This window comes from Bos taurus, chromosome 29, assembly GCF_002263795.3.
Source record: "Bos taurus isolate L1 Dominette 01449 registration number 42190680 breed Hereford chromosome 29, ARS-UCD2.0, whole genome shotgun sequence".
NCBI lineage: Eukaryota > Metazoa > Chordata > Mammalia > Artiodactyla > Bovidae > Bos > Bos taurus.
Window position 1 is genome coordinate 50,047,531 of NC_037356.1, and position 67,979 is coordinate 50,115,509.

The 67,979-nt window shown below is 64.8% G+C and overlaps 1 protein-coding gene and 1 long non-coding RNA gene across 20 annotated transcripts in view; one reads left to right on the forward strand and one right to left on the reverse strand.

Annotated features, from left to right (window-relative positions):
- Nucleotides 1–3,679: 3,679 nt before the first annotated feature.
- Nucleotides 3,680–53,634, reverse strand: BRSK2 (BR serine/threonine kinase 2). Of its 19 annotated transcripts, none has more exons than XR_003033311.2 (23): nucleotides 53,318–53,629; nucleotides 24,190–24,284; nucleotides 23,838–23,923; nucleotides 21,351–21,491; nucleotides 20,382–20,498; nucleotides 19,916–19,949; nucleotides 19,661–19,729; nucleotides 19,410–19,556; nucleotides 18,793–18,824; nucleotides 18,340–18,504; nucleotides 18,158–18,255; nucleotides 17,940–18,090; nucleotides 16,426–16,491; nucleotides 15,398–15,421; nucleotides 14,590–14,650; nucleotides 13,701–13,908; nucleotides 13,348–13,396; nucleotides 9,870–9,993; nucleotides 9,136–9,316; nucleotides 8,948–9,037; nucleotides 8,672–8,766; nucleotides 6,613–6,660; nucleotides 5,061–5,099 (listed from the first exon to the last, which is right to left on the reverse strand). XR_003033311.2 is itself a non-coding variant. In XM_024987601.2 (22 exons), the coding sequence occupies exons 1-22, from the start codon at nucleotides 53,409–53,411 to the stop codon at nucleotides 5,330–5,332; spliced, it is 2,304 nt and encodes a 767-aa protein (XP_024843369.1). In that variant the 5' UTR covers nucleotides 53,412–53,634; the 3' UTR covers nucleotides 3,680–5,329. The 19 variants fall into 19 exon arrangements, 14 of the variants coding, with proteins under 14 accessions (XP_024843369.1, XP_024843371.1, XP_024843370.1 ...); XR_009493390.1 differs by lacking the exon at nucleotides 5,061–5,099 and adding an exon at nucleotides 5,469–5,505; XR_003033312.2 differs by lacking the exon at nucleotides 5,061–5,099 and adding an exon at nucleotides 5,517–5,553.
- Nucleotides 53,635–64,493: 10,859 nt separating this feature from the next.
- The window catches only part of LOC112444918 (uncharacterized), a 4,856-nt gene continuing 1,370 nt past the window's right edge, over nucleotides 64,494–67,979 (forward strand). The window contains exons 1-2 of the long non-coding RNA XR_003033324.2: nucleotides 64,494–64,709; nucleotides 64,811–64,863. This is a non-coding gene — a long non-coding RNA (uncharacterized lncRNA). The remainder of the gene's footprint in view (nucleotides 64,710–64,810; nucleotides 64,864–67,979) is intronic.

The window sequence follows — 67,979 nt, forward strand, 5'->3', positions numbered from 1 at the left end:
TCTGCTTCTGTTATGTCCATACCATTTCTGTCCTTTATCGAGCCCATCTTTGCATGAAATGTTCCCTTGGTATCTCTAATTTTCTTCTCTTTCTTTCCATTGATCACTGAGGAAGGCTTTCTTATCTCTCCTTGCTATTCTCTGGAACTCTGCATTCAGATGCTTATATCTTTCCTTTTCTCCTTTGCTTTTCACTTCTCTTCTTTTCACAGCTATTTGTAAGGCCTCCTCAGACAGCCATTTTGCTTTTTTGCATTTTTTTTCCATGGGGATGGTCTTGATCCCTGTCTCCTGTACAATGTCACGAACCTCCGCTCATAGTTGATCAGGCACTCTGTCTATCATATCTAGTCCCTTAAATCTATTTCTCACTTCCACTGTATAATCAAGGGATTTGATTTAGGTCATACCTGAATGGTCTAGTGGTTTTCCCTGCTTTCTTCAATTTCAGTCAGTTTGGCAATAAGGAGTTCATGATCTGAGCCACAGTCAGCTCCCGGTCTTGTTTTTGCTGACTGTATAGAGCTTTCCATCTTTGGCTGCAAAGAATATAATCAATCTGATTTCGGTGTTGACCATCTGGTGATGTCCATGTGTAGAGGTTTCTCTTGTGTTGTTGGAAGAGGGTGTTTGCTATGACCAGTATGCTCTCTTGGCAAAACTCTATTAGCCTTTGCCTTACTTCATTCCGTACTCCAAGGCCAAATGTGCCTGTTATTCCAGGTGTTTCTTGACTTCCTACTTTTGCATTCTAGTCCCCTATAATGAAAAGGACATCTTTTTTGGGTGTTAGTTCTAAAAGGTCTTGTAGGTCTTCATAGAACCTTTCAGCTTCTTCAGCGTTCCTGGTTGGGGCATAGACTTGGATTACTGTGATATTGAATGGTTTGCCTTGGAAACGAACAGAGATCATTTTGTCATTTTTGAGATTGCATTCAAGTACTGCATTTCAGACTCAGTGGAATGTGGTCCACAGGAGAAGGGAATGGCAAACCAGTATTCTTGCCTTGAGAACCCCATGAACAGTATGAAAAGGCAAAATGATAGGATACTGAAAGAGGAACTCCCTGGGTCAGTAGGGGCCCAATATGCTACTGGAGATCAGTGGAGAAATAACTCCAGAAAGAATGAAGGGATGGAGCCAAAACAAAAACAATACCCAGTTGTGGATGTGACTGGTGATAGAAGCAAGGTCTGATGCTGTAAAGAGCAATATTGCATAGGAACCTGGAATGTCAGGACCATGAATCAAGGCAAATTGGAAGTGGTCAAACAGGAGATGGCAAGAGTAAATGTCAACATTCTAGGAATCAGTGAATTAAAATGGACTGGAATGGGTGAATTTAACTCAGATGACCATTATATCTACTACTGTGGGCAGGAATCCTTCAGAAGAAATGGAGTAGCCGTCATGGCCAAAAGGAGAGTCTGAAATGCAGTACTTGGATGGTTTAAGCCCCTAGGTTTTTGATAACACGTTATACCAGCAGCCTGTGTAAGACAGGCCATGGAACTCTTCCAGGGTCATCAAGGGCCGAGAGTGTCCACGAAGGCACTGCACCCAGGGCCCGACCCTGCGGACAGGCCTGACCGCAGCATAGACTCTGCAGCCCCACCTGCGCCCTGGAGCCGGCACTTGGCTCCCCGCCTTGCTGGGGGACTGTCTCCGCGGCCCCCCGCTACGCAGACACCCCGGCTTTGACGTTCACGCCGCTTCTCTCTCCCCGCCCTGGCCACCATCTCTGCGCCCTGCACCTCCACCCTTGCCAAGCCACACCGGGAGACCGGGCTGCTGGGGGGCGGGGGCGGGCCCGGGGGAGGAGGTGGGGACTGGGCCTGGTGGGCGAGGGTGAAGCAGGAGTAGGCGCGGGGCCGCGGGGGGCGGGGGGCGGGCCAGGCCCCTCCCGCGGCGAGCTCTCTGCTCCGCAGCGCCCCCGGAGGCCGGCCGGTGGGCGCGGGGCCTTTCAGCGCCGGGACGCGCCTCTCCCAGGGCGGGCGCCACTGTCAGCTGAGCGCCTGGACCGGCCAGGGTGGGCTCCGGGCAGGGCAGAGGGAGGGCTGAGCGGCAGCTGCACCCACGGCTGGGTGTCCCGCCCACCGGCTCTGCCCCAAGCAGCGCGCAGCGCCCCCGCCCAGGGTTACCCTGGCGGGCAGCACCCACGCCGGTCGGTGGGTCACCAGGCCTGCAGCGTCATCCTATGATCCTTTTTGTTTTCTGCTAGGGCGCGTTGAAGTCTCTACTTCACAGACATAGTGCTCAGTGTAAAGTGCTCCGAAGGCGTCTGTCTGCACACGCTGATGTAGTTATAGGAGTAAATAGCAGCAGCAGCTTTTGGCTTAGCTTGCTTTGGTTTCTTTTATTTACAACCGAGAGAGAGCTTGGTGTAGAAGCGGGACTGCGGGAGAGGGCGTGCCCCCTGAGGGAGTGCGCTGGTGGGCTCCCACGGGAGGCTGCGGGTCGCTGGTGTTGACTGCGGTGTCCTCTTCGGGGGATGCCAGTCGAGCCCACGGAGGCCGACTCGTCAGAGCGCAGACTTTAAAAGGGCCAAGGGGAGAGCTGAGGCGGCCTGTGGCAAGTCAGCTGGTCTCAGTGAAGACACGCAGAACCGTGGGGTCAAGAGAACCTCTCTGGAGGCCGGTCAAGAGCCAGACAGCCACGCGCCTTGCCAGGGTGTAGCAAGCAACCCCCTCCCTCCACCTGGTTCTTAAGCTGAAGTGAACGGGACACCACCAGTGCAGGGACCGCAGCAGAACCTGGGCCCTCAGCGATGGGGCGGTTTCCAGCGTCGCCCCCCGGCAGCAGACCCTCGTGAGTCTGGGGCCGCTGCAGCGGAGGCCCCAGGCTCAGAGCTACGCCGGGGAAGCCAGGCGCCTCCAGCACGAGGGCCGAGAGGGGAGCGCGGGAACCCTAGGCCGGATCTGCCCGCCCCAGGGCCAGACGGCAGCACCTCGGAACAGCCGGTCGGGCGGCTGTGGGCCAGGGATGGCGCCGCCCCCACCACGGGCGAGACGGCCGCCCAGGCCGGTCGCACTGTGCTGGTGCGGACGGCTGGGTGCACAGTCCCCTCCACACGCGGGGAGGCGGCTCCGCGGGCCTCGTGCTCCCCGCTGGGGGCCCCGGCCAGGGGCTGCTCTGCGTCCCTCCTCACGGCCGCATGGTGACTCCCGGGTGCTGCCCTTGAGACATGGGGCTGGGTGGCCCGCGGCCCTCGGGAGGCTGGGCCTGTCCTTGGCGTTGCAACGACGGGGCGGGGGCGGGGAGGGGCGGCTGCCCGCCTGGGGGTCGTGGTGCCTCCACCCCTGGCGGGAACCACGCTGCCCTGCCAGCCTGCTGTCCCAGGGCTGCCCACCCGCCTCGGCCCGTCACTCCGGGGCTGGGCCACACGCCCCTCTGCCGCTCCCAGCACAAGGGAGGGCTGGAAAGGAAGGTCATCGTCCTGGAAGGGCCCGGGTGCGGTCTCAGGGTGCTGGTCTCGGGGAGGCAGCAGAGCCGCAGTGGCCGGGGGCGGGGGGGGGGGGGTGCGCTCGCCCGGTGCCCGTCCCCAGCAGCGTGCCCTACCGGCGTCCGCGCCCCACCCGGCCCCGCCCCCGCCGCCGGGCAGACGTCGCGCCGTCACGCTTGCTGGCTCGGTCCCAGGCCGTCCCACGTCCCACCCGCCCGCACGGAGACTGGCGTGGGTGACTTTACGGAAGGAATTTATTGTTCGGAACTAAGTTGCTCACAGTTATTTGATGGGGGTACACGGGGTGGGCGCGTCCGTTTCCGTGACGTCTGTGTGTCCGAGTACAAAAGAGGAAGGCTAACAAGAGTATTGCTTCCCGGTCCTCGTCTCTGGAGAGGCCCCTCCCACGGGGACCGCGTGGCTTTTGCTGTTATAGGTGTTTCGTTTTTTGTTATGTACTGAGACCCCAGCCTGGGGCGGGGTCAATGGAACAGAAGCATTAAAATGTGTCCACGACGGGCGAGCAGGCAGGTGGACGCGAGGTGGACGTGTGGCGGCCAGGGCATGCAACCCCGCCTGCCGCCGCGGCCCTCCGGACGCAGGGACTCGCTGCCTTTCTCTTTGTCCTTGGTTGTTTTTTTTTTTTTTTAACTTTTTGTCATTTTAGTGAAAAAAAAGCCTGCAATGCCCCGCTGTCTTGCGTGTTATGTGTAGGGGGCCAACTCGGGCCTTCCCCAGGTCCCACACTCGGACACAAAACCAAGATGGGGCCTGGCCCGGGCCCCCCAGGATGGAGTCATGTCTCCTCGGACCGAACCTGGGACAGAGCGAGCCACGCCGTTCTCTAAATATATTTATATGTGTGTGTATAGAAAGAACCGAACTCCAAGTCTAGCCCTGACCCGCGGCCCGCCCCCACCCCCAACACCCTTCTCCAAAAACAACCAAGAAAAAAAGTTTATAAAAATATCTTGCAGGAATTCTTTAAAGTTTACAGTAGCTTGCCGGCACTGCACCGGCCGGCTGCCCCCAGCACCCCGACGGCTCTGTCCACGGGGCACCTCGGCCCAGACCCCACCCTGCCCAAGACACACACACGCACACACACAGACAGACGGACGGACAGACGGCAGGACGGCGCTGCTGCTGCCCCTTCCCTGAACAGAGAAGAAACTCAATAAGTTAAAACAGCAAATAAATAATACTGATCTCGGCCAGCCTCGGGGCAGCGGGCACGCTGGGCCCTGGGTCTCTTTCCACCTGCGGCCCCCAGGGAGCTGGGGGTGGGACACGGCGGGTCAGGTGGGCGGCGCTGAGGTGCATGGACGAGGAGCGGCGGGGTGGGGGGGGGGGCGCGCCAGGGAGAGGCCGAGGCGGCAGGGCGAGACGACTGCTTCGCCCCCTCGGGCCCGCCCCGGAGGCCGGCTGGACCCGCCGAGGGCGCTGGTCAGCGCGCGTCCAGTTGGGGGCCTGGGTCCTCCTCCCCATGGCCATGCGGAGCTGAAACTGGGCAGAGCTGCCGCGCGGGCAGGCGGGCGGGCAGGCGGCGGGAGGAGAGGGCGGGTCTGCGGCAGCTGCCTTCGGTCAGCCGGAGTCCGGCGGAGAGCACGGAGGGCGGCCTCGTGGAGGTGACATGTTAACTTTTCGGGATAATTCCTGGTATCAGAGTGGAGACAGTGGCGTTGTCAGAGACAGGCAGAGAGAGAGAGCAAGAGAAAGAGAGAGCGGGCCCGGTCGGCCCGGCCTGGGCTGCGAACCCCGGGGCCCCCTTTCCTTTCCTCCCCGGCTTCACGACAGTCTAGACGGACAGACGGGCGTGGCCCTGGGTCCACCCCGGCGGGTGGGCGGGCAGCGGGCTGCACGAGGGGAGGGGGCTATGTGTCTGTCTAAGGCTGCTCCCGGCGGGCGGCGGGCAGCCCCGTCCTGGCCTTGTCCTTGCCCGCTGGGTACTCGGCGTCCCCTCCAGGGCCGGGGCCAGCGGCCGCGGAGTCCCCGAGTGGGCCGTGGGCACTCCGCTTGGCGGGCGTGCTGGGGGCCTGGGCCGCCTGCCCGTTCTTCTCGTCTGAAAAAAGTTGTTTAATTACGTCAAAGAAGTTACTCAATGGGCTGCCTGGGTGCACAGAACAGAAGACAAAAGAAAAAAAGAAAAGAGAAAAAAGGAGGGAGGGAGGGAAGAGAGAGAACAATAGACGAATGAGCCAGGGGCCCACTAGGGCGTCTGCGCGGGCGCGGGGCCGCGGCAGCAAGCGGGGCTGGCGGCCGGGGGCTCGAGGCCTCCGGGCGGCGGGCTGGGGCCCAGGCCGGCGGGGACCCTCCTCCTCCACCAGGCCTCCCGTCACCCTGAGTCCTCAGCGGCTGGAAGGCCAGGGCTGGGCGGGACCCGGGGACTGGAGGCCGGAGCCAGTGTGCCCGTCACACTCCTCCTGGGAGGCCTGGAGCCCCGCCCCTGGCCAACCCGGGTGGCACAGCGTGGACACAGAGGTCAGCAGCAGACAGACAGACGGATGGATCAGTGGACAGGCATGGAGCTTGGGTGTGGTGAGGGCTGGGGCAGGCAGCCAGAGTGGGGGCCCTGGTCCCGGAGAGACCGTCCCGAGGGAAAAGGAAGGGGCAGCCGTGGGGGCCCAGCCCCACAGGGGCCCTGTGGTCCTGGCCCTGGGGCACCTCAGGCCCTCCTCCTAAGCCAGGCCCCCACCTGGGCAAGAACAGGCAGGACCCCCATCTCTGCTCCAAAGATGGAACAGCAGGAGCCCTGTCCCGCCCCGTCCAGTGGCAGAGGGCCTGACCCAAGCCTGCAGCCCAGGGGGCGCCCTGACCTGGGGCCGGAGCCCGCAGCTGGGAGCCTTGCTGGCCTTGGGGCCGAGGCGCCCCTTCCTACCCTAAGTCTTGGAGTCCCTCCCTGGCCTGCCCTGATCTTGGGCCGGGCCTGCGACCGCTGTGGGAGCTGAGTGAGGGAGGCGGCTGGTGGCAGAGCGGGGGGGCTGGGCACAGCCGGGCGCCTTGGGGGCAAGCGCGGCCACGTGTGCGTGTCCAGGCCCCTCAGGTACACAGGGACCCCAGGACAGCCAGGGGTGGGGGCAGCACCCGCCAGGAGCAGGCTGCAGGGGGTGCGGGGGTGAGCAATGGGGTGACAGGCTGGGGGGCCCAGGTGCGCGTGAGGGGTTCTTACCACATTTGGAAAGCCTCCCCGTCATCATTTCCATACAGTTAGTGGTGTCTGGAGCACAGAACGGAGAGAGGAGGGGAGACGTGTGAACACAGCTTCCAGCTCAGACCTCGAGCTGGGGGGCAGCCTCAGGCCGGGCCCTGGGAGGGGGCGGGGCCCCGGGAGGGGCGGGGGCATAGGGCGTGGCCAAGGGTGGGCGGGCTGTGGCCAAGGGGTGGAGCCAACGCAGGCGGGCTAAGAGGGCGGGTGCTCAGAGAGGCGCCATAACATGGAATCCGGGGCTCAGCGAGGAGATTCCTGCCGGAGCTGCACAGGGCTCGGCAGAGGGCAGCGGAGAGTGGGACCCCTCTCCTGGGCACTGAGGGGTCATGCCTGGCCCTCCGTCCCCTCTGACTCTGGGTCCAGGGCACTCGCTTAGAAGCTGAGAGGTCCAGGCCTCTGGCTAGGGTCTGTGCAGGCCACCTTTGGGTCCTCAGCCTACCACTCACACTCTTTGACGTGGTGGCTACAAGGTGCCCCTTAGCCCCAGACTCAGGGAGGCACCCCGTTCCCGACTCTCTCCACCCTCTGCTGGGCCAGGCCGGGTGGGCTGGGGGTGGGGAAGGCAGCCAGGCCCTCTAAGGGCCCCTCCCTGGGCTGCAGTGGGGCCCTGCTGGAGTGGATACCAGGTCTCAGCCTCGTGCCCCAGAGGGACCCCAGCTTCTGCCCCCTCCCCACATCCAGTGGCTTTAGGAATGAGCTCTCTGGATGAGCGAGTCCAGTATGAGAGGGAGGGACCAGGTAAGGGCCCTGGGGGAGGGGCTGGGGTCCCAGCCTGGGCTCCCCAGGTCCAGGGCTCCCTGAAGGAAGGCAGGGCAGACGGGCTTGGCCCAGAGCTGGCACCCAGCAGTCTCCAGGGAGGCGGTTCAGACCCAGAGCTGGCGCGGGGGTGGGGCCCTGCAAAAAGGGTCGGTCCACCAGGTTTGTTCCTGGGCCGGCGCCTAGCATGGGGGACACTGGCTGGCGGGAGGGGGCCCCCTAGGGCGGGACTCTGCCTGGCCAGGAGCGCAGAGAGCCCGTGTCCCTGTCCTCCAGGCAGTTCGCCAGGCCCCTGCTCGCTTCCCCGGACAAGCTGTCCTGCCTCAGCTTCGGCCTCCCCCTGGGAGCGCTGCCTCCTCTGAGGTAGGGGCATTAAAGGCACAGCCCCCAGGCCAGCCAGCTCCCAGGGCCGGGGGAGTGGGCCCCCTCCGTGGGTCAGAGCCCTCCATCCAGCCCCAGCCCCCCCACCAGAGGGGCACACGTGACAAGGAGGCGAAGGTGGAACACAGACGATGAAATGAGCATGGTGGGGCGGGATGGACGGGGGCCGCTCGGCCTCTAGGACCCCACACACAAGCACAGACAGCTGGCCACGGGGGCCCTGAGAAGGGGGCTCTGGGCTGGACCCTGCGCTCCCCAGGCCCCACACGGCCTCGCGGTCAGCTGGCATCTCCTGCCGCAAACCCGCGCCGCATGCCCTCCCTGACACGCTGCTCACCGATCATGCACGAGCCCCAGGGCTCACCCGCACCCACGCAGCCACAGCCCCCTCCCCACCAGGGCCCAGCCCTGCTGACCCGCAGGCTCCCGGGCCTCCAGCGCTGCAGGCCTGGGCAACGCCAGCCCCTGTGTGCCCCCTCTAGGACCACTGGGCGACCCCTGCTTCGCCTGGACCTCAGGCCCCCATGTCCTGCCCGTCTAGGGGAGGGTGGGTGGCAGACAGCCCCTCACATCAGCCAGAGAGGGTACCAGAGTGGGTACCACCCCCCGCCCTGGAGGATGCTCTCTGGGGGACCCCAAGGGCGCAGGGCCCCGGCAGGACCTCGGTCACTCCAGAGGAGCCCGCTCTCGCTGGCCAGGGGCCGAGCTGCCCCGTGTCCAGCTGCTCAGCTGGGTGCTGGGCCCGCATGGCCTGTCCAGGGCCGGGAGGCAGCTGCTGGATGTATGGGTGGGCGCAGGGCGCCCTCCTCGGGCCGGCCTGGCTCTCGCAGAGGACCTGCCCACAGCCCCCTCCCTGCCCCGGCGGTGGGGCCGGACACCTTACCTGCCAGCGTCAGAGGCTACTCTCGTAGCTGGTGGCCACCTTCTGGCCCTTAAGCCCAGCACCCCAGCTTAGTCCTGGAGCTGGCGGGGGGGGTTCTACAGTGGACAAGAGGCGCCTTTCAGTGTGGCGTGCGGCCCTACCTCCCTGGTGTGCAGAGACGCCGCTATGCGGGAGCGCCCTGCTCCCTGGGGGCGCGTGGCTGCGGGCCAGGCGGCTCGCAGAGGGGCCGCACCCCGTCCCCAGCCCTCGGGCCGCCGAGCCGGGCCCCTCCCTCACCTGACAAGTGCTGGGCAGAGGGTTGCTCGTGTGTGCTCAGCAGCTGGGCCTGAATGGTCTCCACGACCCTCTTGAAGCGGCGGCTTGGGCCTGGGGGAGACAGGGCGGGTGAGGGGCAGGGCCAGCGGGGACCCCCACGCTGCAGCCCCGCGCCCAGGGGGCAGCCCCGGGCCTCCCCAGCGGCTCACCAGACAGGAGCGTGAACGTGACCGAGTAGATGCCGTTCTCCTTCTGCGCGGCCCCGCCCTCTGTGTACGTGATGTCCACCTGGAACTTGACCGGCTTCTGGAACACAGCCGGGCCCCCCGTCGCCTTGTACTCGGCCCGGAAGCTCGTCTGGGAGATGACGCTGTGGCTGAGGCTGGGGATCTGTGGGCGCAGGCCGCGTGAGTGCGACCTCCCCTCGTGGAGCCGCCCGCCCCCCGGCCCCCAGGCCCCAGCAGCGGGGGCTTTCTGCCTCAGGCAGGTGGACCCCGACACAGGGCAGAAAGCAGGGCTCAAGCGGTGGGAGGGGAGAGGCCAGGCCAGAGCTTGGGCCGCGTGTAGGGGACACGACCCCCAGGGTCAAGGCCCGGCTCTGCTGGACGCAGGCCTGTGGCTCTGGTCAGGCTGAGCAGCCTCTGCACGGAGGGGCACGGGGCTGCAGGAGGCAGGCAGCGGGCACACAGGACAGGGTGCCAGGCTCCCGGGGACAGTCTCGAGGCCCCAGGCGAATCCCCCAGACCTGCAGAGCCCCCCGCCCCACGACGAGGCCGCAGGCCCCTCCTCAGAGTGGCTGTGCATCACCCCACCTCAGTGAGGGGTCCCTGGAGGCACCCCCACACCTGGCCTGGGCCCTCCCCAGGGGACACCCGTCTCCCGCCCCCCTGGCCCTGCCCAGGCCGGGGTCCCAGGGTCAGGGACCTCATGGCGAGAGGCTCACCGACAGGAAGGCGTGGACGATGTCGGCTTTGATGGAGCTCAGCGGCTTGTCCTTGATGACCACGAAAATCTGCTCCTCCTTCTCCAGGCTGATGAAGTTCCCGAACCAGGACTTCTTGGCGAGCCTGGGTGCGGGCAGACGGCTGGTCAGCTCAGGGCATGCCAGCCAAGCTGAGCGCTGGCCTGTCCACCCCCCGGGCTGCAGGCAGCTTGCTGTCATAACTGGACCCCTTCCCTGGCCCCACCATCCTGACCCTCAGCCCACAGCCCTGACCCCCACCATCCTGACCCTCACCCCACAGCCCTGAACCCCACCATCCTCTGACCTCTGACCCCATCATCCTGATCCTCAGCCCACAGCTCCAGCTTTGACCTCATCACGGTGACCGTGACCCCACAGCCCTGACCCCATCCTGACCCTGACCCCTACCCCAGCCGTGACTGTGACCCCACAGTCCTGACCCCCCCATCCTGATCCTGATCTCTGACTCCATTATCGTGACCCTCACCCCACAGCCCGTGCCTTGACCCCATCACAGTGACCATGACCACACAGCTCTGACCCCCCATCCTGACCCTGACCTCTGACCCCATCCTGACCCTCATCCCACAGCCCGTGCCTTGACCCCATCATGATGACTGTGACCCCACAGCTCTGACCCCACCCATCCTGACCCCCATCCCAGCCGTGACTGTGACCCCATCTGGACTCCACTATCCTGAGTGACTCCCCACCCTAACCGTCCCTCCATCCTGACCCTGACCAGCCCCGCCCCGAGGCCCGCAGCCCTCAAGGTGGTCCTGCGGCCACCCCCTCCCGCCTGGGTGTGGGCAGCACCCGCTGACACCCCGTCAGGAGGGGAGGAGGGGAGAGTGGGGGGCGCCCTGCCCTTGAGCACACCTCGACCCTAGCCTTGCGTTACGCTGCTATTTGAGGGTGACTTGTGGAGCGGCCTCCCTGCAGCTCCCAGGGAGAGGTGCCCATCGGGGGCTGTGTGGGTGGGGCAGGCGGGGGACCCTGTGCATATCTGCCTGGGGTGGGGGACAGGGACGGGGGCAGAGATGGGGGCTGGGGCCCGGATGCCACCTGCCCTCCCTCTGTGCCCGGGGGCTGGTGCCTGCCGCCCCACCCAGATCACTCCTGGAACACGGAGCTCGCTCAGACCCCAGGGGGCTGAGCTGCTGCGTGGGGCAGGGCAGGGGCCACCCCAGGGACCCAGGGCAGCAGCACCCTCTCGCACGAGAGCCTGCACCTCACAGGCACCCAGCCTGCCCTGCCCATCGTCCCCTGTCCCTCTGCCGCGTCCGAGGCCCCCCTCTGGGCTGGGCCGCCCCCTCAGCGCACACGTCCTGCCTCCCACATTCAGCCCATGCGGGCCTCTCCCACGGTGGACGAGGCTGGGACTCGCTTCTGAGCAGGAGGGCAGCGGGCCTCTCCCCCGAGATCAGGCTCTGAAAGGCCGGCCTCCCCCTGGCCAGGGGCCTCCACCTTATGTGGACAAACTGACACGGTTAGACACAGCAGGACAGATGGACGGGATGGGGAGGCCTGTGCAGTCAGGAGCCTGAATCCTGCTGGTGACCAGCTGAGCTTGGAGGTGGACGGAGCCCTGGATGGGCCTTGAGATGACCATCACTGACCAACGCTGTGGAGCGGGGCCTGACCCCGAGGCTGGCGGGTGGACGAGAGCTGGTGGGAGCGCCTGCCCGACGCCAGGAGCTCAGCCGCGGACACAGCCAGGGCTCCACAAGCAGGGGCCCCGCCCAGGCCAGTACTGCTCGGGTGGCGCTGGCAGCGTGAGCAGGTCTGCAGCTCGCAGGGCGTCCTCCTGTGCGTCTCCCCTTTCTCTTGCCCGTTTCCGGAGCTGGCTCTGGGGCCCGTGGCAACGCTGTGGCGGCAGGCAGCCTGCCCACAAAGGCCGTGTCCACTTGTGGGGCCGGAGCCGGCCTCTGGGTGTGGCCTCCGAGGCAGAGACCTGCCCTTCCCGGCCCCAGGCGATCGCCGGCCACTTTCGCCTCCTTTCGCACACCCTGCTGGCTCTGCAGCTGTCGGCACGTCCAGAGTTCCGTGGGCCTCAAGTTCAGACAAGGGCCAGGAGGTGGCTCTGGAGCCCGCGGTGGGGGCCAGCGCCCCGTCTCCCTCGATGACAAGACTGAGTAACGGGAGCGCTCAGCTGTGCACTCAGCGCCGGGTCTGACAGCAGCCTGAGGGGCTGGGAAGGCCTGTGTGGTTCAGTTCGGGCCCGGCTGGGCCTGTTGGTGAAGGCGTGTTGTCTGATAGCAGCTCTTACACGTGCTGACGCGGACTCAGCCTCACCCGCTGGGGGAAGGCGCTGAGAGCAAAGGCTGGGCCTCCCGGAGGAGACAGAGCTCCCGGCCCGAGATGAGGTGCCGGCCTGGTTCCCGCCCCTGGAGCTGAGAGCCTGGGCCATCGTGCAGGCCGGGTGTGAATGCTGCGTACACACGACGGACCGAGGCTGCGACCACGTGGAGGCGATGTCTCCCGGCCGGAGACCACAACCTCATGAGGAGCGGGTGCCGGGGACGCCCCTGACCCCAGGGCCACCCGTCTGCTCCCCCGTCAGCCACACCCACTGGGTGGGGGGCAGGTGCCAGCCAGGGCCCTTGAGGGGGGACCAGGCCTCCAGGTCTTGAGAGTGGGCGCGAGGCTGTGGGCCGCCTGCACGGTGCTGTCTGCTGCTCTGCGTAGACTTTTTTTTAAGCTTTTCTAGAAAACCTAACAAGTTACAAACGTGGTTGCCAGAGCTGCTGATGACGGCAGGAAATCCTGACCGAAGGGACACCAACGGGGGGTCCCAGAGGCCCCGAGGCCCTGCATCTGGGGCTGGTGGCCCTCCGGCTCCACCCCGGCACTGTGTCCACAGGCCCACGTGGGGTCTCGATGCTGTGGTGACAAAGCTTCTCCTGCAGTGAGGTCACGGCGACCCTGCCCATGGCCACGCCACAGGTCTCGTTCACACAGTGAAGGGAGAAGAGGCTGGGGCCTCTTGGGGGTCTGGGCCCCAGACACAGGGACTTGTGTCCAGACGTCCAGCGCAGCACTGCCTCCCTGTCGCCTCAAGGCCGCGCTTCCGCCTCTCGTGGGACCGTGGGCGGAGGCCCTTCCTACAGGCACCTCACAGCTGGCCCCCAGGGGCTCGGGGCCCGCCAGCCTCCCCGCGTGGAGCCCGTGGCTCGCAGCAGGAGCGGATGGTCACTCTGAAGCGCGGCTGTGCCGTCCCTGCCACCCACACTCCCTGTCCCCTGAGCTGCGGCTTCGGAGCAGACCTGGGCAAGGCCGTGTCACCGCCCTGGCCCCGCACCTGCCCTGGCACTCAAAGGTGGAGACACAGGCAGCCCCAGCACCCTAGTGACCCTGGCCTGACACCCAGGGTCCATCCCGGATGCCCACACACTCCACGTCCAGGCAGCGGGAAGGAGCCAGCAGCGCACACTCGAGCTTGAGCAGGGCCACTTACTCTGGGGACGACTCCGGGGTCAGGTTGGACATCTCCTCGGGCGTCGGAACTGCACACGAGACAGGGAGAGAGCGCGGTGACCGCCCCGCCCCGCCCCCAGCAAGGCCGCGGGCACAGGGAGCTGTCCGGTCTCCTGGTGCTGAAACCAGGCTTTGCCTTCTCTGGCCTCCAAAGGGCCCTGCTGTCTCCAGGAGGTGGCCACGCCCCCCATGCCCTGCCCGTTGACACGGTGCGGCTGGTGTGCTCTGCTGGCCAGGATGGACAGGGCCTCCGCCCCCCCCACTCTCCCGAGCCCCCCCCCCTCCCTCCTGAGCTCCCCCCACCGGCCCCCTGCTGTGTCTGGCCACTCTCACCTTGCAGTTTCCGGCGGTGGAAGCGGGGCGACCCCAGGAAGCTGTTCTTGATGGAGTTGAGCCGCGTCCTCCAGGGCACCCCTCCCACGCTGGGGCTGGACGGCGGCGTGGGGTTGGGCGTGCCCGCCGGGCTCTCCTTGGGCGTGTGCACAGGCGTCCCCTTGGGGGTAGGGAGGGGACTGCCCCTCGGAGAGGGGTGAGGGGTCACCTGTATAGTGGGGACAGATTTGGTGTTCGGTTCAGTCCCGGGGGTTGGGAGCCGGGCAGGCGATGGCAGGGTGGGTGGGCCCGGGGGCAGGGCCGGCTCGGGGCTGAGGCCCCCTGGGACAAGGGGCTGGGCCTGGGTGCCAGCCGGGAGTGGGTTGGACTTGGTGCCCTGCAGCGGCTTGTCGGTCAGCTTGGCCTTGCTCGGCAAGGTCTGGGTCTTGGGGTTGGGCCGCGGGGCGGCCTGTGGAGGGAGGAGGTGTCCGGGCCGGGAGGCGCTCCGGCAAGCTTCAGGCTCCGCGGAGGTGGCCGAGGGGCAGGCCACAAAGGGGAGCTCGGGGGGCGGGGGAGGCAGGACGAACTTTCTAATAGGCTACAGGGCAGGCAGGAGCCACAGGGGAGAGCAGGGGGCCCCCCAGAGCCCAGCGCATGCCCCGCCCCCGCAGGCCCCGCCCCCGCAGGCCCCGCCCCCGGCAAGTACACACAGCACGAGGAGGACCCCAGGCAGGAGAAGGGGGCAGGCGGGTGGGGGAGCATTCGCCACAAAAGAAACCGACAAACGAGAAAACAAAACAGAAAACGTGCCGTTAGCAGAGCAGCCGGAGCCCCCAGAGCAGCAGGCAGGATGGGGGTCCACCCGACCGCCCCCCGCCCTGGGGGCGCCCTGCTGGGCGGGGTCACTCACCCGGGGGCTGCTGAGCGGGCTGGTGGACAGGCCCGAGGAGGCCCCACTGATGGACCTGGACCTGGGGACACAGGCGCGCAGGCGGCTCAGACGGGGTGCTCCCAGCGCCTCACCCCTCAGGCGGCCCCGGCCCAGCGCAGGCCTGGCAGTGCCCAGGGCGGGCCTGCCGTGCCCCCCGCCTCGCACCAGGCCCAGGAGGGCCCGGGCCCCTGGGGGTCATCAGAGCCCCAGGGTGCAGCCGGCGGCCTGGGGGCTCCTCTTCCCCCCACGCAAAAGCTGCCCCACATCCGAGGCCCAAAGCCCCAGGCCCAGAGGGCAGAGAGGGGCCCTCAGCACGGCTCTCGAGCCTGATGAGCAGAGGGATGTGGGAGGCGAGGCTCCCAGGGCCCCCTCTCCACACACCCATTGACCCGAGCCCAGCTGAACCTCCAGGCTGAGCTGTCGCAGACCCAGAGTCCTGCACTCTGCCGAGCGCCTCACCCCCTGGCGCCTGGGCACCAGCCCAGCCCCTCCATGCCCACAGCCCACCCGTGTGGCCAAGAGCCGCCCACCGCCCCCTCCTCGTTTGCACGGCGCCTGTGACGGCCGTCAGCAGGGACGTGGACTCTGTCCACCCCAGCCCCGTGTGGCCTGCAGACTAGGCCTGGGCACGACCACAGAGAGGTCACTGGCCAGCACACCCGGCAGAGACCACTGCGGCCACTGCCCCCTCGGGGCAGGAACTGGACACCTCTCGGGTTAGGGCCGGGCCTGCCGGGCCTTGCTCCACCACCCACGTGGCCTTGAGGGAAAGGAGACGCCCGCTCACCCCTGGGCGCCGGCACCGGCCATCCTTAGAGGAAGGAAACCGGAGGGGTCGAGACAGCCACAGGAGAGAAGAGGACAGAACAGAGTGAAGGGCGGCCACACCGCCCGCCCGGCCACACCGCCCTCGCCGCAGCCAGCCCCTGGGCCTCAGGGAAGAGCCGGGCCCCGCTGGCCAGGCCCCCGGCACCCATGGGCTGGAGCCCCACGGCGACGACCCTCCGACCCGACACAGCCACGGAGCCGGCACCTTGCCCTCGGCAGCCCCAACCCAGTCCGCCCATGTCCGCCGGGCAGGGCCCGAAGCCCTCAGACGTGAGAATGGAGCGCGCACTGGCGGTCCCAGCGGGGGCCCACCCTGCACCACGGCCGGCAGGGGCAGCAGCTGCGAGCTTGCCGCTCAGCATGAAGGAAGCAGAGAAGCAGCGGCAGAGAGACGGGGCCGCGTCCACGCCCTGCTGTCTAAGCCTGGAAGCTGAGCTGCGGGAAGGGCACGCCAGTGCAGAGCAGCCGGGGTGGGAGGGGGCACGGAGGGGGAGCCGGGGGGCCCGGGGCCAAGCGAGGCCCCGCCATGGGCGCTGCCGGGCAGCGGGCCCTGCAGGCGGGGCGCCGGGGGCCTGGATGGCTGGGTGGCGTGCAGGGCCTCCTGGGACCCGCACAGTCCCTGCTCCTTCCTGGGGAGCTTGCAGCGCCCGGGGCCACCACCTCCACTCTGGTCCGTGTGGACAGCCGGGCGGCCCCCGGACACAGGCCAGTGTGGAGTGGGGAAGGGGAGCCAAACAGGCCCAGAGGCCCGCTGACCACAGCCGAGGACAGCCCAGGGCCTGGGGTGGGCAGAGCCCGGGTCTTCTGGCCCTCCTAGGGGGCCGCGTTCCTCCTCCTGGGCGTCAGCCTCAGCTGACCAGCCCTCCCCCCGGCTCACGGGAAGGCTCCCTCGCCAGAGGCGGGTGGCCACCCGAGGCCCAGCCCTGCCCCCAGGCCCGCCGCTGTCTGTGGGGCTGGGGCGGGGGATGGGGGGGGCAGGGTGTATACCTGTCTTCTTTGCTGAATTGGGGGTGGGCTTCAGCGATATCCAGGCTTTTACTGAACATTGCTTTACTACAGCAGGAACAAAGTGAGAAAACAGAGTTACTGCCGCGGCCCCGCCAGGCGGCCCAGGAGGCCGGCCCTCCACACCTCCGAGCTGGGCACAGCCCGCCGGCCGAGGCCAGGCGCACAGGAGGGCCGGCCAGGCAGGCGCAGCACAGCCGGCGGCCTGATGGGCAGGGCGGCCTTAGGGGACACCTGGTGCCGCCCCAGGGGTGCGGCCTGTCACCTCAACAAGGGCCCAAGCCAGGGGGGGCAGCCTCTGAGATGGAGCAGAAAGTGCGGGGGGTGAGGAGGGTCGGCTTTCCAGGGAGTGACCGCTGGGATGGCTGACCCCTGACCCTGCCCCAGCCCCCCGCGCCCTGAGGCACGCGGGCCTGAAAGGCAGAGTGGAAGCCAGGACGGCCGAAGGTGGGGTGTACAGGGCGGGGGGAGGCTGGCGAGCCCCCAGCCTGCCCGCAGCTGTGGAGCCGGAAGCCAGTGCAAGGCTCAGGAAGGACGGCGCCTCCAGGAGAGGTGCCCCGCCAAGCAGGACCTTCCTCCTGCTCCTCCCCGCCCCCCACCCTGGGGCAGGAGGCCGCGAGCAGTGGACCACGGTGGCCGGCAGACCTGGAGAGGGCCCCAGAGGCTGGGACGCCAGAGGCTGGGACGCCAGAGGCTGGGGGCTGGGACCGCCGGGGGTGGGGCCGTGGCTGATGGGTCGATGGCCTGTTTAATCCTGACGGCGGCCCGCAGCCTGCAGTTCCTCAGAGGCCCGGCTGGCCCCAGCGCCGAGCACCCAGCTGACCGGTGTGGCCGGGGCTCCAGAGGTGACACCTCCCGCGAAGCCTCCGCCCCGGGGCCTCCCCGAGGGCTGAAGGCCCTACCTGGGCAGGGAGGCTTGGTCTCGCCCAGCATCCCGGGAACAGCAGAGGCTCTGCAGGGCCCTGATGCTCACCCCTCCTCGGGGGGCCCAGACTCCCCACCCCAAGATTCCACATCCCTGACCCCTGCCTGGCCACAGCTGACCCAAACACGGGCTCAGCATCAATCGGCGTTAAGCCTCCTGGGCTGCGGCTCTGAACACAGCTGACCTCCGCCCAGCCCTGCCCGGCCCTGCCCAGTCTAATCCACTCCAGCCCAGCTCTGTCCAGGATGGCCTCACCCAACCCAGCCTGACCCAGGCCAACCAAGCAAAGCCCTGCCCCTCTCAGCCCAACCCAGCCCAGTCTGCCGGGGCGCAGAGTTCAGCCCAGATCACCTTATTCCAGCTCAGCCAGCCCAGTCCAGCTCAGCTCAGCCAGCCAGCCCAGCCCAGTGCAGCCAGTGCAGCCCATGCAGGCCCCCCCTACCCCGACACCTCCCCAGGCACAGCTCAGCGCAGTGCCACGCAGCAGCCTCAGCCCAGCCCCAGGGCGGGGTGCAGAGAGGAGCCAGGCCCGGCCCCGCGCCGCCGGGCCGGGGCGGCAGGAGGCACGCACCTCTGGCCGTGCTGGGCCATCTCCAGGGCCCGCCGTGCAGGCACGGGGGAGCCGCCGTCCGTGACGCTCAGCACCTCCATGGACTTCCGCTCGGGCCGCCGCTTGCCGTGCCGGTTGAGCATCGGGGAGTCCACACGCTTCCGGGGCGGGTCTGCGTGCAGAGCGGGGTCAGGGCCGGCAGTCCGCAGGGGCGGGCGGGCGGCCCCGGGACCCCGTACCTATCTCGTTCCTGGGCGGCAGGTCCTCATCCTCGTGGCTCGGGTACCTCTCTTTCCGGTCCAGGAGGAGGAAGTAGATCATCTTCTCCTGATTCTCCCTGCAGAGGGTGAGAGGCGCCGGGAGGCTGGATGGGGTCCCCGCAGGCTGGCGCCCCCGCCCCCGGGCAGGCCCCCGGACGCACTCCTCGGACAGCAGGTCCTGCAGCAACTTGTTGCGGTCCCGGAAGCAGCCGAGCGAGTGCATGCTGTCCAGCACGTCGGGGTCGATGTCCTCCAGGCTGGGCAGGGAGCGGATCTGCACCTTGCGAGGGACAGGCTGCTCCGGCTCCGGCTCGTTCTTGCCTCCTCTGCGGGGACAGGGCCCGGTCACTCCCTCCGGCAGCACCCGAGGCTCCTCGCCCGCTCCCCGCCCTGGGCCTGAGTCCTGCTGCTCTCCCTGCGCCCGGCCCCTGCACATCTCCTGCGTCCTGCCTGTGCCCAGCACGGGCTGGCCAGGGTCCCCGAGAGCTGGCCCGGGCGCCCGAGGCTGGAGGCAGGCCTGCGCTGGGCCGGGCCCTCCCCCCGCCGTCCCTAGCGGGCCCTTCGGGCCACAGAGGCAGGCAAAGCGGGCGCTGCGGGCAGGAAAAGCTACTTACATATACCATATGTGTTTCTGAATGTGCTCTAGCTACAAAGAAAGAGAAACAGGGAGTTAGTGCGAGGAAGGAGCGAGGCCGCGTTAGGGGCCAGGGGAGCAGGAGCGGAGGGGCGGGGCTGGAGGCCGAGCGAGCAGTGAGACAGACAGCGGGGAAGGAGCGGGCGGAGACAGGTGTGGAGCCGGGGGCGGGAGGGAGCGCGGGGCCGGCGGGGGCTCCCGGGCTCACGGCAAGGGGCCATCCCAGACGCCTGGCTAGTGCCCTGACCCTACCTACCCACGGGGGAGAGGACAGGCCTCCCGGAGACGGCGGGGAGCTAGGGGCAGCGGGGCTGCAAGCAGGGGTAAGGCGCTGCGGGGTGGGCAGCAGGAGCCCCCCGGGGCTCAGGGAGGGGCGGAGGGAGGGGAGCAGCGGGCAGCGGGGCGCGGGCAGAGCTGGGGGGAGCTGGGCGAAGGGAGAGCAGGAGGCGCTCCGCCCCGACGGGGGCGCGCTGGACCTCTTTCAGAGCGGGGGGGCCCCCAAACCCTGGTCCCCCCCAGACCCTGACTCCCCGCCCGCCCCCGCCCCGGAGCGGGCCCTGAAGGACCGCGCACGGGGCCCTGCCCGGGCGCACGCACCGTGAGGCGCCGCGCCGCGTCCACCTCGATCATGCCGCGCAGCAGGCTCTGGCAGTCGGGCGGGATGAAGTGCGGCATGTGGAAGACGCCGCGCTTCACCTTCTCCAGCAGCTGCCGCAGGTTGTCGTCGTCGAATGGCAGCGCCCCCTGCAGGCGGCGCGGGGTCAGGGCGGGCGGACCCACGGGGCAGGGTGTCGGGGGGTGGGGGCAGAGGGGCGGGGGGTGGGCCGACGGGGCGCGGGGAGCCTCACCACCAGCAGCGCGAACAGAATCACGCCGCAGCTCCACACGTCTGCCTTGCGGCCGTCGTATTTCTCCCCCTGCGGACAGTCCTGGGGTTGGTGGGGGCGCAGGGCCGGAATTCTTGCGGGGACAGAGGGTCCGGGAGGCTATGGGCCCGGGGCCGGCGCCTCAGACAGGCAGCCAGGCCCCGACCTGGGGGTCTGCAATCACCGGGGCAGGGAGGCCCCTTGTCTGGACAGGGGCTGGGGTGGGTGGCTACTTACCCGGATCACCTCCGGACAGGCATAGTGGGGCGACCTGAAGGCAAAAGCCGAAGTCAGGGCAGGAGGCTCAGGACGCACCGTACCCTGGCCATCCCACCCCCTGGACTTCTGGGCTGCCCCCCAGAACGGCAGCAGGTGGAGACCGAGGGTGGGGTGACCCCCGCTCCATGCCTCCAGACTCTGCCTGGCATGGATGCCCTACTGGGGAGTTCCAGGGATTTGGTGCCAGTTCTCCCACAACCTCATAGCCTCTGCATGCTCCTGGGAGCCAGGGACCCAAGGAGCCAGCGGGCAGAGGCAGGACCACGGGGCATGCCTTATCCCTGCCCCGGCAGCCCCACGGGGGCGCCGGGCCCCTGCCTTCAGCCCAGGCCGCTGGGCCGCCTGCCGTGGCAGCCATGGGGCCAGGCTGCGGCCACCGTCCTGGCCCGTGTAGGACCGGAGGCCGGCTCGGGGCTCAGCTCACCCGCAGCTGGTCTCCAGCAGGCTGTCGCCAACCTGCAGCGACGCCATGCCGAAGTCTGCGATCCGGATGTTATTCTTCTCGTCCAGCAGAAGGTTTTCTGGTTTCAGATCCCTGTGGCTGGAAGGAAGGCAGGATTGAGGCTGATCGCAGCGGCCCCCCTAAAACCCCGCCTCACAGCAGGAGGCCAATGGCAGCGCAGCCCGCTGATGTCACCAGCGGTCAATCGGAGGTCTCCCTCAGGCCGATGGCTGCAGGGTGGCAGGATGGGCGGACAGGACTGCCAGCGATGGGCACGCTCTGCTTTACTCCTTGGAGTCTCTCCCCTTTCCTGCTTCCCCCACCACACCTCATACCTGCTCTGGGCCAGCACCAACCTGGGGCCCCCAGACCAAGGATACCCTGGCCCCCGGGCCTCTGAAAGCACCAAGGACATTTGGGTGGGCACCTGGCAGAAAGCTTTCTGATGCCCCGAGGGGGTCAGTAGGGATATGCTGCCTGATCCAGTGAGGGGCTGGGGGATGCAAGAGCTGGGGGAGGCACACGTGCAGGGATGGGGGCTGCTTGGTGGGGAATGGGGTGCCTGGGTGCCTGCACAGAGATCCAACCAGTCCATCCTAAAGGAAATCAGTCCTGAAAATTCATTGGAAAGATACATGATGAAGCTGATGCTCCAATACTTTGGCCACCTGATGCAGAGTTGACTCACTGGAAAAGACCCTGATGCTGGGAAAGATTGAAGGCAGGAGGAGAAGGGGGTGACAGAGGATGAGATGGTTGGATGGCATCACTGACTCAATGGATATGAGTTTGAATAAGCTCTGGGGGTTGTGATGGACAGGGAGGCCTGGTGTGCTGTAGTCTATGGGGTCACAAAGAGTCGGACACGACTGAGCGACTGAACTGAACTGGGGTGCCTGGAGGGGCGGGGGGCACGTGGTGGGGCGGGGCACCTGGTGGGCGGGGACACACCATATGGAGTGGCTGTGGCAGAAGTCCAGCGCAGAGATGATCTGGCGGAAGAACTTCCGGGCCTCTTTGGGGGTCAGCCTCCCCTTCTTGACCAGGTAGTCAAAGAGCTCTCCACCAGACACATGTTCTAGCACCAGGTATCTGCAGGGGGCAGGCAGGCGTTGGGTGGGCGCACCCAGCCAGGGCACCGCTGCTCCTCAGCAGGTGGGCGCCCGCCACTCCCCTCCTGGCAGGCCCAGGCAACAGACCCACACTGAGCCTCAAGACCAGGGGGCACTGAGGTAGCTGACCCTCTCCTGAGCCTGAGGTTTGGTCCTTCCAGGCCCTTCCTGGGCTCCTGAATGAGCGAGGACATGTCAGATGCTCAGGCCCTGAGGGAGCCGGGCACCAGCAGGGCGGACCTCAAAAGGGATGGGTTGGGGCAGGGCACAGCTGGTCTGGGAAGAGGCGAGGCAGGGTCCGGGGGAGGACCCGGGTGGGGAAGGGGCCTGGGCGGGAGGAGGGGGCCCGGGGAAGGGGAGGGGCCTAGATGGGAGGAGGGGCCTGGACAGGGGAGGGGCCTGGGCGGGGGAGGGGCCTAGGTGGGAGGAGGGGCCGGGGAGGGGAGGGGCCTAGGTGGGAGGAGGGGCCTGGGCGGGGGAGGGGCCTGGGCGGGGGAGGGGCCTGGGGGGGGAGGTCTGGGGGTGTCCAGATAGCAGGTAGTGACTGCCCCCAACTTGGCTCAACACAGCTCGATGGTGTAGGGGGTGAACCCCATGGCCCTCTGAACCGAGAAGGGGGCTGTGTCCGAGCTGAGCCTCCCTGGAGTCGAGCCTGAGGGGCTGGTTTCTGGGGTGAGGTGGGCGGCGGTCCTCAGGGGAGCTGGGACTCAGGCTGAGCACAGACCCTGAGGAATCCCCGGTGGGAGCTGGACAGGGGTGGTTCTGCTGGTCTGAGGGGGCTTGGGGACGGGAGGGGGTGACAGGAGCCATGCGGTGGGACCACGGCAGGCAGGGACGGGAGTGTGGGCCTGGAGCTGGTCTTACAGAAATGGAGGGGCCAGTGGGGGGGCAGCCTGTCTGTGGCGAGGAGCTGGGGGAGGAAGGGGCTGGGACACAGGGTGGGGACACGCTGGGGTGTCAGCGAGGAAAGGGGCGGTTCCCGGGGCCCGCCCTGTTCCTGAGAGGGGGTTCAGGCGGCACCCCAGCTCAGGGGCAGAGGCCCTGCCTGAGCTCCCACGTCCAGGCTCCCGGCCCTCCCTGGCACCTTGGGAGGGCGCTGGGCCCAGCAGCAGCCAGGCCGGCCTGTGTCCTCCCAGCATCCTGTCCCATCACCCAGCCTGTCTTGACTGTGTCCTCCACCTAGCCTGCCATCCCCAGTCCCTCCCTGCTTCTAGCCCATCCCGGGGGGGCCCCTAGGAGCCCCACTCTCTGCCCATCAGCCCCATAAGTATCAGAACAGGACAAGTGACTGTCTCCTGTGTGCAGACGTGGGCAAGACCTGCCCAAGACCTGCCCAGCACCCACCCGCACCCCAGGCTCACGGGCCGGCATCGAGACACAAGCAGGTGGGAACCCAGTCAGGCCAACGGGGGTGATGTGGACAGGAGGGGAGACCCATGGGTCGTGCCCCTCATCGTGGTTCTGATGGCAGCTCCAGCTCATCAGTATCGGGGGCCCAGGACCACCCCTGCCTCCCTCAGCCCCCAGGCCTCTAATGCGAGGACCCTGTTTTTCCCGGGGCCCCACGGGGGCGGCTTGTCACACCGTCTGCCACTAAACACTCGGAAGGGGCTGCTGGTGGGGCGCTGGGCCCCCTGCTCCCCAAGAGCTGCCCAGGACAGAGCCACTCAGGCTGGCCGGCCTGTGTGCATCAGGGCGCAGTCAGGGCCGGGCTGGAGGCCCCGAGGAGCCCCTGGAGCAGCGGGCCTGCGGGAGCGGTGCCAGATGGACCTCCTGCCCGCACCCCCTCCCTCCGCCGCTGTCCCAAGAAGGACGTGGGCCCTTGCCTCCAGCCACGCCCGCGGCAGCAGCAGAGCCGACGCCCCCTTTGGGTCCACCCTGGGTGCGGTCGCTGAGGTCACGCGCGGGAGGGGGCACGTGCGCGGACTGCCCACGCGGAAAGATGTCCGCCGGCCTCGGTGGTGACGGAAGGTCAGCCACGCTCAGGCAGCCGGACAGCAGGCCGTGGCCACAGTGCAGCCAGCCAGCCTGGGGTCCCCACGCCCGTGAGGAGCACGTAGGGGCTGCTGGGGCTGCGCGAGGGTCACGGGGCAGGAGAAAGGGCCTGAGTGGCTCCTGCCCCTTGACCCCTGCCCCCGGCCCCGCCCCCGGAGCCCTGCCCCCAGGAGGCCCTGCCCCTGGAGGCCCCGCCCCCGGAGCCCTGCCCCCCAGGAGCCCCGCCCCCGGAGGCCCCGCCCCCAGAGCACTTCCCCCCCCGGAGGCCCCGCCCCCTGAGCCCTGCCCCCCAGGAGGCCCCGCCCCGCTCTCCGCACCCAGCAATACCTACAAATATTTTTTGTTTTCATAGACGTCGTGCAGTTTGAGGACGTGGGGGTGCTCGATCAGCTTCAGGATCGCGATCTCCCGCTCCACCTGCAGGGGGCCGCCGTCACTGGGGACTCCCCCGCGGGGGTCTCCCTGCTCCCTGGCTCTGCCCTGTTCCTGCCCCCCAGCTATGCTCTGTCCCTGGCCACACACCCCCCCCCCCGCCCCCAGTTGTGCCCCGTCCCTGCCAGCCCACCCCCGGGTCCCCTTCCCTGAGCTCCCAGCTCCCCACCCGGGTATCTTGGAGCATCTTGAACTTCGTGCCCCTGACCCACAGAGTCACCAGCGGCAGGGCTCCCGCCCGCCCTCCTCACCTTCATCAGTACAGACTCGCTGAGCTTCTCCCGGTTGACGATCTTGACGGCCACCTTCTGGCACGTGACACAGTGGATCCCCAGCTTCACCAGGCCTGGGGGGACAGCAGGCCTCAGACCCCATCCAGCCGGGCCACGGCTCGCACCCTGCCCTTGGGACCCCTCACTCAGCCCCTGGGGCCCTGGGCTCCTGCCCTGCCTGGCGAGTCCTGAGCCAGACCCCAGGAACTCTCTGCCCCTACTCCTCAGGCACCGGCCAGAGGCTGCCCCCAGCATGGTCCCTGCCCCACGCCACACGGCGGTCTCGGCCTCCTCCAGCCTGGCCTCAGCATGGCCCTCACTCCCTCGCTAGTGACACCTGGAGTCGCCCCCCAGACCTCAGCGGAAACCCAGCCCCTCAGTGGGGAGCCAGGGTGACACCCGTCCCACCCCACCCACCCATGCTGGGCCTCACCGACCCTGCACCACTACCCATCACCCTCCTTCTGGCCTGAGGACCTCTGGACAGAGGGGCCTCGGGCACCCGCTCACCCCAGGACACCGGTGCAGGGCCCCTCCTGGGCAGGACGCCATCAACACACCTCTGCTGTGGCTGCAGGGACCCTCGGTCCTGCTCGCTGCCTCTTGGCCACGTGGGCACAGCTGGGCACCTGCCCCCCTCCCAATCCCGCAGAGATTCACTGACAGAGCCCCTGGCAGCCTCTCTCCCTCCCCAGCCTGGTTCCTGTCCTCCTGTGCCCTCTGTGGCCTCAGACCCAAACACCCTCTGCCCTCCCCGCCCCAGCCTGGGCCCCGCCTGGACATTCCCCGATGGGCACGGAGGTGACCACCACAGTTGGAGCCCCCTCCAGCACGTGGGAGCCCAGCGGCAGCCGCGGGGGAGACGCCGGGCTCCGCAGCTCTGCAGCCTGTGCTTGGCCTGGGCGGACGCCCGTCTCATTCATGCTGTGCTGCTCTAACTGTGACCTCGACGCGGCTCGCAGCTCCGACCAGCGGGGTGTGCACTTGCCCCTTTGGATGCTGCTGCGGGGCAGCTCTCAGAAAACTGCAAAGCCCTTTGCTTGAGAAACAAATCTTGCCACATGCAGCTTCCCCTAAGGGGCATGCATCTCTTTATCTGACCGTTGGTGTCGTTTCATGAACGCTCACACCTTCCCAGCAGCTCGCGTCCTCCTCCTTGCCCCCTGCCCCGCAGCCTCGCCCATGGGCAGCAAGCTCGCGGGTGGCTGGGAGGTGATCCGTGCTCCCCAGAGGCAGGTGGGCCGGACGAGGGCGGGGGACCTGGCCTGGTGGAAGCCCTGAGCCCTGAGCCTGCCCTTCCTCAGCTCAGGGGAGGACAGAGGCCCCGCAGGGGGGCCCGCTGAGCCCCAGCTCCTGCCGGCGAAGGGCTGCGGCTCCTGGGGCTCACCAGCTGCCTTTGATCTGAGCCTGTGATTCAGGTCAGGAGACAGCAGAGCAAGAGGGCCCCAGGGACCAGGCGCAGCAGCGGTGTCTGCAACTCAGAGCTGAGGCCCAGGGCCTCCACACCTCCAGGACGGCACCCAGGCCTGGCACAGACCCCTCGCCCAGACAAGGTGGACAGGCCTCAAGGAGCCACAGTCACGGTGGCCCGGCTGCTCCCGGGGACATGAGCCCCTCTGAGGCCCAGGGCAGACGCGGGACAAACTGCAAACAGAACAGGCGAGGGTTCCTGGGGAGTCGCCGGCGGCCCTACTGCCGAGCCTCACAGCCTGCACAGGGGCTTGGCACACCAGTGCACACACATACCCCAACACGCGTGTCCTCAGGAGGCAGGACTCAGAGACACGTGGGGAATGAAGGAGCATGAGCTTCACCTCAGTAGCGACCTGGAGGGTGACATAGGCGGCCCCAGAAGTGGGGCGTGAGGTGGCCACCCCGCCTCCCCGATAATCACGGCAGGCAATCTGCTGACGGCGCACGGGGTTTGTGAGACACCAACACGCAGAGAGGCCAGGAGGACCGAGAACCCAGTGGACAAGGTACCCGGGACACACCCCAGGCAGGTGGGGAGCTGCTCTGGGCCTGGGCACAGCGGGCTGCCCTGGGCTGTGTCCTAGAACTCTGGTGGCTTCCTCCCTGCCTTCATTTCTCCCACTTGTTGCCTCTGTCCACAGAAGTCCACTGTGCACGGATTCCTACACACCCTGCAAAGCCCAGCATAGAGGTGCCCCTGTCAGGTGGAGCTTCTGGGCCCCCCTGGGTGTGCCGGTCTCCTGCAGCCCCAGGGCCCTCTGGGTGGGAGGTTTGGGTTTCAAGCAGCCTCACCACTTCCCTGGAGGCAGGAAGCAGAGTGCACCCCTGGGAGGGCCTGTGAGGGAAGCCCAGGACCGCCCTAATTACCAGCCCTCCAACTGCTCAGGCTCATTTTCCAATTGTGACTTTATCTCTAATTATTGTCTTTACAGCAAATTCGGGCACAGGCAAGAGAAGAAAAGTACACAGTGTCACAGATAATTGTTGGAGAAACTGGCAGTCCTGCTCAGGCGGCGGGTGCCCAGGGCTTCAGGGAGGGCTCCTCAGAGCCAACCTGAGAACCCTGGGCCCAGCCACGGGGTCCCTGCTGCACCCCAGCAGGGACCCGTGTACGTGTGCATGGGCACGGGGGGCAGGCTTCCTGAGCACAGCCTGGGGAGTCCAGGGACCCAGGGGCCGCTGGCTGAGTGCAGACCCCCGCACCTAGGCCCAGGTGCTGACCGCAGGACTCTTCCCCCACCCTGACAGCCCAGCCTCCCGAGTAGCTCTGCCCTCCCCTCAGCCATTGGGCCCGCGGGCCTAGAGGCAGGCACAGGCCCGGCTCCCGCCCCCAGCTGCTGGAGGAAGGATGGCAGAGCCTTGGGGACCTGGGAGCGGGGGGAGCCGAGGGGGAGGCGCACGGCTCAGGCTGCAGCCCTGGGGCCTCAGATTGTAGGTAGGGGGCTGGAGGGCCTGAGGGGTCGGAAGCCACGTGGGGTGGTCCCGAGCAGACGCCTCACCCGGGCCCTCTGGTCATCCTTGACCCCCCTTTTCTTCTTGGTCATGGTCCTTTGGAAAAGACCCTGTTGGAGGGCTCAGCAACGCGGGGACTGCCAGCTTGGAGGACAGGACAGAGCACAGGGGCCGCCGTGCCACGGGGAGCCCCGGGGTGGGCCCAGGCCCCACTGCCCAGAGACTGCCTGGGGCTGGACAGAGGTCTGGACGGGCGGTGCAGCCGCGCCTGAGGGGGAGGGGACCTCTGCGCACCGGGCCCAGCCCTGTGGCCCCGCAGGGCAGCTGAAGCCAAGGCGGGGAGGAGGCAGCAGGACTGCAGGACCCCATCCCTACAGACATGGCGGGAGACACTCCCCAGACTGCGCCCCAGCCTCCAGCACTGTTTTCCCCCCTTCCCTGAGCAATAAGCCTCTACAGGCCTGGCTGGGCAGGCACCGGGCTCCCCTCGCCAAGTTCTTGAGGTGCCCAGCCGAGGTGGGCTGCCCTCGGCCTGCAGCCCCTGCGGGCGGGCAGCGCAGCGCAGCTCCCCAGGCAATTCCTCCCTCCATCCTGAGCTCAGGGCCACCTGAGGCCCCCTGGCCATCCACCTCTACTCCACCCCGGAGACCCCTCCTGTGGCTTCTGCCACACACCCCCCAGAGAGGGTGAAGGCTCATGAAAGGGTGGGAGTCAGCTTGTCTCCCGGAGGCTCTGGCGGGGGGAGGGCCCCAGCCCCGAGTGGGCACTGCTGATCTAAGTCACTCTGTGCCAGGGAGCATGGAGGCAGGGGCGGGCGCGGGGCAGAGGAGGACTGGAACCCACATCGCTGCAGGGGCCGCTCCGGCCGCTGTCCGTGGCGTCCAGACGCCCAGCTTGGTCTGACAACTCCAGGTCTTTGAGGGACGGGACACACCCGCTTCTGCGGAGCCCCCGTCAGTGTGCCCACACCGGCCTCCCTGTGCTGGGGGCTCAGGCCCGGGTGACCAGGCTGAGCGGGACGCCAGGCACCCGAGGGCCCCTCCCCTCCGCCTTCCGCGGAGCCAGGAGGAGGGAAGGGCAGCCGGGACCCCCCAGAGCCCCTCTTGGTGCCTCAGGAGACACCAGCGTCCTGCCACTGATGCTCACGGGACCACCTAAAGGTCACTGACCCTGGGGCAGGTGGCCGGCCCTCCCCATGACCGTCACTGCGCCACTGGGCCATGTGGCCAGCTCCCCAGGGCCACGAGCACAGCTGAGGGCAACCCAGTTTCCACCGCCTCTGCACACCTCACCATGGGGGTGTGGGGGACACTGCTTTCCCAGGGTGGACAGAGCAGACAGCCCGCCGCCCCTCCCACAGGGCTCTCCCTGGACAAGGGTGGGGGATGCCACTCCACACTGGCTCGTGGGGAAATGAGTCAGCACAGCTGGCCACCTTGAGCCAGCCCTGCCTCCCAGCCTGGCTTCCCACGCTGGCACCGGGGAGCTTGGAGGGCAGTGGGGGCAGGCACGGCTTGTTACCATAACTGAGAAGGGGCAGGACAGGGCTGAGTCCCCGCTTTGAGAGGGGACACCTCTGGCGTACTGCTGAGAGCCTGCGGGTTGCCCGTGACCATCCCCGGGACCAGAGCTCCCCGGGCCCTGCACCCAAGGCCAGCCCAGTGGCTTCTCTGAGGAGGTCCTGCTGCAGTGGGGATCTCAGCTGCTCCTGCAGCTTCCCAGCTCTGCCCTGGCCACACCCCCACGCCCCCCTCCAAGAACTAGCCCAGAGACCCCAGCCCACCCTCACTGGGGCTCACATGTGCCCTCTTGATGGAGAGGATGGGTGGTTGTGGTGGCAGAACTCAGGAAAGGGGCCCGGGTTCTCCATGAGCCCAAGGCCTGGAGAGGAGCCTGCGCCATCAAATGTCCCAGGGCACAGTCAAAGGGGGGGCACAGGACCAGGGCGGACCTGAGGGGCTCCCCAAGAAACTACGCCCAAGGAGCAGCCCCTCCCCCCAGCTCCCCAGGCAGGAACGATGAGGCAGGAGGCACAGGCTCAGCTCGAGGGGCACGCATGACTGCACCTGCCACCTCGGTATGCTGCTGTCCACTCACCTCAGCAGAATGCAGGCCCCCAGGGCAGTGTGGTCCTCCCCAGGGACCCCCTAGCGACCTCCAGGGCAGTGTGATCCTCCCCAGGGACCCCCGCGCGACCCCCCCTGGGCAGTATGGTCCTCTCCAGGGACCCCCAGGCAGTGTGGTCCCCCCCAGGCTTCACCAGGGCTGGTCTGTGTGGCCAGTGGGATGTGGCAGAATGGACGGCCTCCTTTCTCCAAGGTCAGATGCTAACAAGAGCTCAGCTTCCTTTGGGATCCCAGGGGTCACTGCTCCAAGGAGCCTGCTGCCCTGTCTCAAGGCGATGCTCCGCGGAGACACGCTGACCCATCTCTTCCCCTGACATGGCCTCCTCCAGGGTCTGCTTGGGTGGGTGGGGGTCCTGAGGGTGGGCAGGAGGCCACCCTACTACTGTGAGAGTTAACCCCTTGTGCTCACCTGGCTCTTCTCCAACCCCCCACCCGCGGGTGCAGGCTGTGGGCGAGGAGCCCTTCCAGGAAGGGCATCAGCTCCTCGTCCTTCAGGACGAGTGCTCTGGGCGGCAGCTGAGCAGCTCCTGCCCAGGGGCAGGGATCCGCCTGGGGCCCCAAACCCAGGTGCGCAGGGGTCGAACGGCAGCCCATGTCTCAATGCCTGGACCCCACGCGTGAGCCTGTTTGGGAAACCGGCCTTTGCAGAGGCACTTAAGTCACAGATTTCAGAAGGAATCGCCCTCCGTGTAGGACAAGTGGGCCTCACGTCCACCGACAAGTTTCTCATAAAAGAAAAGCAGACGGAGGCTGGACACAGACATGGGAGAAGGCCTCGCGGATGAGGGGGCAGAGGCCGCGGGGCTGCTTCCAGAGGAGCTGCAGGCTGCTGAGAGCTGGGGGAAGGGGTCTGGGGCCACCCTCCCTCAGGCCAGAGAGCCACCCGCAGACTTCCGACCCCCGGAGCTGAGAACAAGACTGTTGTTGTAGCGACCAGGTTCGCAGCAGTGTGTGCGGCCCAGAGGGCTGTGCACGGGGCCTTCAGCTCACACGGCATTCACCCTGTCTCCTCTCATTACAACCTCCTGGTATGTTTCAGAAGGGTTTCCCTTCGTTTCAGGGGATGCTATGCAAGCACGGGCTTCCCTGGTGGCTCAGACAGTAAAGAATCCACCTGCAATGCAGGAGACCTGAGTTCTATCCCTGGGTTGGGAAGTTCCCCTGGAGAAGGGAATGGCTACCCACTCCAGTATCCTTGCCTGGAGGACTCCATGGACGGAGGAGCCCTGAGCAGTGGTCGGGCCTGAATGCAGCCACAGCTCCAGCTACACCACAATCTAGTCAGAACTAAGGCTCCTCCACGTGTTCCACTTGAACGCTGACCCTTGCAACAGCCCCTCCCTTCCTCAGAAGGGGAAACTAGACCAGGCCAGGCCTGCGCAGCTCCAAGACCCACTGACTGCCACTGCCCGAGGGATCAGAAGCTGCTCCATGGCCAGCTGGCCCTGAAGGTGGGCCTCCCCATCGCCCCCTCAGAACAGGCTTGGGAAGTCGCAGGTGTGCTGGGCAAAGAGACGGGGGCAGGACAGAGATGATGGAGTGACTACCTGCCCCTTCCCTGGGGCTGCGGAGGGCCACGCAGCAAGCTGGGCACCGAAGTCCCTTTCAGCACCACGGACAGGAGCTGGCGCCGGGCAGTGGGAGGGGCCCGCCCACCCAGGGAGCCCGCGGGAGCCAGAGCCAGGGTGCCCTGGAAGCCAGCTGTCAGCTCCAAGGCGCCCCCTTCTTCTCTGGGCCGAGCAGGCGGCCTCCCACACCACACCCCCGGTTGTGACCTCAGCTCAAGACACCCCCGACACTAGCCCCAACCTCAGGAGATGCCCCCCACCAGCACAGTCCTGGATGCCGGGCCCCATCCACACCCCCACAGGGCCTTGCACAGCCCGAAGGGCCCTCGGAGTCCAGGAGCACACTCTGCAGGAGCCCCAACCCTCGGGGCGGGGGCAGGGCCAGGACGGGCCGGTGGGGGATGGGACTCCAGGGCCCACGGGGGTCCTGGGGGAGGGACCTTCCCTCACTGGGGGATCCTCTTCACTCTCTCCAAGCCTGAGGGAGCCTGTGCTGGGACAGGGCCCACGGTGCTCTGGGCTGGAGCAGGGGGAGCTGGGGGGTCGCAGGGAAGCCAAGCCTCACCCCCACTTGCGGCTGTTCCGCCCACCTGCCTCCACCTGCCGGCAGCCCTGCAGCCCGCTGCCCAGCACCCTCTCCAAGTGACTTCCCTTCGCACCTGCCCACCCGGGGCCCATGCTCGGCTGGGGAAGTTCTGGGGCTTCGGGCCTCGCCTTCAGTAGGCAGAGACCTGATGAGTAAATGGAGAAAGGTCACAGAGCCCTGTCCTCCGGGGGCCAGCAGAGCGCCGAGTTCCATCTGCGCCCCTGGCCGCGGCCCCAGTGAGTCCCTTGGCCTGGACTTGAGGCCGGGCCCAGGAGGACGTCTCGGGGCGCCCTGAGCAGCCGCCCCCTCTTCTGCTCTCCCTGGCAGAGGCCAGGACCGCCTCCCTGGCGGCTTCAGTCTGCTCCTCCAGGCGCAGCTCAGGGAGAGCGGGGAGCTGGACCTGGGGGCACCCCCGCTGCCTCAGGCGCCCCGGGTCCCAGCCCTGGGGGCACCTGCCTGGAGGCCCACTTCAAACAGGCCGCCGCTCTCGCGCACAGCCCGGCGCGGACGCAGACCCGCGCGGGAGGGTCGGCCTCTTTGAAGCTGCCGCCACATCAAAGCTGCCCGCGGCCCCTCCTTTCCCGCCCCCAGGCCGCGCTCTCGTGCGCAGAGCGCACCCCGGTTCCCTCGTGCTCTCCTTCGGGGGCCGAGCTCCCCAGCCTCCCCTCCTCCCCGGGCTGGTGGGGACGCCCTGGTGGGGACGCCCGCATCGCGCGCCATCCACCCTTGGGGCACCCACGCTTCCGGGCCCCCCGCGACACCCTCACCCCCGCCCCGTGCTCCTCTGGGGCTGGGAAGGAGGCCGCAACGGGAGGACTCGAGCCGGGGGCGCGCAGCACCGCGCGGCTCACTCTCAATATAGACTCCGCGGCTTCCTTCGCCCACCAGCGCCAGGCAGGCGGGAGGGGGAGGGGGCGGCGCACGTCTCTTGGGAGACGACTGTTCACGCTCCGAAAGGAACCTCTCAAATTAAATTAATTAAGCCCTGAAATATTTCACACAGCACTGCAGCCGCCTCTGCAGGGCTCCCTGCCCGCTCCCCCCACCCACAGCACCCAAACACGAGAGGGGGCTGCCGGAGGCTCAGTGGGGCAGCCCTCGACCCAAGGGAGGAAGGAGACGGGGATCTGCTCCCCACCTGCCATGAGGAGCCCTGCCCACCTCCGTGGCCATCCTGCCCTGCCCTTGCATGGCCCCCTTCCTGCTGGGACCTGAAGGCCCTCCAGGGCTGGGCCAGCGGTGGGCACAGAGCTGCGGTCAGGGCCCCCATCCTCTCCTGGTGGAGGGGCTTGCCTGCCCTCCCCCCACCCCCCCCAAGCTCCTGCTCAGGCTTTGTGGTCAGGGCCCCCATCCTCTACTAGGGGGGCCTTCCTGCCCTCCGCCCACCCCCTCCTTAGCTCCTGCTCAGCTCCGGGCCCAGTAGGAAGGTGCTGAGGGACACCACCAACCGGAGCCCTGGGATGAAGGCTCAGTTGCCAGGGCCCAGCGGAGGGTTGAGGGAGGGGCCACAGTGACCCTGGCGACACAGACCCTCCTCCCCAAGAGACACTCAGCCCAGGTTCCCCAGGTCAAAGCTGAGAAGGGGTAGGAAAGGCCGGGCACCTGCCGGGCATGAAGGGGATGCCAAGCACCCAGGCCGCTGGCTCAGCAGCTGGGAGACCCTGCCCCCACCACAGGCTGGCGTGGGCTTTGGAGGCAGCCAGGATTAGGAGCACCCTCCGTGGCCAGGAGGTGCCCGGAGGCGTTTCCCAAGCAGGCCCCACCGAGGCATGCGTGCAGAAGCAGCTCCACTGACAACGATGGTGAATCAGCAGAGGAAGCGGGAGGGGGGAACCGGCCCAGAGGACTCTGCTGGCCCAGGTGACAGAGCAGCAGAGCCAGGTGAGGCTCTGGGGTGGAGAGGGGGCAGGATGCTGAGGGGACCTGGGAGGAGGTCGGCTGCGGGTCAGCACCAGGAGAGGCTGCCAGGGTCCTGCCAGCCAGACAGGTCCGGGTGCCTTGTGTTTGCCTCCTGCTGACCCCACCCCACAGATTATAAGAGAGGGAGCCTGGTGGTAGAAAGGAGAGATCTCAAAACCAGGGACCTCTGGAAGGAAAGGCAGGTGATGGGGGCTGGGCAGGGGCCAGGCCTGCCAGCCTCCGGGTGGGGTGCCCAGGAGAGGCTGCGGTGGCCAGTGCCAGCTGGGACGGGGCTGCAGGAGCAGACGGGCACTTACCGAGGGTGCAGCTGTGTGGGCAGCGCAGGTCGGCATCCCCCTCTACCCCGGCCGAGAGTGCAACACGGCCAGGGACACAGCCCAGGACCCCAGGGGCCAGGAGGCGCCTGCTCGTCCTCGTCCTGGCAGGCCGAAAGGCCGGGCCCTGCCCTCAGCATGCCCCCACCAGACACCGCGCACTGAACTCGGGGCAGGAGACGCCCCAGGAGAAGGCCAGGCAACCAGACATTCCTGATTCTCCCATGGGTGGTAAACGGCCAGGCACACGTCAGAGGGCGTCTGAGAAAGAAACAGCACTGGCTTGGTAGAAACAGACAGCTTTAAAGTGTCTTACTGTTTACTGTATTGATTTACCAGGATTTCGTAAGTTGCTACACCTATAAAACAAGAAATCCCCACAAAGGATGAAAAAACAAGGAGGAGCTCTAAAATATAACAGTAAGAGCTAGAGAAAGAAAGTGTGAAATAAAGACTAAAAACATGAGACAATGCCCAACAAGGCAGAGCAAAAAGAAAAAGTGAAGTGGAGAAAGTGTCAGCCCAGGAGAGAGGTGAGCAGCCCAGGGTGAGACCTGAGGGGGTAGCTGAGTGGAGAGAGGTGATCAGCCCAGGAGAGAGGTGAGCAGCCCAGGGTGAGACCTGAGGGGGTAGCTGAGTGGAGAGAGGTGATCAGCCCAGGGTGAGACCTGAGCAGATAGCTGAGTGGAGAGAGGTGATCAGCCCAGGAGAGAGGTGATCAGCCCAGGAAAGAGGTGATCAGCCCAGGGTGAGACCAGAGGGAGTAGCTGAGTGGAAAGAGGTGATCAGCCCAGGGTGAGACCTGAGCGGGTAGCTGAGTGGAGAGAGGTGATCAGCCCAGGAAAGAGGTGATCAGCCCAGGGTGAGACCTGAGGGAGTAGCTGAGTGGAGAGAGGTGATCAGCCCAGGGTGAGACTAGAGGCAGTAGCTGAGTGGAGAGAGGTGATCAGCCCAGGAAAGAGGTGATCAGCCCAGAGTGAGACCTGAAGGGAGTAGCTGAGTGGAAAGAGGTGATCAGCCTAGGAAAGAGGTGATCAGCCCAGGGTGAGACCTGAGGGGGTAGCTGAGTGGAGAGAGGTGATCAGCCCAGGAGAGAGGTGATCAGCCCAGGGTGAGACCTGAGCAGATAGCTGAGTGGAGAGAGGTGATCAGCCCAGGAGAGAGGTGATCAGCCCAGGAAAGAGGTGATCAGCCCAGGGTGAGACCTGAGGGGGTAGCTGAGTGGAGAGAGGTGATCAGCCCAGGAGAGAGGTGATCAGCCCAGGGTGAGACCTGAGCAGGTAGCTGAGTGGAGAGAGGTGATCAGCCCAGGAAAGAGGTGACCAGCCCAGGGTGAGACCTGAGCAGGTAGCTGAGTGGAAAGAGATGACCAGCCCAGGGTGAGACCTGAAGAGAGTAGCTGAGTGGAAAGAGCTAATGCCCGGAGCAGATGGCCCTGCCAGAGCAGAAGGCCCTTGTCCGCCCGTCCACTGCCCACACGTGGACCCACATCCCGGGCACGGTCTCTCAAAGGTGAGGCCACGGAAGCATGCTTCATTCACTCACTCATTCACTCGACAAGTACGCACTGGGCTTCTCCAGGGACAGGCATTTGAACCAACGACAAAAGAAGGCGCCCACACGGTGGGCTTAACACCGTCAAGACACCTGGCTAGGGCTGGACAGAAAGTCACTGCAGTGGCCACTCAGTCCTGACCCAGAGAAAGCCCCCGAGGGGGAAAGGTGAGCCTCCCTGGGGGACCCCACTGGTCTTCTGCATAAGTGACGCCTGGTGCACAATAAAGACGATGGCATACACAGAGAAGCAGGAAAAGCAACCCAGACCTCCAGAGAAAAGCAGCCAACGCGGCGGGCGGCAGCTGGCCCAAGCGGCAGGATTTTCTGAAAAGGACTTTGCAGTAATATTACAAAATATCTTTTTAATTAGAGGAAAAGATGCACAAAAAGAAGTCACTGAAAGGACCACACAGCAGACTGGACACAAGAGAAGAAAGGACTGGTGAAGTCTAAGACAGGCCAACGTAGAGCGTGCGAGCTGAACAGAGCGCAGCAGAATGAGACAGTCTGCCTCACGGGCCCCGCGAGGGCCCCGGCGAGGACGGTGAGGACAAGTGGTCTACAGCCACGTCTAAAGAGATAACAAGGGGGGCGCCAAACACTGAAAGAGGGAAGAAGGGGCGATAACTAAAAACACCTGGTTGGCAGCGAACAAGGCAGCAAAGGAGGAAGCCTGTACGGGAAGCAGAGGAAGCGAAGAGAAGATGGAAGGACGGACGGCGGCTGCCAACCGCAGCACGCGCGTGACCACAGCGAAGGCGGACGCCCGAACATGCAGCCCGCAAGAGGCTCAGCGCGGGCAGACGACACACCCAGCCTGAAAGAGGGGGAGGACGAAGCTGCACCAGGCAGGCCCTGAGCACGCGGGGGCAGAGGCCGCCTGTGGTGACCCTCCGCTGGCAGAGGACGGTCCAGCTCTCAGCCTGGCGGGATTAGAGGGTCCGGAGAAGTGGAATGGGAGGCGGGAACGAGAGGGCAAACGCGGGGTTTCACGAGTGAAGGAGGCTGTCCACCTGCGTCCCACGCAGGGACGGGGCAGGCCTGCCACGGACCACGGACTCGGTGCCGTGAGGGTCGGGCAGTCGGGTCAAGAAGCAGAGGGAAAGGCCTGGCTTCAAGGAGCTCTGATGCAAAGCAAGAGGCAGGAGAGCCGGACGGGCTCCTGGCCCCATCAGCGCTCGAGGCCAGCGCTCACGGGGGCACCTCCCGGGCCACCGCTCCTGGGAAGTCACCTGCCAGGTGGGCGCACCAGACCAGAAGGAAGCCACCATCCCACCCAGAGGGGTCCTGGGAACCCCCCACCCCAAGGAGGAGGCCCCTTAGAGACACACAGCAGTCCAGGGCAGGACAGAGGGCTTCCCCGGGAGGAAGGAGCCTGACAGGCTGGGCGGCCTCCCGGAAACCCGCACACGAGCTGACAGGAAACACTGCCGAAAGGCGACAGGGAGCGAGGAAACCAATGGACTCCCGTCCCTGGCAGCCCAGAGGCTAAGCCACCAGACGGGGCCTAAAGGAGGGACGCTGTCTGCAGGAACCTCCAGCCTGGCCTTGGGGAGTGTGTGGCAGGGGCAGGGGGCACAGGGTGGGCTGAGGGGCCTGATCGCCCCGCAAAGTCGGGCCCCTCCCCAGACACAGCAGGACACGGTGGACCAGAGGGGCCGTGGCCCCAAGACCCACTGGGGCTCGGTCACGCTGGGCTGGCACCCTGGGCCGGGCACCCCGGACGTTGGTGGTGGCATGGGGTGACGCTGCTTCGCTCAGCCAGCCCGTCTCCCACCCCAGGGACGGGGTCACAGCCAGGCTCGCTGCCCAGCCGCAGCCCCCCACCCCACTGTGCCTGCTGACCCAGGCTCCTGGGGTGTCCGGGGGGGCACTGGCCTTGAGAGGAGGGGAGAGGTGGGGCGGGCGGGACATCCGCAGGGGCGCTCGTGTCTACAACCTTCCTGGGAACTGGGCTGCGCTGGGGGCCAGAGTCCCCGGCCCCTCCCTGCAGGATCCCAGCTGGTCTCCAAATCCCCAGCCTCCTCACACAAAGCCCTCCCCCTCCTCTCTCCTGCCAAACCACCATCTGTTGCCATGACAACGCCGGGAGCAGACAGACAGGGGCACTGAGACCCCCCCACACGCTGCTCGCTCCCTTCAGCTGGGCCCTGGGCTCACAGGGCTCACAGGGCTCCCATGGGCCTCAGGGACCCCTGCCCCAGCCCCAGCAGCACCTGCCTCCTGCACAAAAGGCGAGGCAGAGCCCCCTCCTCTGCCCACTCCCCTCGCCCCCGCCACGGTGCCAGCCTGCCTGGCGGGGCCTGTCTTGTGCTGCGGGTGGCTGATGACCTGCCTGGTCCCTGACCCACCTCCCCTGCTGTGCCCCCACCCATGAAGCCCCGGCCTGCGGCCAGCCCCACCCAAGGAGCACCCCCAGGACACCAGCCCGCCCTCAACCCTACCCTGGGGCGGCTCTGGGAGCCCCGGCGTCCCGTGGGCAGGGCCGGGCAGGAGGTGCCCCAGGCCAACTCGAATGGAGCAGGGAGACCCCCGAGAAGAGCGGCCAGCACACGCGGAGGTCGTGGCTTGTGAGGACACGCGGCCGTCACAGCGACGAGAAGGCACACAGCTGCGGGCGGCTCTCACGCCTCTGCCAGACAGAAGCGATGGCTGCTCTCACCACAGGGCCTGGCTCAGAGGCTCCGTGGCCGGCCCGGAGTAGCCCAGGCTGAGACCGTGCAGAGCGGAGGGTTTTCCTTCTCTCGCGTTTGCTGAGCCCGACTTGCTGCCCTGTCTCAGCAGCTCTGGGGAGGAGTCAGCGACTCGCAGAAAGTGCTGGAGTGTTTCCACTTGGGTGCTGGGACCGGCTGACTGCCTCCCCAAGGCGTCCAGGCCCCGTCACCCCCGCCCCAGTAGCCTGCTCACGGTGCTCGGCCCACCTGCCCCAGGATTTCCCATGAACTGAGTCGCTGGGAGACACACAGCCAGAAGTGACTCAGGCAGGAAGGAGGCCTGGTGAACCCGGCCCTCCTATGTGACGAGCTCTTTTAGAATCAGAATCCGCCAGCGCCGGCTGCTTCCCGGAGCCGAGGAGACCGGCAATTCCCAGAAGAAACACCAGCATCCGACACACCTAGGCAGGAACTGTGGCCGGACCAGAGCCAGACAGAGCCGTGCGCAGACCTGGGGCCCGAGACGCTCCGGGTGTGGCCCCAGCCCCCAGGCTCAGGCCCAGCCCAGGAGCCGGGAGCCAGGCGGGGCTGCAGGCAGAGCTGGGGGCCCTCCCCGTCTGCCAGGCTGCCCTGTGGGTCTGGGAGGCGGGGGCGGGAGGGAGCAGGGACAGCCTGTGGCTGCAGCATGACGCCCCCCACCCCTGTGGTCACCATGTTCCCCCCAGGTCCTTCCAAAGGCCACTGCCCCGGCACCCGTTCACCCGGGCGTGTCCAGGACCCCCGCACAGGGGGGACCCACTCGGGGCTGCGGAAGGATGCGCTCACGGCAGGCAGAGCGGGGTCTGCATGCAGGGTCAGGGCCGGGGAGGCTGAGGTGCCCCCACCCCAGGCTGACGAGAGACGCGAGAGGGCCAGGAGGTTCAGGGCCCAGCCAGCAGGCCACCTTCTCCCCAGAGACGATGCCCCCAGCTCAGCAGCACGCGGTTGCCATGGCGACGACCGGGTGGCGTCCCACTCCGTGGAGCCGGGGCAGAGGGTGGACGCTCCTCCCCAGCTGAGGTCCCCTGGCCGGCACCCAGACCGAGGGCATTACAGCCCCACATCCAGGCTGAGGCTTCCCCGCACGTAGCGGGCCCCCGGGACCCCTCAGCCACGCCACCCGAAGCCCACCCGCCCGGCCAGCGTCTCTGCGGGGCATCCACCTACTGTGTGGTCAGCACCCCCCGCTTGGAGGCACCCCTCCTCCTGCTCTGCTGAGCTGCTCGGGGGCCGCGGCCACCGGGCAGGATGCCCCAGAGGGACTGCGGCCCTGTCTGGGGGGCACGCACTGTGGAGCCATTAACTCTGGGGTGTGCATGACCCAGCGACAGTCCACAGCCGGCTGGGCCCCCTCCCTGTCCAGACCCCGCACCCACTTGCGTGGGGAAAGCCTCCCAGGTGGCCAGGGAGCGGACTCCACTCCCAACGGTGGCAGATGACCACGTGAGGTTTTTATTAACTGCTTTATCAACTCAACACTGTAAAATTAGCCCAATGAAACATTCTGATTGAATTCAGCAACTGTTCAGTAATTCAATCTGGTAAATTTTTTTTTCCCCCAAGCTGGTGCCTTAGTTTCAGAAGCCTTAGGACTGGGAGCTGATGCCGGGGTCGCTGGCCAGGCATCTGTAAGAAGGTGGGTGGCTGGCCCGAGGGGACCAGGGAGTGGGCGGCAGAGGGTGCAGCTGCCCTGAGGACAAGCTGCGAGGAGCCTCGCGTCCGAGGAGACGGCCGCCAGGGGCTGGGGTCACACCTGCCGTGGGGACGCTGGGGTGACAGCAGAGGCCCCGCTGGGTGCAGTGCCCTGGCCAGCAGCTGTCCAGGCCCGGGGGATGCCCGGTGGCGGACAGACAGAGTGGGGCTGATGGGCAGGAGCGAAGCAGGGTCAGTGACCCGGGGCCTGGTGCGCGAGGGGAGGGGAGGGGTCCCCAGCAGAGGTAGGCTGCCTGCAGGCCCTGGGCGCGCTTCAGCAGCAAACCTGGCCCCCCAACACCCCAGGCCCCAGGGAACTGACAGGGTTGCCTCGGTGACGGCGACTCGGCTGGGGACGTCTGCCCCGGGAGACCCACGGGAGCGCCGCCTGCCACGGCGCACACAGACAGATGCACCCACAGCCTCCCTGGCGGCAGATGTGGCCCACGCGACGGGCTGGGCACGCGGGGCCCTCCAGCTTGGAGCCGGCCCAGAGCTGCTCGGAGCCAAGCCAAGGGCGGAAAGGAACCCGGGGCCTCCCCCCAGCCCCCACCCTGTGGGGCTGGAGCTACGGGTGATCCCCCAGCCCTGCCTGCGCCCAGCTCTCAACATAGGACACAGGGAAGCTTCGTGCGTGGCAGGCTCCTCCCGTCTGCTGGCTGGCCTGTGCTCAAGCAGAGCAAGGCTCAGCGTGCTCACTTATGGCCGCACCCCCACCCAGCACGCCTAGGAGGGCCGCTGGATCGGCCTGGGAAGCCACACGAGCACCCGCGGCCCAGTAGGTGGGGCAGGGTCACGGCTGCAGGGCAGACAAGCCCTCCAGTCAGTGGCCAGGAACTCCTGCCCCTCCGAGGGCATGGAGCCAGGGCCACAGGACCATTCTGCCGTGTCAAACGTGGACTCTGCTTTTAAAAAACCCTAATCCACATTTAAAAAAGCTATTTGCTGACTTGGTTTCTCCAACCACAAAACAGGTCTTGTGCCCTACCCTCCCCAGGGCCAAGAAGCCTCTGTCCCCACCCCGCCTGTGGGTCGGAGGGCTGGGAACCCCATCCTAGACTCATCCCAGGAGATCAGCTGTCCGAGCCCTGCTTTGGGGTCCCGGGTGGGACAGGGAGGCGGCTGCAGGCAGGCCCGGGGCCTGGTTTCCTCCTCTGCACCCGCCCTTTCTGTGGAGCCTTGAGACCACATGTGGGGGGCACACAATCTGGGGGAGTCAGGGGCTGAGGCGGCTGCCGGCCGGTGCTGGGCATGAGACAAACAGCAAGGTGCTGGACAAGCTCCCTGCCACACCCCTCAGACAGACAGACAGACCCACACACTGCCTGCGGTACCAGCAGGAAGTCAGAAATGCCTGTGGCCCGAGCCCCAGCCCTGCTCAGCCGGGGTCAGGCGTCAGGAGGGCGCCTGTCCCCGGAAGGGCGCCTGCGGGCGTGAGTGCCAGCACGGGGTAAGAACAGAAGCTGCTCAGCGGTCAGCAGGCAGCTCCCCTGAAGGACGGAGGGAAGGAGAGAGGCAGGGAGCGCCCGCCCACACGGGCCCCCAGCGCGTCCAGGGGGTCCAGGTGGCCCCTGCCTGGAGCTGCCCAGGCCATGGAGCCCGGTGGGACGCCCACCCCTCCACCTCCTGCCCGTGGGGCTGGCACTTGGGGAGCAAATGGAACGGCTGGGCGACAGGACCTGCCCGCTGACGGCACAATGGGCACAGAGCCTCAGGACGGGAGCCCAGCCCTGGAGGACGCTGCAGAGGCCCCGCCGGACATGCCGGCCCCAGGACCTGCTCAGCGTCTCCTGGACCTCTGCCCTGACCCCTGACCCCCGGCCCAGGCAGCAGAGCCTGTCCCGCGTGCCGCCCCCAGCACATCCCAAGGATGGGCAGGCGAGGCACTGGATTTGCGCACAGCGCCCTGCGGGCCTGCGGGCTGCAGGCCTGGCTCCTGGGGGCCTGGACTCAACACCTCAGGAGCCGAAGGCACATGCTGTCCTGCCAGCATGGGGTCCCCGGGCTCTCGCCCTGCCGGCCCGCACCTGCCCGGGCCCCCAAGCCGGAGAAGAGGAGGGGCACAGGCACCCCAATGTCTCCATCAACACCCACCCCGAGCCTGCCCAGGGCTGACAGCCCCCCACAAACCCACGCTGTTTCCAGGGCCGCCCCGCACCATGGGCCGCTTGGCAGCCCAGAGCAGAGGCGCCCCGTGGGGATAGGAGCCGGTCCACGGCACCCCGGGCTCGGCAGGACTCACCCAGGTGGGGAACCCGAGGCCCAGCAAGGAACCGCAGAGCCCCCAAGATAGCACCTGTGCCATGCGCTGATGCCCACCCACCCAGAGTCTTCCCAGGGCTCGACAGGCATGGCAGAGGTGGGAGGACAGCCAGGGCCCCAGGCCCAGCCGGAACAGACGGGCCCAGGAGCCGCCCTCCCTGAACTGTGGCTGCCCGTCTGGTCCTGTCCTGGTCAGGACTGCCCCCAGCAGAGCCTGGCCTGCTTCACCCAGATGCCCCGACATGTTCAGCGGCCGGAGACCACCGCCTCCTGCAGCAGCACCAAGAGGGCTGCCAACCAGGCCTTGGTCACTACAGGACCCCTCGCTCAGCACCTGGCACCACAGGACTGCCACCTGCCAGGCATGACTCAGGACCCTCAGCCCCTGGACAGACAGGAGGTGAGCCTGCGAGGTCGGGGCCCTGGTCACCTCTGGAGGCCCACAGCCCTGACTGGCCCCAGGCTCATACCCTGGCCCTCGCCCTGACGCGGCCAGCGGCCCAACTGCGCTGTCCCACCAGCCTGGATCCTGACGGGGCATCACCAGCATCACCCCGACAGGGAGGGGGCCCCACACCCCTTGCTGCAGACACCAGGGCAGCACACAGATGCCCAGAGGAGGGCATGCAGAGCCAGGGGCAGGAAGCAGGGCCCCTGAGCCGAGGCCCTACAGCCAGCCGACCCCAAAGGCGGGCTGCAGGACAGGGGTCTGAGTGCCCCTCCGGCAGAGGGACGGATGGGCGTGGGCGGCACCAGGGCAGCAGCCGGCTCTCACAGATGCTGAGACATCACATGCCCAGCAGGGCCAGCAGCGAAGCCGACCGTGCATCTAGGAACACGGCCCACAGACACTGGGCCCCTGGGAATCAGGCGGAGGGGTCCCTGCAGCCCCCGGGAAGCTCCCGGCAGCCACCTCCCAGGTGGCACAGCCCACACCCGCCCACAGGTGCCCTCAGCTGCCCCACGGCATCTGCTGGAGAAGGTCCTATCTGTGCCACTTTATAATTAGTCACAAATCCCCTGGGATTGGGGCTTAGAGCCAGCAAACCTCCAATCTGAAAGGAGCTTCGCCTGGAGAGATAAGCCAGCGTCTGACCCTTCCCGTGCACCCAGCCCAGCCCCCACCCCACACACGTGGATACTGCCTCCACCCCAAGGCCTCGGTCCATCCCAAACACTGCCTATCCCCGGCCTCCCCACCGGCCTCACACAGGATGTTTAGTGGGGGTTGGAGCTGGGGACCCTCGCTTCCTGAGTCCAGGCCCCAGGCCTGGGGAGGGGCCTGCCGGCACAGCCTCTGAGGCCGAGGACCCTCCCTGTACGTGCAGGGAGCTTGGCAGATCCCCCCGAGGCTGAGCCAGTGGAGGGTAACACCTGCCCTTCACACCCACCACACCCCTGTCCCCCCAGGTAGGGGCTCAGGCAGGCAGACCCCACACTCAGAGGGTTGGCACAGAACCCAGCCCACAGCTGGTACCCCCCTGACCCCTTCCAAGGCCACCCTGATGTCCCAGCGTTCTGAAGCAACACCTGCATTTCGTGCACTCTTGGGTCACAAGACCCTCGAGATAAGGGGATCCAGGAGGGAGCCAGAGCCTCTCACGGCCTGCCCGCCCCTCCCTGGGGGACCCAGGTGGTTTGGGGCACCCGCAGCCTTCAGAGCCCAGGGACAGGCGGGTGAGGGCTCCCAGGGAAGCACCGTGAGTTAACGCGAGACCAGAGAAGGTGCTGCAGCCCTGGAAGGCGAACAGCACTCGCGCGCAGGGACCCTGCCCTCCCCTCGCCTGGCCGGTCAGCAGCAGCCCCAGGAGAACTGGCCACCAGCTCCTTCTGCCCGGAGAGGGGAATGGGGGCCGGGGTCTCCCCCAGGAGCACGCCTGGCGGCTGCCACCTGCTCCTCAACACAGGACCAGTCCCACACCGGGAAGCCAGGTGTGGGAACTCTCCGAAGACCCCTGGGCCTGTCCACAGGCCTGCTCACAGCTGCAGGGGATGTGGGAGGACAAACCGCTAATGGCAGCCTCTCTCCTGCGGCACCAGGAAGCTGCGGACTTCAGCACTACCGTGCTGGACAGCTCCGCCTGCAGGCCGCCCGGGGCGAGGGCCTGGCGCCAGGTACCTGGTGACCGCCTAGCCTCATCCCTGCAAGCCCGGAGGAGGCTGCGGCAGAGACGGCACCGCCCAGGGCCTGCACTGCCCTCCCTGAAGACAGAAGGGCGAGTGCAGGGGGTGGGGGTCCCACAGGCAGCTGGCCCTGGGGCTATCCTTGACCATCCTGCGCCTGAAGAGCAGTTCTCCCAGGTCACTGGGCCCCCAGCTCTGTGCGGAAGCAGGCGCCCCCGGCGTGAGCCCCACTTTAGCAGGAGCATGCACCCTGGCCTCGAGCAGCCCCGACGCCAGGCAGGAAACCCCAGACCCAGACAACGCGAGGGGTCCAGGCTCGGGGGCTCCCAAGTGAGGTCACAGGCCAGACGTGGTGGCAGAGGCGACCCAGGAGGAGGAGCTGGAGGCAAGGGCTGGGGGTGGGCAAGCCCGAGGCTGCCCCGTGGATGCACGGCCGGCCTCACACGACATCTGTCCGCCCCCCAGTGACAGGGCCACCGCAGCCTGTGGGCAGAGCCAGGACCCAGCACGACGGAAGGACGCAGGGCACCCGCCCTCCCGAAGCTGTCCAAGCTCTCCAGGACGGCCTCCCTCAGCCCCCTGCCCCCCACGTGAGGCCCCCGCTCCGTGCCTGTTCCTCACTTACACCCCCAAGGGCTGCAGCGGCTTGGGCTGCGGGACCAGGAGTGACCGGCCACCATCTTCCACTGTCTCAGGCTCACTCGCTGCAGGACAGAGCTGACCCTGGGAGCTCCTCACGGAGCAGCCCCCCTGGGCCCACACCCGCGTGCATGGTGAGCAGGGCAGCCTGGGTGGGCCTGCTGCCCCTAGGCAGGGCCAGGCCGGCATCTCGCGGGGCACTGCCCGCCGGCACCAACAGCCACCACAGCAGGGCTGGGGCGGGAATGAGGGTGGCCAGACCTCCAGGGGCCGTGCCCGGGGGCCAGAGGGACTCAGCCTCCAGGAAGCAGTCCTTACCCACCAAACCAGCGTCTGACGGGGCTTCTGCCAGCTTTGGAAATCAGTGCTGACTTCTCAGGATGCTAAGCATACACTACTTTATAAAGAGTATCTTTTAGACCCAGCCCTGAAACATTCGCAATTCGACAACAACGTCTGGGGAGTGGGCTGAGGCAAACTGTCCCTGTGACTGCGGTGCCGAGGCTGGGTGGGCTCTTGGGGCCCAGGGGGGCTACTTTCTCTACTGCTGTCTCTGGAAATGCCCGTATGTGGTGGGTTTCCACAGCAGCCCAGGAATGTTGGGGCCCTGGAACAAAGGTGTCTGCCGGCCACGTGGCAGGAGGCTGGGCACGAGAGGTCAGCGGGGGTGGGGGCACAGGGGGACAGGCTGCCCAGAGCGCCGTGTGCCACGGGAAGGCACAAGCAGCCCCCCAGCCCAGGCTGCACGTCCCCCGGGGGCCCTCAGCCCGGCACAGCTGGCCAGTCCGCCACAATCCCCACACACTCTGCTCAGTCGCTGCCCCCAAAACCGGCGCTGCATGGAAATCCGGCTGCCGAGGGGAGAAGCAGACACGACGCCCACCCGTCCCATCCCAGTGCTGCCTCCCCCGGCCCCCAGCCCAGGCCGCGCATTCGGCCCCAGAATGACCGCTGTTGCCAGCCCCCTGCCTGGTCCCAAGCAGGTGCGTCCCCTAGGGGCACACCACCCCCTCACCCCGGGGCCGGGCTGGGAAACAGAGGCCTGGAGATGCGTGACTTTCCCACGGCACAGCCTGGGCTGGGGGCCCTGCCCCACGGGCTCTGCACCCAGGCTGACCGCAGAGACCCCGGACAAGAGACCCAAGATGCTCTCTGGGCCCGGGACGGGGCGCCCTGTCCAGCTCCTTCCCGGCTCCACAGGGCTGGCCAAGGGACTCCTTCTGAACAGCTGTGTAAGACTCAGCCCCTCAAACACACCAAGGCCCACCCTGAAGGGCAGGGGCTGGGGAGCTCCACACGCAGTCCTCTCCAGGGGCCTTGGACATCCCCGGGTCCCCGCAGCTGCCCACCCAACGCCTGCCGCACTCCCTGCAGGGAGGAAACAGGCTCACGAGGCTGCCCAGCTCCGTCGCAGGCCCTCCCGGATGACGGGTCGGGGGGAGTCTGCTGGGGGCGGCGGAGCCTGTGCCCCCATGTCAGCAGGGCTCCTCACAGCCTCTGCCAACCCGGGTTCCCACGGCCCTGCCCGCCCACGCCCCAGCCTCCAGCTGGCGCCAGAGTCAACGCCTGAGGAAGCTGGACATACGGTCCCAATGCACCGCTGGACCCGGCTCAGGGGCAACTGGGAGCAGGAAGCAGCAGCCTCAGGGCTGCTGCCCCGGGGCTACTCTGGCCTCATGGCCTGTGGTCCAGACCAAAACTGGCCATCAGGAGGGACCACCGGGAGAGACCCACTGGGTTCCCGTGGCCACCCTCCACCACCAGGCACCGCCTCAGCCCCCACCCTCCAGCTCCTCCGCCGGGCCGGCAGCTGCCAGCAGCTCTGGAGTCACCCAGGGGCACCGCGGCCAAGCCTCCCCAGGAAAGGCCAAATTCCTGGCCGAGCAGCCTCCCGCCGCCCCCGAGAACCGCCCACAGCCTGACGTGTCCCCAGTGCCAGCCACGTCACGCAGGCCAGGCGGGTCTCCCAGCTCTGCCCCGGGGTGAGGAGGGCCAGACGCGGGGCTTGGCTGAGCCCAGGGGGCAGCCGTGGCCTAGGCCCCATGTGGATGAGGACAGGCCAGCCCCCGGGGAGCGCCCCTGTCCGTGCAGGCCAGCACCCCGGCCGGGGGTGTCCCAGGATGCCATGTTGGCGCTGGACACACACTGACTTCAGAGGCCCCGATCCAGCCCAGGGCACAGGGAAGAAACAAGAGGCCCAGCGGCCTCCCGGGGCCCTGAGGGACAAAACCCAAGTGGCCGGGAAGAAAACCCAGAAGAGGAGGGCCGTTTCCTTGGCCCGCGGGGGGCTCCCAGCTGCCCCGCTCCGAAACACTGGCCCCTCAGAGGCTGCAGAACAAGGCCGGGGCCGCCTCTCAGGGCCCAGCCCGGACAATCCTTGCTTTGTCCCCGCGGCCTCAGACCCAGCCCAGCCTCCGCCTTGTCCCGAGTCCGAGGCAGCTGGCCTGGCAGCCCGACTCGGTGGCCGGCAGCCCCGCCTGGGGCGGCGCCTCAGGCAGGCCATGGGCAGCTCCAACAACCCCAGCCAGGACCTGGGCGCTGGGCTCACAGAGGCCCACCCTGGGCTCACCACCCAGCGCGGGCTGACCTGGCCGCATCGGCCGGCCTGTGGGGGCCACGCGGCTGGCCAGGCCTGTCACCGGGGAGGGCTCTCCTGCAGGGCTTGTCCGGAGGCGCCTGCCCACTCTGTGTCCAAGGACTTCTTGCAGAGTCCAGGGCAAACCAGGGACCACCACGGGGGGGGCCCTTACCCTCCCCCAAGACCCTCGATGGCCCTGGCCGGTGCTGGCCACGTGCGCCCGGCACTGCAACTGGCCCTCGGGGCCTCACAAAGGCCGTGGGGGGCCTGGGGCTCAGAGCCCCTCGAGCGCCAGAGCCCGGGGTCGTCCCCGGCTGTGACTCCAGATCGTGAACACAGAACCGCCCTGCAAGGAACAAGGCGCCCACGAGGTCCTGGGGGCCTGCTGCACGGCGGGGTAGGCCAGGCCCACAGCGGCGCCCCGGGGGCCACAGGCAGGCCTTGTGATCCGTGCGGCCGCAGGCCCCGAGGGGCCCCACTCTGAGCAGCCAGGCGGTGCGGGTGGACTGGGCAGGAAGGCACACTGTGACAGGGCCGGAGGGCAGCCGCCTCTGTGGGCACTGCCCGACTCTCTGGTGCCCACTGGCCTCCACCTCTGCGGGCACTGCCCGACCCTCCGGGTGCCACTGGCCTCCACCTCTGCGGGCACTGCCCAACCCTCCGGGTGCCACTGGCCTCCACCTCTGCGGGCACTGCCCGACCCTCCGGGTGCCACTGGCCTCCACCTCTGCGGGCACTGCCCGACCCTCCGGGTGCCACTGGCCTCCACCTCTGCGGGCACTGCCCGACCCTCCGGGTGCCACTGGCCTCCACCTCTGCGGGCACTGCCCGACCCTCCGGGTGCCACTGGCCTCCACCTCTGCGGGCACTGCCCGACCCTCCGGGTGCCACTGGCCTCCACCTCTGCGGGCTCTGCCCGACCCTCCGGGTGCCACTTGCCTCCACCTCTGCGGGCACTGCCCGACCCTCTGGGTGCCACTGGCCTCGAAGGTGCTCTCCAAATCAGAGCACGAGGTGGCACCAGGTCCCCCGGACACTCCTGGTGCAAGGCAGCCACACACCTTCCCTGGGCCCATGAACACGGCAGCACGGCCCATGTAAGCTGTCCGTGAGCAGGCTCTGACCCTGGAGGGCCTGCCCGCTCCAGGCACATGGAAGGTGCCAGCAGTGAGCAGGGCACGTGGGCAGGCAGAGGAGACGTGGCCGGGGCTGCTGCCCAGCCTCTCAAGACACCAGACTGCCCCCTGTCCCTGACACCTGCAGGCCCGGAGACCTCCCCACAGACAAGTGCCTGGAGTGAAAACCGGGAAAAAGCGGCCAGAGCAAAGTGGGGGTGGACAGCCACAACCTGCAGTCTCCCGGTCGCGCCCTCGCCACCCACCCACAGCGGTCGGGGTTAGCTGGGACGGGCCAGGGCAGGGCAGCCAGCCCGGGGGCCCAGTGCACACATGCCCCCAACACAGCCCAGCCTGCCAGTCACCAGCGAGGCTCGGGGATGCCCTGGCCACCGTCCAGCAGTCCGGGGCTGAGTCTGAGACCCTCCACTCCCCTGCCCAGAGCACAGTCAGACGGCTGTCTGTCCTGCAGGGGTTCCCCCTGGAGCCCCGAGTGAGGATCTGCCTCAGGGCTGTGGCCAGTGTTGGCCTGGCTGCTTCCAGAAGAGCCAGACCTGGCCCTGTCCACAAGCCACTCCTAGACAGATGGCTCCAGAGACGATGCCTGGCACACATGGGCAGAGGCAGGCCCCCACACCATGCTGGGGGCCGCCACTGGTCCCCCTGCCCCCTGGAAACCCGGCCAGAGCGGCACTGGGCAGCACCCAGCTCTGCCAGAGCAGGTCAGGCCTCTGCCCCCCACCCCGTCTCTGCAGAGCCTGGCACCACAGCCAGTGGTGAGGCAAGGGGGTGGGGCGGGTGCACGAAGACCCAGAGGTGTTCAGAGCCACAGGGGACCATGGTGGGCCGGGGACGCTCTGGGACCGGGGTCCTTGGGCTCGGTCCACCCAGACCCTCCCATCCCTTCAGGAAAAGGCCCGCCCTCTGAGGGGAAACCCCCCGTCACCCTAGGGACCCCGTGCAGAGCTGCCCTCTGTGCACAAGCACAGCCCCCCCAGGGCTGGCTCCAAGCCTAGGCAGGGGGCTTCCTGGGGGAGGGTCTGTGCCTTGGGAGACGGCTGAGCGGCATCTGTCCCAGCATCACTGATGGGGCGCCAAGCCTTTCCACCCCCCATCCCGCCAAGGAGGCAAGGGCATAGGTGTGGGCTCTCCACTGCCCTCCAGCTCTGCCCACAGCTCCTCAGTGACAGGGTGCTAACGTCTAACCAGGGTGCCGTGAGCATCGCGGGCTTTCCCACGGCTGCTGGGAGCCACTGTCCTGGACCAAGTTCGGTTCTGGCCTGCTCCCTGCTTATAAAGTGGGTTAGATGGACTGGGTCTGGCCTAAGGCACAAAGTGGGAGGCTCCGGACCCACAGCAAAGGGCGGCGTGGCCTGCCGGCCGCACTGACCATCCGACAGGACAAGCGGCCCACGTGCGGCCAGTGGAGGCCCACCCTGCCCAGCCTGCTCTGTCCACCCACACAGGGACGCCCACTCCTCCGGGCCTCAGCCCCCCATGGCACCCCAGGCTGGTTCCTGAGCCAGCCCCTCCCTGACCACCCCTGGGGCCGACGGGTTGTGGCCACTGGCTGGCTACACAGCTGCCTCCCTCTGCTCAGCCTCCTGAAATGGACACAGCCCTGCACACCACCCCGCCCGTCTCCACCTCTGCCTGCCCCCGCTCCTGGTCCTGAGCCATGGGTCATCCCAGGGTGCAAACCCTCCCTCCAGCTCACCTGTCTCTCCTGCTCACATCTGCCCCTTCCCAGCTCACCTGTTTTCCTCCAGCTCACACCTGTCTCTCTTCCCAGCTCACTTGAGTCTCCCTCGCTCACCTGCCCCATCCCATCCCAGGAGTCCTCTCCAGCCTGCCTTCCACCAGCACCCACGTTAATTCTCCCAGGAGTCCCTCGAGAGCCTGGAGGGGCTCTCCCCACCGGCGAGCCCATCACCCTGCAAACCTGCCCAGGGGCAGCAGGGCAGCCCCTCGATCCCCTCTTCTCTCTTTAGCTGGATGGACCCCTTGCCAGACAGCCCCGTCTCGGCCCCCATCTCCTCCCCGCTGGACGAGGGGTTTCCAAGGGAGGACTCCACCTCCTCCCGTGGACCCCAGCGCCCACCTCCCTCCTGTCCTCCCTGGGGTCCTCCTGGCCGACGGGTGCCGAACCCCCCACCCCAGGTCTGCTGCGCCCTGGGGGGTGTGCTGCACGCTTCCTGATGGGGCTGGGGGAGTGAAGATGGCACAGCCCCTCCTGGCCTCCTCGGTCCCTGCTGGACCCTCTGGGGGTGCCTCCCCGCCCCCGCCCCCAGCTGAAGAAGCCTCTCCTGGACGAGCAAGTGGACTCCACCCTGCAGAGCGACACCCGCCCCAGCGGGCCTGGAAGGCCCTGTCCCCCAACCGACCAGAAACCCCGGTGCAGCCAGGGTGAAGACCCTCGCCAGCCCGTTAAGGACAGCTGTGCGGAAATGACGTCCTGACCCCCTCGCCAGCCCTGACGGGGAGGCCCACCACGGCAGGAGTGACAGACCCCCGCCCTGAGCCCAACGCCGACCGAGCAAAACAGAACCACTCGTGGCTAGAGACACAACAGAAATGCGAACTGGACTGTGCCAGCCACCAGAGGGACGTCCAGCCAGACGGAGGAGTGGCTCTGTCCACACCTGCCCTCCATGCCTGCAGTGTCCCCCACCCCACATCTGATTCCCCAAAGGCAGTGTCTCGAGGGAGGGGGCGGGCCCGCCTCCCAACAGGACCCGCGCTCCCCCACCCCTCCCCAGGACACGGGGCCAGGTGGCCGGATCAGCCATCGCACACGGCCCACCGCCACTGACGTCTACCGTCAGCTCCCTTTACAGAACCTTGGCAGAGGACAGGCCATGCGTGGGGAGGTCGGAGGTGTCCATGAGACGAGGGGGGCCGGGCTGGACCCCTCACACCCCGGGTCTGGGGGGACCGCATGGCTCAGGGGCAGCTGCTCCCCCGCAGCACACTGTTCCCTGAGGGCTCCTGGCAGGAAGCCTAGCCCCCAGATAAGGTCAGGCAGTTATCTTGGGAGTGAAGGAACAGGTCTGGGAAGTTACAGCTTTCTGGGCATTTGCTGCCAAAGAGCAGCCTACAGGCCAAGTGAGCAGGCCTGGTGGACACAGGCCACGAGGCTCCGTGTCCACCAAACTCTAGGTGACCCTGCCACAGAAGGGACAGAGACACGGGCCAACAGGAAGCTGGCGCTCCAGCCATCAGGGTCTCGGGGGGCAGCTCTGAGCACTCAGGCCAGGAGGAGCAGGGGACAGACAGATCCCCAGAGGGGCCTCAACCAGAGAGCAGATCCCACTCCGAGACAGGGGCCCGAGGAGCTGCTTCTAAACATCACGGGGCCTGTTGTTCACACACTACACACATCCTTTTGTGTTCATTACTGTTAATTACAGTGGGAACCTCCTGTAATTAACTGTACGACAGAATCACTCAATGAAGAGTACGGAGGCCAGCCCTACCCACGGAGACACGCTGCCGTATAATTCACTGCTGTCATCACTTACAGGCTGATGTTTCCTTATAATAACATTTTATTGGTACAATAATTAGATTATTTCACTGCCTCCTGCATTCTGCTGCCCCAACGCCCCTCCCCCATTGAGGATTTCACCAACGACGGTTGTTTCTCCCAGGAAACATGCGTATTTTGAACTCAGTTGAACACGGGCTGTCTGCCACCTCCTCCTTGAACCCGGCCCCCCGCCCCCACTTCCAAAGCTGCTGCTCTGGAGCCCAGGGCCCCCAGTGCCTCGGCAGTTGGCACCAGCGAGGGCTACCCACCCAGGAGGAGAGGGAGAGCACCCCCTCCGCCGCCCAGGCACCCTCTCTCGGCCTCAGTTACATCGCAGCCCCCCCACCCCCACCCAGCTCCCAGCTTGGCCCACTTTCCTGCCACCTCCAGGCTCCGCCTCTGGGCCACCCTGGGGGGCTTGGGGAGGGCCGGCAGGTCCCTGGCTGGAGCGGCTCCCTCCTGGACCCGGAGCCTGCCGCACCCTCCTGAGGTCCCAGGAACTTCCCAGGGAGACAGGGATGGGGGCAGTGCCAATCGGACCTCTGGGCCGCGAGAGAGGCCCAACCAGCGGCAAGAAGAAAATGGCTGAGCGCAGCCTCTCACAAAGCAGATGGGGAACTGGCCGCCGGCTGGGTCTAACCCAACTGCCAGAAAGACCGCCGGCCAGGAGCAGCCGGTGAGCCCCCTCCTCCCCCGGGCCGCGGGTCTGCTCCGCTGCCTGTGTGGGATCCCGGGCCGGGCTCTGCGCTCGGCCCGTCAGCAGCCTCCCTCTCCCTCTCCCTCCCCCGGGGGAGCGCAGTGTCGCAGACATTCCGAGCCGAGGCGGGGAGGAGAGAGAGGCGCTGTCCAGCCCCGTGAGTGGCCCAGGCGCTCTCCCACTCCCACCAAGAGGGAGGGCCCGGCTTGGCCGGAGCGGCCGGTCCCCGCAGGACGCGCGCGGCGACCTCCCCGCGCGCCGGCCGCCGGAGTTGGGGTCGCGGCCGGGGGCGCGCGGCCCGGGACGCAGCTGCTCGGGCAGCACGCCGATTAGCGCGGCCGCGGCAGACGGCAGATGGGCGCCCGCCTGGCCCCCTCCTCCCGCGGCACAATGGGCCGGGCCGCTCGGGCTCACAATGCGGCCGGGCCCGCGCACCTGCAGCCTGGCCGAGGGGCGCTGGCCGGGCCCGGGCCCCGCCGCTCGCGCCGCGTGTCCTTGGGCCGCGCCCGGCCGACCGCAACCGCGCGGCCTGCGGGGCTTCGCGGCGGGCCTGGGCGCCCGGCCTCCTATTGTTCGCGGCTCCGGGCCGGAGCCGCGGGCCCGGCCTGCGGCGCCCAGCTCGGGGCGGCCTCCTTTCCCCGGCCCCGCGCGGCGCTCCCGGGCGGCGGGCCTGCGCGCCCCCGGCCCTCGCGGTCCCCTGGCTCCCCCGGCGCCCATCGGCGCCCCTGGCCCTCCGGCCCCGCCGCGGGCCGGCCTCCCGGCCCCGGCCGGCGCGCACGCACCTGTCTGCCCCTTGCCCAGCGTCTTCTCCAGCCGGTAGGGCCCCACATACTGCGCGTGCTGCGCCCCGCCGCCGTCCTTCCCCGTCGATGTCATCGCTCCCGGGCCCGGCGCCGGCGAGGTGGGCGCCCCGGGCGGGCGCGCGGGCGGGCGGCGGCAGGGAGGGGCCGCGTCCGCGCGAGTCCGTCAGTCAGTCGGCTGGGCCGGGTCGGAGGCGCCCGGCGGGCCGCGCTCGCTCCGAGACCCCGCGCCTCCCCCGCGCCGCCGCCCCCCGCGCCTGCGCCCGCTCAGCTACGGCAGGCGCGCGCTGCCTCCGGCTCTGCGAGAGGACCGGGCGGGCGGGGGCACAAGGCTTCCGCCGCCGCCGCCGCCGTCGCCGCCGCCGAGGCCCGCGCCCCGCGCCCCGCGCCCCCCGCGCACGCCCGTCCGTCCGTCCGCGGCCGCGCAGCCGAGCCGAGCCGAGCCGAGCCCGCACGAGCGCGGCCCGACGCAGCGGGGGCCGTGAGTGGCTCCTGCGCCGGCCAATCAGCGGCGCCGGCCAATCAGCGGCCTCCTCTGCCGGCCCCGCCTCCGCCCCGTCCGTCAGGCCGAGGCCGGAGCTCCCGGGAGCTGGTCTCCCGGAGGCGAGGCCGGGGCGGTGTCCGGGAGGGGCCGGGGCGAGGCTGGGGCGGGGGCGGGGCCTGCGAGTCTCGGGTCCCCTGCCCACCGCCCACCGCCCCCAAGCCTGCGGCCCCGCCCAGGGGGCGAGCTGCGGAGGCCCGGCGGCCCGCCTTTAAAGCGCATCCCCCGACCGGGCAGGCGGTAGGCCCTGGGGTGGACGGTCTGCGACCCCGGCTCCCGGCGCCGTCCGTGGTGGGCGCGACCACCAGAGTGCAAAGGCGTTGCTAGCCCCTCCGCACCCCCCTCGCGGGGGCTGCGGCGCTGCATGACGCGTGGCCCAGCCGTGACGTGACCTTGCGCGCCCGGAGGCAGTGCCCGGGACACTGCGCTCCTCCACTCCGTTTTCTCGGGTACACGACGATGACCAGCACAGCGGAGTCAAGAACTCATCCAAGGCCACACAGCAGGCCTTTGTGCTGGCCCACCCCGCAGAGGGAAGCCTGACCTGGGGGAGCCTCCTGTTTCTTGCGGAAAACACACGTGCTTCCTGAGCCAGGGCCGCCGAGGCAGGGGGTGGAGGTGGGGAGAAGAGAGGTGAGGGCCGGGAGCAGGGAGCGCCAACCGTGCAGGCGCGGCCCCACACCCTCTGAGCCTCTGGGCGCCCTGATGTGGCTCCGATCTGCCGCCAAGTCCTGAGTGGCCAAGTTTCTCCGGCAGGTTTTCTGCGGGCTCTGGGGCCGCAGCCCCAGCCCGCACTCCTGTCAGGGTAATGCCCTGCTCCGGCCCAGCCTGTGGGGAGGGCTGCGTCAGCTCAGGGAACCCGCAGATCGTCCCAGCACCCGCCCTGGGAGGGCCGGCTTACGTTTTTTTCCCCTCTCTCCGCTCAGCAAAGGGAGGCAGCCCTCCAAACCCCAGCCCTCCGCCCTTGCAGGCGCCCCCTTGCTTCCTGCTTGTTTCTTAAAACGTTGCAGACTGAGTCTTCAGGTGGCAGGTGCTGGGTTCTCCAAAGGTGTGCAGAGCCTCACCCCACAAAACAGACTGCTGCAGACAGCTCCAGGCTTGGGCAGTGGGCACAGGTTTAACTGGATATACGGAGAGTTTGGGACTTTGGAGGGGAGACTCCAGGGGCTGAAGGCGCAACAGGAGTCATCAGGTCAGGATGATGAATCAGGGCAGGATTCGGGCTAGGGCTATCGGCAGACGGAGGAGGGCGGCATGCCCAGGCATCTGGAGGAGGGGCAGCTGCCAGGGAAGGGACATACCCTGTGGCCTGCCTGTCTTGCTCTGCTGGAGCTGTGCCTCCGCGGTCCCCTGGTTTCCCCAGCCTGCAGGACTTACCAGACACATCCTTCTCGTGCCGTCAGTAGCCTGGCCAGCTAACCATTCTTATCTGGATACTCTTGGGCTAAAGCACCTGGCTTTCAAGATTCCCACCCCCCACCCACACTGCACCCTGTGCTCCTGGGGTCTTCCCTCTCTGGCCACTTCTCAGTATTCTGTGTCTGTGCAGCCCACACCCATCATCCTTTCTCAGGGCTCCATGGGGGACCCCTCTGCTTGCCTCTCCGTGTTCCCTCCTCCTCTGTGTTCTGAAAGCACACTGCAGTGACCATGTTATTTCTCCATGTCCACTTCTAGTGCACTTCTAGTGCATTTCTGAATCACCCTTGCCAGCTCCAGGGCCACAGGGCAACCTCCCTCCTGCACAAACCCTCAAACTTAACACAGCACAGAACCATCTTTGTGCCTGGCCCCTCCTGGCCGGGCTTCCATCCGCCTGGCCCAGCACTGGCCTTGATGCAGAGAAAGTCCAGGTGTGAGCCTCACTGGAGGATCTCAGCAAACCTTTAAAGGAGAAATAACATGGTCACTGCAGAGTGCTTTCAGAACACAGAGGAGGAGGGAACTCTTTTGTGAGACCATCTTAACCCTGGTACCAAGTCCAGACAGGACACGACACGAAAAGGAAATTTAAGTCCAGTACACTTCATGAGGCCACACAAAAGTACTTAACAGAGTATTAAAACAAGAATACAAGGGCTTCTCTGGTGGCTCAGTGGTAAAGAATCCACCTGCCAATGCAGGAGACATAGGTTTGATCCCTGATCCTGGAAGATCCGACAAGCCTCGGAGCAACTAAATCCTTGTGCCACAACTTCCGAGCCTGTGCTCTCGAGACCGGGAGCTGTGACTACTGAGCCCCTGTGATGCAGCTACTAGAGCCTGAGCGCTCTGGAGCCTGTGCTTCACAGCAAGAGGAGCCATTGCAGGCAAACCCTGCAAACCACAACTAGAGAAAGCCCAGCAACGAAGACCCAGCACAACCAAAAATAATTTTTTTTTTTTTTTTTTTTACAAAAGGACAACACATGTGACCAGGCAGGGCTAATTCCGAGAATGTAAGTTACTATAACATTTCAGGATCAACAGTTCACAATGTGAGTGGTCTGAAGCAGAAAACCACAATCATTTCCATAAATGCAAAACAATTAAGGCATTTGGCAAAATTCAACACCCATTGATGGTTTAAACACATACACACACGTCAGTAAACTAGGACTAAAAGGAGCTCCTTCATGGCTCAGCCGGTAAAGAATCCGCCTGCAATGCGGGAGACCCCAGTTTGATCCCTGGGTTGGGAAGATCCACTGGAGAAGGGATAGGCTACCAGTCCAGTATTCTGGCCTGGAGAATTCCATAGACTGTACAGTCCATGGGGTCACAAAGAGTCGGACACGACTAAGCGACTTTCACTTCAACTGATAAAGGGGATCTAGAAAAACCCAATGACGTTACCCCGGATGGTGAAAGACGAATGGGAATGAGGCAGAAACATCCACTGCCACCAGGTGGCGCTAGTGGTAAAGAGCCCGCCGGCCAATGCCGCAGACTGACGAGATGTGGGTTCCATCCCTGAGTCCGGAACACCGCCCGGAGGAGGGCATGGCAACCCACTCCACTCTCCCTGCCTGGAGAATCCCATGGACAGAGAAGCCTGGTGGGCTACAGTCCATAGTATTGCAAAGAGTCAGACACGATGGAAGAGACTTAGCACACAGGCATCGCCACTTTACTAGAGGACCCAGCCAATGTGATAAGGCAAGGAAAATAATATTTTTATATAGCTGGAAAGGGAAAATTGAAACAATCTTGATCCACGGATGACATTTTTTTGTCTGTAGACTAAACTACATGATACTCCTAGAACTAACAAGTGAGTTTGGCAAAGTCACAGGATAAAAAGCCAAAATGTAAAAATCCTGTCTCTGTGTCCTAAGAGTGGACAATTAGAAGTTGAAGTTGTAAGAACAATATAACTTATAAACAGAATAAAAAACCATGAATTATTTAGAGAAAGTGTAAGAACAATACAATTTATAAATAGAATTTTAAAAATCATGAATTATTTAGAGGTAAATTTAACAGAATGTGTGTGAGACATGTACCCAAAAAACTATAAAATATCGTTGAGAGATCTGAAAAGACCTAAATGCATGCAGAGTCATGCCGTGTTTGTTACCAAGCCAGTCCTGGATCCACTCACCCAACGTGCAGCAAAGCCACTCTTCTGACCCCGGGTTGTGATGAAGTGCATTTTATTGCAAGCTCAACCAAGGAGAATGGGCAGCTCAGCTCATGCTCAAAAGGCACAAACTCCCCACAGCTTTCAGGGAAGGGACTTTATAGACAGTGTGGGGAGAGGGGTCACAGGGTGTGCACAATTCTCTGACGGGTTGCTGGTGAAGTATCGGGAATCTCAATCATCAACCATTCAGTTCCAGAGAGTCTGGTGTCTCCATGCTGGTGGTCAGCTTGCATTAGCTTCTTCCACCTGCGTATCAACTTGAGGCCACAGCTCAGAGTGTTTCCCGTGGCCCTTGGGGGGGGGGGGCTTGACTCTGACTCTCAGTATTTTTTCTTGCTTGACTCCCACAGCTCAGAGTGTTTCCTGCGGCCCTTGAGGGGAGGCTTGACTCTGACTCTCATTATTTTTTCTTGCTTGACTCCTTGCCTTTGTTTCTGCATTTTCTCACTTCTCTGATTAAATTTGCTCTTCAGAACTCAGGGAAGGCCTCGGAGGCTGAAGCCTTCCTATGTACAAGAGGTGTGGGATCCGGAGGGAATCTGTGCCTGAAGCCCCCACAGGGTCCCGCTCAGTCTCATGGTCATGGGTTCCAAGAATATATTGTTAAGGTGCTGATGTTTCCCCATATTGATCTGTAGGTTTGATGCAATTTCCAGCAAAACCACCCAATTTTTAAAAAGACTTTGACAAGATGATTCTAAAATTTATAAAGAGATACAAGGGACGAAGGAAATTCCAAACAATAATAAAGAAGAAGGAAGTTGAGAGACTTATACTACCTGATTCCAAGTCTTATAAAGCTATAGCAGATAAGACAGAACAGTGCTGGCTTAAAGATAGATAAATCAAAGGACAAGACTAGAGTTTAGAACTCAGTCCCTGCATTTATGACAAGAGGGTTTCAACAAAGGTGCAGAGGCCATCTAACAGAGAAAGACTCGTTCCAGCAGAAGGCGGTGAAGTAAGCAGACAGCAGCTGTTAATAAAGGAAACTGGGCTTCCCTGGTTGTCCAGCGGTTAAGAATCTGCCCTGCAATGCGAGGGACACCAGTTCAATCCCTGGTCCGGGAAGATCCCACGTGTCTTGGGGCAACTAAGCCCATGTGCTATGACTACTGAGCCCAGGCTCTAGAGCCCACGAGCTGCCAGGGCAGCCAAAAATAAACAAAGAAATAAAATTTTACAAAAGAATCTCAAAGCTCACTCACTATCTTTGATGCAAATATCAACCAGACTAATGCTTATTCATACTGACTGGCAACTGTGCAGATATAAACGTAAGAATTATCAGCGTAAAACTGCTAGAAGAAAGCACAGGAAAACAGTGTTTCTGTCCTTGAGTTTATGCGAAGATTTTTCTAGATAAAATGCGAAAGGCACAAACCATACAATTTTTTAAATAATAAATTGGACCTCATAAAAATTAAAAATATTTGTGCTCCAAAAAACACGGTAAAGAAAATGAAAAGCCACAGATTGGGAGAAAATATTTGCAAAACATCCCCAGTAACAGAGTCGCGTTGTGAGTACACAAAGAACACTCGCAACTCAGTAAGAGACAGCTTGACTTAAACGTTGAGCAAAACAGGGCTTCCCCGTGGCACAGTGGATAAGAAGCCGACTGTCAATGCAGGGGACACGGCTTTTGGTCCCTGGCCTGGAAAAATTCCACGTGCCACGGAGCAGGTAAGCCCACGTGCCGCAATGACTGAGCCCGCCTGCAGCAACTGCTGAGGCCCGCGCGCCGTGGGGCCCGCGAGCCGCCATCAACGAGCCCCCAGGTTGCAACTGCTGAAGCCCGAGCACCTGCAGCCCGCGAGCCGCGACTGCTGTAACGACGCCCATGTGCCTGGAGCCTGCGCTCCGCAGCCAGAGAAACCACTGCAGTAAGAATGCAATGCAGAGGAGTCCCCACTCGCCGTAACCAGAGAAAAGCCCACACAGCAACGGAGGCCCAGCCTACACAAATAATGTAAAAGTTCAAGACTGGGCAAGACATTTCAACCAAGAAGAGAAAGGGATGGCAAATAAGCACGTGGGGGGAATGGCCAAAGTGGTTGGTCACGTGATCCAGGAAAGGTCCAGCCATGGCTACAGGCCTGCTGGAACGACTGAACCCCCAGGGCTGACGGCGAACACTCCTACTGGAGCTCCTGTGTGTGTCGCTGACGGGGGTGCAGACGCCCGGCCACTTTGGAAATCAGTTTGGTAATCTCTTATAAAGTTCAACACACACTTACCACACAATCCAACAATCCCACTCAGAGGTATTTTCCCAAGTAAGCGAAAACTCAGTCCACTGGAACCAGCATGCCAATGTTCATAGCAGCTTTGTTTTTTGTTTTAATTTGTTTTATTTCAGTCTGTGTGGAACCAGAAGCGTTGCTACTTGAACACGTCATGGTTTAGAGTATTACACGTGACAGTCATACTGAAAATAGGGCCATCTCCAAGTTGCAGACTATCTGAAACTGCTCTCTGTTTTTGAGTTAATTTTCACTGGCATTTATCGCTTTACAGGGCTGTCAGTTGCTGCCGCACAGCAAAGTGAGCCAGCTGTGCGTACACACGTCGCTGGCTGCTGCTGCTGTTCAGGCGCTCAGCCACGTCCGACTCTTTGTGACCCCCTGCACTGTAGCCCGCCAGGCTCCTCTATTCATGGGTATCTCAGGTAAGAATACTGGAGTGGGTTGTTATTTTCTCCTGCAGTCCAAGGATTGAAACCAAGTCTCCCGCATTGGCCGGCAGATTCTTTACCACTGAGCCACTTGGGAAGCCCACATATCACATATATATGTATGTGTGTGTGTGTGAATAGATATATATTCCCTCTTTTTTTGGATTTCCTTCCCATTAGGTGCCCACAGAGTGCTGAGCAGTTTCCCTGAGCTATTTATACAGTAGGTCACAGCAGCTTTATTTATAATGGCCCAAAATTGGAAGCAACCCGAATGCCCTCCACTGAGTGGCAGGATGGGTAGGCCGGGGTCCCCCAGGGTGGGCACCTGCCCCACCGTAAACAGGACTGTGGCGATGCCCGCCGTGACGCAGATGAACAGCAAGCACGTCACGCCGAGAATCTGGGCTCAAGAGGCGTGGGGTGATGTCACGTATGACACTGGAGAAGAGGCAGGACTGCAGCTTAGGAAGGCGGACTGGGGCTGCCGGGTGTGGGGCGGGGGGGGGGGGCAAGTCGCCAGCAGAGGGAGACGCTGGGGGTGATGGGCGTGCTCTAGGGCCCCGCTGTGGTGGTGATGCGACTGTGGCTTTTGTCAAACTCATCGAGTTGTACACGTAACACAGTTTTACCGCATGTGAATTTTACTTGGCTAAAGCTGACTCCAGTACTCTTGCCTGGAAAATCCCATGGACAGAGGAGCCTGGTGTGCTGCAGTCCATGGGGTCGCAAAGAGTCGGACACGACTGAGCGACTTCACTTCACTCACTTCTTTCTTTATCGTTGGAGAAGGAAATGGCAACCCACTCCAGTATTCTTGCCTGGAGAATCCCAGGAACAGAGGGGCCTGGCAGGCCATGGTCCATGGGGTCACAAAGGGCTGGACACGACTGAAGTGACTAAGCAAAGCTGACTGGCACAAATGGGATCTACCCAAGGAGCCGAGGGCCAGGTGGGGAGAGAGCCTATGTCCTCTGCCCATTTTCAGCATTCCCTGGCTGCGGGCAGGTGGGTGGCAGAAGGCTTCGTGGAGGAGTTGGGCTTGAGCTGCCTGAGGACCTGAGCGCAGAGCAGAAGACAAGGATACCCGGCTGTCGCTGGGCCTTCCCACGTCTACTGCACAGGGTCAGCGCGGATACTGTGGGTGCACAGTGCCCACAGCCCACGCACAGGCCCTCAGGAGGATGATCTGGAACGAGCAGGCTTGGTCACTCAGCTCTATGAGAGGCAGAGGGCCATGGACCAGCCGCGGCAGGAGGGCAGGGTGTGGGGCTCAGGCCGCAGCAGCTCCCTCAGGAGGGGGTCTGGGGGCCACACGGGGCGTCTGGCTGGCCGTGACTGCTGCAGAGGGTCTCTCTCGCCTGCCCACCGTCCTGCCCCCTTGCGTCCCCAGGGACAGAGGCTCCAGCTGCACAGCACCAGAACTTGCTTTTGAGGCCAAGTGCAGATGGACTCATCGTTCACTCATTCCACGTGGCCTGAGGCTCATGGCCGCAGGGATTAAAGACGGGGTGGCAGCCCCTGGACAGAGAATCACACGAGTAGATAAGACAAGGCCTGGTGGCACAAGTGAGCTGGGGAGACGCTCACAGCCCTGAGTCACCAAGTCACCCCACGGAGAAATGTGATTTTGGGTGTGAGCAATCCCCCCAGGGAGGGTGTGCAGCTCTGAAGACGGGCCAGAGGCACGCGGAGAGATGGGACCGGGTGGGCCTGCGAGGACAGAGGAGGGGGAGCAGTGGGCCCAGGACGGGAGGAGGGGGTGCAGGGCAGGCGGGACCATGTGTCCTCAGGCTCTGTGGGGAAGGTGATGCTCACGGGAGCCTTAATTACCAAGCAGCGTGTGCTCATGGAGAGCATTACGACACAAGTGTCGTGCTTCTTTTGTTAAATGTATTAAGTATTTTATTCTTGATGATGTTATATATGTGAGTGTTTTCATAATTTCATTTTCAGATCGCTCTTGCTAATATATAGAGAGGCACACGGTTCTTGCACTGCCTTTTGTAAACCTGCTGACCTCACTAGTTCTGGCAGCTTTTAGAAGATCCCTTACGTTCCTATATTCCAGCTCAGGCTGTCTGCATACAGAGATGGCTTTACTCCTCTCTTCCGACCCGGATGCCTGTATTTCTTTCTCTTGCCTTATTACCCTGTCCCAACCCCCCTGGAGAGAGTTGAATACAAGTGGAGGCGAGCAGACATCCGTGTCTTGTTCCTAATGTCAGGAGGAAAGCTAGTCTTCTATTGTTAATATGGTGTGAGCTGTGGGGTTTCCTAAATACCCTTTGTCAGGTGGAGGAAGTTCACTTCAATTCCTAATTTGTTAAATGTTTTTATCACGCAAGGGTGTTACATTTGGTCAAACGCGTTTTCTAGGTCCGTTGAGGTGGTGTGGCTTTCTAAAATCCAATTGATGTCGTGTATGACATGAATTGATTTTCAAACACCAAACTGGCTTTGCATCCCTGTGATCAATACCACCTGGTCATGGAGCACAGTGTCGATGGATCCAGTCTGCTAACATTTTGCTGAGGATTTTTGTGTCTATATTTGGAGGGTATACTGGTCGGAAGCTTTCTTTTCTTGTGGTGTCTATATCTGGCTTTGCTATCAGGGTGGTTCTGGCCTCGTAGAATGAGTCGGGAAGTGTTCTGCCCTCTTCTTGGAAGGGTTTGTGAAGAATTAGAATTAATTCTTCATTAGTGTTTGGTGAGATTCACCAGAGAAGCCATCTGGGTGAGGGTTTGTCCTTGTGCGAATCTGAATTATTAATTCGATCTCTTTACTCGTGACAAGTACGTTTGGATTTCCCATTTCTTTTGGCGTGAGTTTTGGTTGGTCGTTTCTCTCCAGGAACGTGCCTGTCTCCCTACGTTGCTTGGAGCACGTGTATATTCACCTGAGTCCTTTGCTGTCTGGGCCTCCCCTTGGCCTCTGAGGGGCTGAGACTGGAAAGTCAGGTCCTGTCCCCTCTCTGCTCGTCCCTTCCATGGCTCCCCCCACCCTAGGGCTCCTCTCCCACCAGCCGGCCCACCTCACCCCGGCTCCTCGCTGGGTACCTGCGTGCCAGGCGCACTTGTCCTCACAGCCTGGAAGGGCCTGCACGTTCTTCATCAAGTGTCAGAGGGTCTGTCTGCAGGATGGCTGTAGCAAGTCCCGCAGACAGGCTGGCTCAAACAGCAAACGCTCACTGTCTCCAGCCCTGGAGCTGGAATCCCAGACCCAGGCGTGGGCGGGGCTGGGCCTCCTGAGGCCTCTCCCCGACGCGTGCAGACGGCGGGTCGTCTCCTCCTGCGTCCTCACAGGGTCGTCCCTCTGAGTGTATGCGTGTCCTGACCTCTTCCTGTAAGGACCCCAGTCCTGGGGGGTTAGGGCTCACTCTCGTGGTCTCACTTTACCTTGTTGCTCAGTTGTAACTCATGTCAGCTCTAGTGATCCCATGGCCCATAGCTCATTTTGCCCTGGTCACCTCTTTAAAGGCCCAACTCCAGACAGCTGCACTCTGAGGCTCCGGGGCTTAAACATGGGAATCTGGGGCACAGGATTCAGCCCATAACCTTCAATTCTCCCTGAGGCCCAACATGGCCTCGCCTCTAGAAACAGACATTTCCTTCCAAAGATACCACATCCCTCTCCCCTGCTCACCCCTCCCCTGCTCACCTCTCCCCTCATCACCCTTCTCCCCTGCTCACCTCTCCCTGCTCACCCCTCCCCTGCTCACCCCTCCCCTGCTCACCTCTCCCCTCATCACCCTTCTCCCCTGCTCACCTCTCCCTGATCACCCCTCCTCTGCTCACCCCTCCCCTGCTCACCCCTCCCCTGCTCACCCCTCCTCTGCTCACCCCTCCCCTGCTCACCCCTCCCCTGCTCACCTCTCCCCTGCTCACCCCCTCCTCCCTGCTCACCCCCTCCCCTGCTCTTCCCCTGCTCACCTCCCCTGGGCTCACCCCTCCTGTGCTCAACCCTCATCCTCTGCTCACCCCTCCCCTGCTCACCCCTCCCCTGCTCTCACCTTCTCCCCTGCATCACCCTTCTCCCTGCCTCACCTCTCCCTGCCTCACCCCTCCCTGCTCACCTCTCCCCCTGCTCACCCCTCCCCTGCTCACCCCTCCTCTGCTCACCCTCCCCTGCTCACCCCTCCCCCTGCTCACCTCTCCCCTGCTCACCCCTCCCCTGCTCACCCCTCCCCTGCTCACCCCTCCTCTGCTCACCCCTCCTCTGCTCACCCCTCCCCTGCTCACCCCTCCCCTGCTCACCTCTTCCCCTCATCACCCTTCTCCCCTGCTCACCTCTCCCTGATCAACCCCTCCTCTGCTCACCTCTCCCCTCATCACCCTTCTCCCCTGCTCACCTCTCCCCTGCTCACCCCTCCTCTGCTCACCCCTCCTCTGCTCACCCCTCCCCTGATCACCTGTGTCCCCTGCTCACCCCTCCCCTGCTCATCATTTCCTTTTCCACTGCAGGTATCATCTTCTGAGGTCCATTCTACATTACCTTTGGCCCATCTCCCACTGTGGAACTCAGCCCTGTGAGTTTTGTTTTGTTTTGTTTCTGGATGAATCTTGGGAGCCAGAGCCCTGCCTGGCACAAGGTTGGTGCTCAGCCAACGAGCCGCTTCCCTCCCTACAGGTCCCTTTGTTCCATGAGCTTCAGGGGCTGCAGCAGGTGCAGGCATCGTAACGGTGAGTGTTAGCTAGGGTCTCCCCGGGGACAGAAGCCACAGATCTGCGCATCCTCTGTCTCTCTAATCTCCTTCCCGTCTCTCTCCCTGTAATGACAGGGAGAGAGCTGGAGACCCCCAGAGCAGGCGGTGTGGTTCCAGTCTGAAGGCAGGAGCAGACTGAAGTCCCGGGTGGGAGGGATTCGCTCTTACCTGGGGAGGCTCAGCCTGCTGGGCTATTCAGGCCTCCAACTGATCGGATGAGGCCCACCCACCATTGGAAGAATCATCTGCTTTACAGAGTCCACCAATTCAGATGTTCCTCTTATCCAGACACACCAAGACTCTTTAGACATATATATATTTAAATTTGTTAATTGGGTGGTAATTACAATGTTGTGTTGGTTTCTGCCATACATTGACAAGAATGAGCCACAGGCATACATCTGTCCCCTCCCTCTTGAGCCTCCCTCCCACCCACCCCTCTAGGTTGTCACAGAACCCTGGGCTTGAACTCCCCGCATCACACAGCAGATGCCCACCGGCTACGCTTTTTCCATATGGTGCCGCACCGTGCGCGGCTGCTCGCTCGGCGCACCCCACCCTCTGCTCCCCTCGCTGTGACCGCAGGTGTGTCCTCTGTGTCTGAGACTCCTCTGCTGCCCGGCAAATAGATCCATCAGTACCATCTTGCTAGACTCCACAAGTATGTCTTAATGCGCGATATTTGCTTTTCTCTTTCTGAATAGTAGGCTCGAGGTTCATCCACCTCATCAGCACTGACTCAAACACCCAGACTCTTATTTGACCAAATGTCTGGGCCCCCAGTAGTCCAAACGAGTCAACATGTAAAATCCACGCTCACACTGAGTCTTCACTTACAAACAAGGATGCTGGACTGGCCCATCTGCACTCGTGTGCTTGACCTGCCTCTCTGATCACTTTCCTGCAGTGAATTTCCCAGCAGAGGCGGTCAGGGCACCGGGTGCTGCATTTTATACACTTCTCTCCGCCCCTCCCGCACACGGACCTCGCTCTAGAACAGGTGTGGGGATTTCCCAGGCTCTCCTGCTCACCCCCCATTATTCGAACGCTCGTGAACCACCTTCGTCTGTCTGCCCCCCACGGAACGGGGTCATGTGTTGACACCTGGAGGCTCTGATCCTCTGATAGCCGCCCTCTTCACTCGCAGGACGGTTCCGGTCGGTGGCGAGGCTAGAGGTTTCCTCCCCTGCCTTTGGGCACCATTTGCATTTTTCTTTTGTGAATGAGTTCTTCATGTGTTTGCCTGCTTTTCTTTCGAGGTGTTCGGCTTCGCCTCACTGATTTGCAAGAGCCCTTTCAGTGTTGAAGACGTTAGCGTTCCCTGGCACGCTTGCTGCAGATATTTTTTCCAGGCTCGTTCTCTGACTCTCAGTCATGGTTACCGTGTTCTGTGGGCTAAACGCATTGTCAGCGTCTGTGTCCTCAGGTCTTGTAATCCCTCTACAGTTCCAGCAAGGTAGAGAACTCTGTTAGGGCCCTCCTGCTTTCAGTGGCCTTAACCTCTGAGCCGTATCCGTTGGTGCCTGCGATAGCAGCCTCGGGGCAGGAGGCCTGTCTGCCCACGTGGGGCCAACTGGGGTCTCCCTCCTCATCATTTGGGACTGGGATCCAGAGGTGCCCACCGGGCACTGCTGCCCATTCCTCCCGAGGACACAGAAGCCTGGGAGCTGTGAGCATGGGGTGGCCCCTAGGGGCCCTGAGATGCAGGAACAGTCAGATTACCGACAAGGGGGTGGGAGAGAGGGTGGCAGAGGTGAGCAGGCTGGGGCTGGGGGGAGGGACACAAGCTGTTGGGATGGAGAGAGCACCCCGGGCCTGGAAGGTTCCCCAGGCCTAGGAGGCCAGTCTGGGTCCCTGGGCATCTCTAGCTTGTTAGCTGGGTGGGTCATTTGCCCCCACAGAGCCTTGGTCAAGCCCCGCAGGGACGAGACGCCAGCACTCGAGTGTGTCTGGCAGCCTTACCATCTGCTGTCCTCCAGGAAATAAAGACTTTTGCGAGCAGGCAAGCCTCCCTAACTTATGTCCCCCCGCCTGCTTGTCCTAGGGGAACCCCAAGGGGCAGTTTTACTCTCTTCTGGCTGGGCTGGGCACTAGTTCCTGAGGTCACCACTCTACCCCTCCACCCCACCCCTCCAGCTCAGGGTGGGGAAGGAGAGATGACAAGGCAGGGGGCTTGGAGCAGGTGACCCAGTGACCCCCAGGGCCAGTCTCAGAGGCCTCCCTGCCTGCACCATGCTGGGATACATCCAGGTTCCCAGTGTTTGGCCCTTGGAGTGGGTTGGCCCTGGCGGGGTCTTAGAGGCAATCCTTCCATGCAGCCCCAGCCCCCTTCCTTCTGTCTGCAGGGGGAGGGACCAAGCCCTGCAGCCCAAGCTGCTCCAGGCTCCCGGCCCCCAGCCTCCTGCTGCACACAAGCTCCTTCCCCTTCTTTGGACACCTGAAGAGGGAGTGGGGGGCCCTCAGTTTGTGGGTACTTCAGACCATCAAGGGCTGACCAGGAAAAATGGGGATCCCTGCTCCTGAGGGACCCCAAGGCCAAGAGGCACAGGTTCCAGGGATCAGGATCTGGCCTGAGGACAGAAACTTTCCAGTAATTCAGAGATGAGTGGGCTGCCATGGGTCCCAGGAGGCTCTGAGCCACACCCCCAGCTTGGTGGGGGGGGGGGACACCGGCTGGTGGGATGGGGTGGAGGAGCCTCCAGAGTGTAGAGACGTCTTTCGCTGCAGGGTCAAGATCCAGGGCCCCCTGGCTTTTCTCCATCTCTGGGGTAGCTATGTATTTCCATCAGCATTTGAATAAGAAATGGGGAATTAAAAAAACAGGCTGTTGGAGCTGGTTGCGGAACCAGGTGAAGGTACTTAATACCGCTGAACTGCACACTTAAAAATGTCTAAGAGGGTAAGTTTTCTATTTTCAACCACAATTTAAAATGTGCAAAGCAGGCTGGACAAAAGATGGGAGTCACAATCTTCAAGGTGGGGCTTTGTTCCTTTCCCCTCCCTTCCCTGGGACTTGGTGGGGGAACAGGGAGCCTGTGACCACTGGGAGCTAATGTGGCTGGATGGCTCAGGGAGCCCGGCCCCTTGGCCCTG

What these genes read in the sequence shown, in the direction of transcription:
- BRSK2 (XM_024987601.2), bottom strand. Translation starts at nt 53,411, where the DNA reads ATGACATCGACGGGGAAGGACGGCGGCGGGGCGCAGCACGCGCAGTAT. An exon ending in TTCTGTTCGCGCTGCTGGTG is followed by an intron (nt 19,557 to 19,660) that starts GTGAGGCTCCCC and finishes CGCCGCCTGCAG; the next exon opens with GGGGCGCTGCCATTCGACGA. An exon ending in TCGTCCACGCCTTCCTGTCG is followed by an intron (nt 9,317 to 9,869) that starts GTGAGCCTCTCG and finishes CTGCGCCCACAG; the next exon opens with ATCCCCAGCCTCAGCCACAG.